The 72,089-nt window shown below is 36.8% G+C and overlaps 1 protein-coding gene, 1 non-coding gene and 1 pseudogene across 6 annotated transcripts; 1 reads left to right on the top strand and 2 right to left on the bottom strand.

Moving 5' to 3' along the window:
• The first annotated feature begins 37,495 nt into the window (after positions 1 to 37,495).
• RAP1B (RAP1B, member of RAS oncogene family) lies at positions 37,496 to 71,701 on the top strand. Of its 5 annotated transcripts, XM_037514026.2 has the most exons (10): positions 37,537 to 37,639; positions 53,900 to 53,961; positions 60,033 to 60,212; positions 61,889 to 61,971; positions 62,895 to 62,963; positions 64,056 to 64,112; positions 64,994 to 65,134; positions 67,390 to 67,533; positions 68,150 to 68,266; positions 70,461 to 71,701. In XM_037514026.2, exons 4-9 carry the CDS (start codon positions 61,915 to 61,917, stop codon positions 68,234 to 68,236), a joined length of 555 nt encoding a protein of 184 aa, XP_037369923.1. In that variant the 5' UTR covers positions 37,537 to 37,639; positions 53,900 to 53,961; positions 60,033 to 60,212; positions 61,889 to 61,914; the 3' UTR covers positions 68,237 to 68,266; positions 70,461 to 71,701. The 5 variants fall into 5 exon arrangements, with proteins under 5 accessions (XP_037369922.1, XP_037369924.1, XP_037369923.1 ...); XM_054696239.1 differs by lacking the exon at positions 53,900 to 53,961; XM_037514028.2 differs by lacking the exon at positions 60,033 to 60,212.
• Positions 43,597 to 44,173, bottom strand: LOC119246939 (ferritin heavy chain-like; annotated as a pseudogene).
• LOC119248549 (U6 spliceosomal RNA) lies at positions 48,887 to 48,993 on the bottom strand. Its single transcript, XR_005125972.1, has one exon. It is a non-coding gene; the product is annotated as a U6 spliceosomal RNA (small nuclear RNA).
• Positions 71,702 to 72,089: the final 388 nt, after the last annotated feature.

The following is a 72,089-nucleotide window of genomic DNA, read 5'->3' as shown; positions in this document are numbered from 1 at the left end:
AAAAGCATGCCTCTATAAAAAAAAAAAAAAAAAAAAAGAAAGTGGTTGGATCAAAGCTGCGTGTGAGATATTAAAGGCCATCACAGAGGCATCATCAGTGTCTTGCCAGTTCCTGGGAAACTTGGTGTTCTTCTCATTCTTCCATACTCCTTGAATCTGAAGTCCCTTTCAAAGCAGGTGAAAATGTAATTCAGTAACTATGAAGTTGGACTTTGCAGAGTCTATCTGAAAACCACATGGAGCTTCACATACCCACTCACTGAAATGATCACTTTTTTCTGCTCCCTCCAACACATAGTCCCAGAGTTAAATGTCATTCACATGCCTAACTAAAGAAAAATTCAATCTTTTCTGTTCGATTAGCTTTTATTTTAATAACACATTCAATTCATAAGGCTCCTACTGTGTGCCAAGCATGTGTTACCACGCAAAAAAAAAAAAAAAAGGCAGAGAGATGGTTTCCTACAAAGCAATCAGTCATTGGTGCTGTTTATGCATTTTGTTCTTATTGACAAGATTATGAATTTATACGGTTTATCTACATATCATTGCAATACACAGCCAGGGCTGAAAATACTACCTAAAGGAAACCACAGTGATATCTTGACTAGTATACCCTTAAGGTTGCCTCGAAAATCTAGCTTCAGTTAATAAGAAGTATGTGTGTAAACAGAATAAAGGGAAAACATGCTTCAGTTATGTCAGTATAATGTGCACACTAATATTCTGATCATAATTTAAAAAGAGTAAAAGTACTTTAAAAACATTTCTAATAGCTTCTGTTAATGATCTCCATTCCTATACTCTACCCTAGATTGAAAAGATCTGCAGTTGAAAGAGAAATTGAGCGGCAAAATTAATTCAGTTACAGAAAGTCATCAAGAAAGTTCTTAAGAGGGGCCTCCCTAGTGACGCAAGGGGTTAACATGCAGCAATAAGAAGCTATCCGCAGCCATTGCAGGCTAGTTGGATTCCAGGCCAGGGAGGTGACCCACATGGCGCAGCAGACCTCTCCTGCCTGGCCAGCTGCTCCTCTCAGCAGTGTATTTCAGTACATCTGCCTGTTCTGCTCCCCACTCTGACTCTGGTGAAACCTCTCACCCACTGTATCTCTTATCTGTACCCCAGCTCTTGTATGCATAAATAAATAAATCTTAAAAGAAAAAGAAAAAAGAAAGTTCATAACAGGATGCAGTCTGAAATTTAGTTCAAGTTCAGCATTAAAGATAATGCATAACAATTCCTTTGTAGTACAATGATCTTTAATTTTTAGAGGCTTTGTAGCATTCTTGTAATCATTCAAGGTCAAATGCAAAAGGAACAAACTTGGTTATATTTGTAAAATAGTGGCAAATTTCCTTTCAATTTTCCCTATCTCAAAAAATGGAAGCCAAGCCTTTTCTAACTTAGTTCTGTGCAACTATATCCACTGTTATTTGATTTGTTGCAGCTTTAAATTATTCACAACTTGTCTTGAAATCATGCTGGTAAATGATTATATTTTGATATCCTTAGTATTTTTCGTATTTTATATATTTATAATTTTTTTTTACTTCAATTAGCTCCTACTAATTGCTGTGTAAGACGCTGTCCTCAAACCTTTCTTAAGTGTTCTTAAAAGCATACAATTATTTCTAGGGAAAAATCATTTAGGTCCTCAGTCTTTTCTTACTATTTATTCTCAAAGTCTCTCAAAGTCCAGAGTCACTTTTCTTCCTTTTTCTTTTCTTTTTTTCCTCCTGAGTCTCTTATCTTATTAAAAAGGGAAAAAAACACTTGAATGGCATTTCAAAAATTACATAAATGTTAATACTTAGCAAAGTAATGATTTTAATATTCTTCCCACCCCACCCGCTACAAAACAATGTAATATTCATAAAATAATTGCAGGACTCATTTTAAAACATTAATTCATGACAATGCAATTCTATAATGAGATGCACATTTAATACTGTAAAGTGCATCCTGTCACTGAGAATGTACACATGACCACATTTGGAGATGACACATCAAAAATCCAATCCATTTTGTATCATTTTTGAATATGAATACGCCACAAGAAGACTATATTCCCTAGGGGGGAAATGTTTGACAATATACTTTCTTCTAAAATAATGAAGAAAAGGGGGATTGCATTTTTGGTTTTCTTCTTTGATGATTTAAATATCAGAAAAAGGGAGTTTGAGTCAGAGTTCCTTTGAAAGCACCATCCGATCAGAAAGAATTTATTAATATGCAGTTATTTCTCTCATGCTTTCCAACCAACAATTTAAGCAAACCCTGGAAACAAAAGAGGGAGACCAGGGCCTCGGTGGCACAGGTGTTAAAGACACAGTGCTATCAAGCTATGGGCAGCCACTGTAACATGAGTTCAGTCCCTCCCCAGTGAGCTAACCCACATGGCACAGCCCACTGTGGGCTCCTGTCTCACCCATTGCTCTCCTGTCTCACCCATTGCTCCCCTCAGCAATGTATTTCAGTAGATCCACCTGTTCTGCTCCCCACTTTGTCTCTGGTGAATCCTCTCATACCCCACACCTCTAGCCTACACCCCAGTTCTTGTATAAATAATCTTTAAAAAAAAAAAAAAAAAAAAACACAGGCCTCCCTGGTGGCACAGGCCGTTGAGGCTGCACTGTGAAGCTGTCCGCAGCCTCTCCAGCGCTGGTTGGATCCCAACTGGCAGGGAAGAATCCCACATGGCGAAGCAGACCTCTCCTGTCTCGCCCGCTGCTCCCCTCAGCAGTGCATTTCGTCAGTCAGTCTGTCCTGTTCCTACTCTGTCTCTGGTGAATCCTCTCACCTTCCCATGCATCTAGCCTGTACCCTGGTTCTTGTATAAATAAATCTTAAAAAAAAAAAAAAAAAAAAAAAACCAGCAACAACAACAAAAGGGGAAGACCTTACCATGCCAGTCATCTCAGTGGCAAAGCACAGAATTCATTCTTCAAGTGTTATAATAATGCAATACAGGTCTTTCCTGGTGGAAAGGGCTAAGCACAGCAAAGGGTTAGGCACAGTACAGCACTATGAAACAATCCGTAGCCTCTGCGGCGCGAGTGCGAACACTGGCCAGCCAGGGAGCTACCCACATGGCATAGCAGACCTCTCCTGTCTAGCCTATTGCTCCCCTCAGCAGCGTATTTCAGTCAATCTGCCTGTTCTGTTTCCCACTCTGTCTCTGGTGAATCTTCTCACCCCTCTTCCCCGTCCCTGTTCCCCGCCCCTCCACACCCCCCCCACCCACCTCCTGTACCTCTGGCCTATACCTCAGTTCTTGTATGCATAAATAAATAAATCTTCAAAAAAATGCAATATATAGACAAAATTAACCTAATAAACTAACTTATTTTTCTTAATTTTAAAACACTATGCAAGAATAGCTTGAGCTGATTATGAGACTATCTTCTAAAGAAAAAAATGTGCATATTTTATGGCTCCAGGTGATTTTCAGTATGTTTTCTAGATGGTGCTTATCATGATTCTACCTAATTACAGACATCCGAGCCTCAATATTAAACAGTGTGTTCCTTAACTTTGAAATATGGTGAACAATGATTTCTCGTCCTAGCTTTAAAATTCTGTGAATTAACCTATCACCATGTCTCTTTATCTGTTTATAAAATGCGTGGTTTATTTTTCTTCAACCTTTCAGCTTTGCTGGGCAACAGGAAAGAATGAACTCATGACTCACCAGCTTATTAAGTACCTTTCACAGTGACTATAAATGCTGCCATCAGTCTCATTTTTATGGCTTTGATAAAGGAAGGTAACCTGTGCAAAGGAGTTAGTTAAATGATCCAAAATGTCATTGCTTAGCACTGGAGATGTACTAATTTGTAGTCCTATAATTGGAAAACAGGATATGAAATCTTCAGGGGCTGGCTGGCCAGCTGGTCAACCAAATAGTACACTTTATAGCAGAAAAAGGAAATGTCATACAGCAATTCCTTAAGTGTATCAGAGGTTTTATTTTGCAAATGCTTTTCTTTTTCTTTTTTATCAGTTTATTTGCAGCTTTTATTTGCTTTAGCTTCTAGTGATAACATATTTTGCAATGACTGTCCTCTCTGAAAAGTATCTGTACTCGTTTCCAAAGGACAGTATCTTTGCTTAACAGTAGGAAGTATTATTTGTGATTGCTTTGGAAAGAAGCACAGTCAATGAGATTACTGTTATATCAATAGCACAATTAAATTCAGGGAGACTCTGGTTCTGTGCATTCCCTGTAGTACATTGTTTGACATTCTATGATTATATTGTTTCATGTAGTTACACAAAACACACAATATACAGAAACTATGCAAATTGAGATACATAAGCATAAGGTAAAAAATTGGTAAAATTAGCAAAAAAGGATGTTGAAACATGATTTCACAATGTTATTAGAACAGGCACTGGGGAATTATTCTTCATCTAGTGATCATATTAGCCACAAAACAAAAAACACGGGGCAAATACATTGATAAGATCAAATGTCACTAGAGAATCTCTAAAAGAGAGGAGTAAAAATATTTACATATAATCATACCCAGTCCTAAACATAAGATTAACATGTGTTATTGCATAGAAAACCATAAGGTTAAAGAATAATTTTGAGCATCCTTGAAAATGAGAGAAACTTTATTTTCAAAAATCATAGAAAGGAATAAGTATTTACTATGAAAAATAACTAGCTTTGAATAAGACAATCTATTCAACTAAATAGAGATGTCAGGGAACATACATAGGTTATCTTGTGACCATAACTGTAAAGAAAGGAAGGACAAATATAAGCAAGTTGGTTTTTTTTTTAAGTGAGAAGAGAGAAGCAAACTAGGCCAAAGAAGAGTTTGTGATAAGAAGGCTACCAAAATATCAAAAGATCTCAATAGTCAACATAACTCGGTTCCTCCCAGTGATAACTCAGGAACATTGTTGAAACCAAATTTTTCTCTGCTTAACTTTAGAGGCTTAATTTTGAGGAGGAGCCTATAATGAATAAATTTAACTGGTTAAAGTAAATTATAACCACTGAGCTGTGAAATGCTGAAGACTCTTCACATCCAAGAAATAACTAATGTGTGTTTCTAAGAACTCACGGGAGAAGACATAGTTTAAGAGAGGTACTCTTTCAGGATATACACCCACTTTATTTCATGAATCCCCAAGAAACTTTCTCAAATATGGCTCCCATATATCGATCAATCCCTGGAGGAAATCCTAATTCTGCTTCTTGACAACAACAGGTCAGCCACAATTGAGAAAATCTAGAATGAAAATTAAGCTACAGACTTATTCCTGGTAATCACAAGTGCCAATCTCTCCAAGAGAGTGCTCTAAGAGGACTTCCCAGATAAATGAGGAAAAGACCTCTTTGCCTTCTAGATCCACCTTTCTATCTAGGACTTAGCTTAGTGGCAACATTTGCCAGACTCAAACACTGCTCTTCCTCAAGCCACTTCCAGCAGTTGGAAATGAGAGCACAGGAATGCTTTCACCCACCCCCATAAAATGGGTGACAAGTGATTTTCTTGCTGACCCCATCGCTACTTAAGGGATGCTTCATTATCCATTACATGATGCTGATTCCACAAAGAAGTTAGGTAGTTGAAATTCATCAAAACCAGAAAAGAGCTGTGAAATTATGTTGTATAAAAAAGTAATATTGGGCCTCCCTGGTGGCACAGGCGGTTGAGGCCGCACTGTGAAGGTGTCCGCAGCCTCTGCAGAGCCAGTTCAATCCCAGCCAGCCAGCGAGGGTCCCACATGCTGCAGCAGACCTCTCCTGTCTCGCCTGCTACTCCCCTCAGCAGTGTATTTCATCAGTCTGTCTGTTCTGTTCCCCGCTCTTTCTCTGGTGAGTCCTCTCACCCTCCGGCATATCTGGCCTGTACCCTGGTTCTTGTATAAACTAAGTAAATCTTAAAAAAAAAAAAATAGTAATATTATTCCACCATAATGCTTTAACTATGCTTATGTAGAATCAAATAGAAACCTCCCCTCTTCAAACATGAAAATGACAAAAAGTTTTAATTATTTTACCCAATTTAATTCATTCTTTTTTTTTTAATGTCTCTGTGTGCCCCACACACTATGACAGGCAATGGGAAAAGAGAAAAACATTACATGACAAACTCTGTACTAAAATATTATGTCTGTGGGTTTGATGGGAAGCAAGAAAATCAATGATGACTATACAAGTAACAAACTCGACACTAGAGATAAATGCAAGGTGTTGGGGGAATATACTGGAGGGTATAGCTTGATAGGCCAGTATGTGTCCCCTTAAGTACTTAAGCTGAATACTGAAGAATAAGTGTGATGCATCTAGGCAAATGAAAGAGAAAGGACTTTTATTCACAGGGAAATACATAAGCAAAATCACCAAGGCAGGAAAGAATGGGCTCCATTTAAGGAACTGTAAGCAGTACGCTGTGGCTGAAAAAACAAAGGGCATAGTGGAAATAAGGCTAGAAAAAGCTTAAAGTAGATACTAAAGGATGCTGTGTGTCATAACAAGCATCTTTCCTTTGGTCCTGAAGGTGCCAAAGAAGGATTTTCAGCAGAAGAGTTACACAGTCATTTCTGGCCTTATGAAAAAGAAATACTAGTATCTGTAAGAAAAGCTGGATTGTAATAGGCAAAGCAGAGAGGTCAGTTAGGACACTAGAGTTTTACCCAGGGACACACAATGGACCTTGAGGACAGCAGAATGGTTCAAACGATAGAAAATAGTGTCTGTTAGTTCTGGAGTTGGGGGGAAAGAGAGTCTAGGATTTGCCTCCAAGTTTCTGGTGGGGCACCTAAGAGAGGAAATAGAGAAAGGGACAGCTTTGATATGAACTATATTCACTGCAGGACATATTGGATTAAGGTACCTAAAGATACCCAAGGGAAGGTGCCGGGGCAGTGGTTAGAAATGCCAGCTCAGGGCTCAAAGGAGTGGCCTGGTGGGAGGTAGAGGGTGAGGTTTCTACTGTATACAAAATGAAAGCCAGGAATGTGAGTGAGATGGCTCAGAGAGGGTGTATTGGGAAAGAGTGTAGGCAAAAACCTCAGAAACCCTGTCAGTATTTGCCATAGTAATGGACAAGTCTGCTGGAACCTTAGTACAAATTGTAATGACCAAAACTACTGGTAGTTATGTTATTCTTCAAGCGCTTTTTTTTTCCTTTTCAAGCTAAGGAGCTTTGTTTGGAGCAGCTTTCCACAGGTAGCAATTCATGATTAATGTCAACGATAAACAAATAATGATCTAAAAGTGTTTACTATTTGATGCATTTGGAGTTAGCACAGCCTGCTTCAGTACAAGCCCAAATGCTCTGGCCAATGACACCACACAGCCCAATAGTGGGCCTGCCTAGGAATCACCAATTAAATACCACAGCAGGGGGTGCACTATGGTAACAACAGCTGAAGAGGGGGAGTTCAGTACTTCCCAAATATAAACAATGATGTAAACCAACATTACCTTTATAAAAAGTCTATTTTTTAAAATATTACCACAGGGTCTCCCTGGTGGCACAAGGAGTTAAGTCTTAGCACTATGAAGCTATCAGCCGCCACTGCAGCATGAGTTCGATCCCCAGCCAGGGAGCTACCCACATGGCACAGCAGACCTCTCCTGTCTTGCCCGCTGCTCCCCTCAGCAGTGTATTTCAGTACACTGATCTGCCTGTTCTGCTCCCCACTCTGTCCCTGGTGCATCCTCTTATCCTCCGCACCTTTGCCCTACACCCCACCTCTTCTATGCATAAATAAGTAAAATAAAATCTTTTTTAAAAATCACCACAAAAATATTTCAAAGGAAAAAAGTATTTCAGGAAAACCAAGAGATGAAATTTATTTTCACAACAAAACAAAAGCATTTTTTTCATTCATTCTGTTAATATTTACCATGGTAATGGACAAGACTGCTGGATTCTTAGCATGAATTGGAATGGCCCAAACTGCACTAGTGATTATGGTTTGGTATTCTTCATCACCATGTATTCACAGCAAAAAATAATGCTGCTTTCATTTAAGAAGGTCCTCAATGAAGCAGTAAAAAGTACCAGTTTCTTACATCTTGACCTCTGGATACATTTTGTGTGATGAAATGGTAAGTACATATAGTGCTTTTTGTATCCCATACTACAATAGGTGTCTCTAGAAAAAGCACATTGCACAATTGTTTGAGTTGTAAGCTGACCTCATCACTCTTTTACATGAATCACCATTTTTATTTAAAAGAATAACTAACACAAAAACTGTAATGATTTAGAACTTACACATTTGACAGATATTTTCTCAAAAAATGAACAAAGCAAGCATGTCAATTCCAGGCAAGCAATTAACAGTATTTGTTGCCAATGAGAGATTTCAAGGTTCAAATGAAAATGAGGAATTATGGAAAATTTATCTCTACCACATTAAGCTTGACACAGTACCAATCCTTAAAGTCTTTTCTGATGATATCAATGTTGACATTAATGAATAGGATTTTTTTTATATTATATAATTTATTGTGTCAGCCTTGGGATATTTGCATAATTTGGTGAACAAATATTTTCCAAATGACCAATGGATGATATTACAAAATCAAAACTTATAAAAACATCTATTCAAAGTTTAAAGTAGACCAATGGATTTTAATGTAAGAGTGTACAGAAAGTTTATTAATATGGGTTCAGATTACAACTAATCTTTACTTTCATGTGTAATCATTTTATTGTTATTTTAAATAGTTCAAATTTTAATTATGCATATGGTAAGTAGTGACAGATATAACCTCTATAAACAAAAGCTCCTTGGAGGACACAGTAATTTTTAAGAATTTGAAAGGTCCCTGAGAAGTGCCTAAGCAGTTTTTAGAGGTGTCCATCTAATTCTTCCATCTACTGAATGTCTTTGCCCACTTTTTCTATTTTTCCAATGCACCATTCAGTGGCAGGTCATAGTTCTATTTCAGGGAACTGCTGCATTATCAAATTGAGAGCTCATCTTCCTGGTCTTACCTGCAGAAACAAAACTGTCTTCTTGTTCTCAATATATTTTTCCCACAATATTTTTAGAGTCATTAAAAACTATTAAGGGCCTCCCCTGGTGGTGCAGGCGATTGAGCGCAGCACTGTGAAACTGTCCGCAGCCTCTGCAGCACCGGTTTGATCCCGGCCGGCTGGCGAGGTTTACACATGGCGCTGCAGACCTCTCCTGTCTTGCCTGCTGCTCCCCTCAACAGTGTATTTCAGTCAGTCTGCCTGTTCTGCTCCCCGCTCTGTCCCTTGTGAATCCTCTCACCCTCCTGCGCATCTGACCTGTATCCTGGTTCTTGTGTAAATGAATGAATAAATCTTTTATAAAAAAAAAAAAACTATTAAGAACTGTGGTCATTTTTCTATGACTACAGCCCATTCTTATTTTTGAATGCCTTATGTTTTATTAGCTAAACTGTTCAAGCAGAAAAATAATTATTTGGAACTCTCCCAGTCAATAAAATCTCATTAGATCATCTCTATGCACATGTTGAGCTTTAATTATTGATTTTTCATGATGTGTAAATACACTAAAATGAGTAAGTTATTCTGATTCTGATTCTTAATCAATGGAAGTAAACAGAAATTTATATTTATGAGCAAATAGTATTAGTAATGAAACATCCACATGCCTACCTTGGGTGTAATGCTAGTGCACATGTTTTAGCCTCCATGGTGGCACAAGTTGTTAAGACGCAGCCTATGAAGCTGTCCGCAACCTCTGCAGCTCGAGTTCGATCTCCTGGCCTGCCAGAGAGCAACCCACATGGCGCAGCAGACCTCTCCTGCCTCGCCCGCTGCTCCTCAGCAGTGTATTTCAGTCAGTCTGCCTGTTCTGTTCCCCACTCTGTCTCTGGTGAACCCTCTCATACCCCACACCTCTGGCCTGTACCCCAGCTCTTGTATGCATAAATAAATAAATCTTTAAAAAAAAAAGGACTAACATACCAGAGATATATGAATATGTCTTGTTTTCTATTTCTTCATTTAATCCATATTAGAGTTAAATGAATTTCCTCTACCCTGATCATATTATATTGCATTGAAAACATTTCATTTTGAAAACATGTAGCAAGTGGTTTTGGACCTCAAATAGCAATTTCTATTTCATAAACACACATAAAACTCATTCTGATAATCAGTGTAGCTTGACAATTGATACAAATAACATTTATCCCAATTCTTCTAGCAGAGTTTATAAAGGCAAAAGCCCTATTTCTGAGACTGCCTTGAAGCTAAGGTTCTGGGTTTATTGGTGGAAATCAATCAGATGCAATCAAGTAGGAACTGGTTTTGGGATGAGATTAACTGGAGCAAGAAAGAGCATAAGGCAACCATTTTGGTGTCAATCAGGCTGGATCTGATTGAAGCTGCAGCAGTGTGATGTCAAGAAAGATTCTTGATTTAACAGATAGGCTTCTTGATCATGGAGGAGCCACAGTATAACAGCCTGGAGGCTATTTCTTAAGTTCTCTGTCCCCAGTGATTCTGTAAGCCACTTTAAATCCTGTAATACATTCCATCCTGCTTCTAGAGTTGATTTTGTTTTCTCAACAGAGACCAAGACTTCCATTTAAGACATTGTTATCACACTTGATACTGTCATTAAAAATATCTTTCTTTACCCATATTTTAATTACAATATGTACAGCTGGCATCATTTAATGGTCTGATAATACCATAGTATAATTATCATCTAAACTTCTACATGCATAACCACAGGTTAATAAGTCAATATAGAGATGGGAATTGTTTCTTGACTCAGGGTTTTAGGTGTTTTAGGTGGGAAGTCTGGTGAACTGACCCCTCTCTTATTACAGCCTGGGGCAGCTTGAAAACACAACATACCTTGCATTTATGCAATACTTTCATAATTTTGAAAGTACTTTCACATACATTGTCTCAGTTAAGGTTCACAACAATTGGAAAACAGAAAGGAAAGCTGTGATCACATTCACATTAAAAATGAAACATCTAGACCTCAAGGAAGCTAAGTAATTTGCTTATAGTGTTGTAGATAAAATGTAGAGGCAGAACTAGGACCTAGCACATCTGTCTGCTAGTCTAACACACTTAAGTACTTCTCTGAAGTACTATATATATAATATATTATATATAATATATAATATTATGCACTTAAGTCCCCATTATATACTGTCACAGAAGCCACAGTGGATAGCTAATATCTACTCTCTTTTCTTTTTTAGAAATAAAACCCTAGTTTATTTGAGACAACAATACACCTAATTGTGAGGTTACATTTCCCATTCTCCTTTAAACCTAGGTGGGGTCATGTGACTAAGTTCTGGTCAATGAATTAGAAGTGTTGAATGGCTGACTTACTGAGATGACTTCTAAAAAGAAACTAACTCCAGTAGGAAAAAAACTCTTTTATCCTTTTCTGCTTGGGGAAAAAAAATAATTGACTCTATTAATATTTTCAAGGTTATCTCCTTGACCCTCTTCTATCTGGGCCATTTCATGCATATCCCTGAATTTAATGCCCATCACTTTGTAAATAGCCAACTCCTGAAACTAAATGCCCACCTCCAAACAGGCACTTCCTCTGATATCTGAGCCAGCACTTCCAGCCAATTCTCTGACTCTTCCCCTTGAATGTCTCAGGCACCTCAAATCCAAGATGTCCCAAATTTAATATCTTCCTTCTCAAAACTTTCTTGCTACTTCAGTGCAGATGTGATGGCAAGATTCAAATCAGTCCAGTGAATCACAAAACTAAATGTCACTTGCTAAGGATAGGATAGTAAAAAGACAGAGGGAAACTAAGTCAGTAATTTTACAGAGATGTTGTGCTACTCCTAGGCTTCTTACCTCTGGGGTTTTTTCCTACATGAGAGAAATTAAATATCTGTCTTGTTTAAGCTACTGTGATTTAGGGTTCCCAATTATATGCAGCAGATCTTAATCTTAACTGACACACATAATTTTCCCAATTATTTCTATTTTAAGGTTGTGTTCTTTTAAACAAATGCTTTCACCAATGAGTAATTAGAGAATGGAGTGATTATCTCAAGATAATAGCTATTCTAAGTACAGAGTCAATCTCTGCATATAATGTTAGATTCATATTAATTGCAAAGAATGAAAGCTTGATTCTGCTGTACAAATCTTCAAGAATAAGAACTTGAATTTTTACATTTTCACAAACGTGTTTTACATTTTATATCAGTCTCCCTCAAACTGGGTACAAGAATACTTAGCCAATGGGCCTCCCCGGTGGCGCAGCGGTTGAGCGCTGGGTTGCGAAGCTGCCCGCGGCCTCTGTGGCGCCAGTTCGATCCCCGGCTGCTCCCCGGCCACCGGAGGAGGGTCCCACATGGCGCGCAGACCTCTCCTGCCGCCCGCTGCTCCCCTCAGCAGTGTACTTCGGTCCTTCTGCCTGCTCTGCTCCCCGCTCTGGCTCTGGTGAATTCTCTCACCCTCCCGCGCTTCTGACTGTACCCAGTGCATGTATAAACAAACAAACAAACAAACCAGCAAATAAATAAATAAAGCATGCCTCTATTAAAAAAAAAAAAAAAAAAAAAAAAAAAGAATACTTAGCCAATACTTACACAGATTAGTTAGTGCAAAAAAAGTACGGTGAGTTATTTGTACAGTCCATAGAAACACTACAGTCCACGTGGCTTCCTGTCTTATATACTGTGGATAGAAGCACTTTTGACCCCTGGGACCTGATCACATCCTGTGCTATTGAGTGGCTGTTCTTTATATTCAAGATTTCTGACTCAGGGCTGTTAGAGTGAGCACCAGTCAACCTTGCTGGAAGCTAGAAGGACAAACGAGATTTTTTCCTTTTTCATAAGATTCTCTGGCTACTACAGAGAGTTTGGCTTACAGGAAACATTTGACCAGAATGTCCTCGACCAGGGATCTTTAACCTCCTCTGTGTCTTGTACTCCTTTGCCAGTCTGGTAGGGCCCTTTCCAAAATATAATTTTTAATTTATAAAATTAATGGAATTGCAAGTCAATTATACTGAAATACAATTATCAAATATTTTAATTTGATGTTGAAATATATGTGTTCCTTTATTAAAACACTAAGTGTTAAGAATCACAGTATGTCAAATAGATATCATGACTTTAAAGTAGAAAGGAGGATAAAACATATTTTGTGATACTGGTAACAGCCATAATATGAAAAGAAAAATATCTGTGATTTCTGTTAGAGACAGAATCTCAGGTAAAAACATACTGTTGTGGTTTGTGGCTTATATTCATAAGTGAAGGAAATATTAAACTTCTGCTAGATTACTGAAAATAAATCGGTGGCTTTTTCCCCCATTGAGTTCATAGACCCCTCAGTTCTAAACACAGATGATTTGGAAGTATATGAATCTCAGCTTAAGAACCCAGCTTTAAATCATGAAAGAATTCTTGTCACTTCTGAATTCCATCAGAGACCACATAATAGTGCTGGTCTGTGTTATGATTAGATGCCTGACAGGATCAGTCCTCGATTTTAGCACCTTTCACAGTTGAAGAACCTTGTGAAAGCTGTAATGTATGGATGTGTGACTCCAGTCACTGTCATCCAGAAGGCCTATGTTGTAAAATGTTAATTCCACTGCCAATGACAAATGACATCGGATTGCAGTTATAGGCCACTGCATGGATTAAAGGAAAAATGAACTACCAGTTAGTCCCTTGAGGGTCTCTTTAGTGGAGAACTGAGACCCAGGAAAATAGCTATGCATTTACTCTGTACAGATTATGTTTGGGCTGATCTGTCGATTAAAAAAAAAAAAAAAACAGCCTCAACAGCCTTATTTGGAAAATCCTTTTGAACACTAAAATCAAATATGAGACTAAAAAAATAATAAAAATCAAATTCCTTTGAAAATTCCCCATAAACATTAAGCTATAAGCTCTCCCCCAAATCCAATTTAGTGAAAGAAATTTCTACAATAAAATGGTGCATGACAAGAACAATTTAAAGAAATAGTTCTGGTGTCTTTGTCTACTATTAAAGAGACATACACAAATAAAATATCATGAAGAGCTTATCACAAAGAATACATTGTAAAATTTTCGAAAACCATAGAAGATTTTAAAAGACAGTCTCAGTGTTATTCATAAAATGGATGATATCTCAGCCTTGGAGTCATTTTTGAAGCCTATATCCAAATCAGTTTGGTGACATTAAGAAAAATAAAGGGAATATAATTCTGATTTAAAAGATACTCAAGTGGAGTATCATGGCAATCCTGGACACACAAATGCACCATACTATACCACATTTAGAGCCAGAACTCTATTTTATTTTTTTCCATACTTTATTAAGGTAATATTGGGGTACCCACTTCAGGAACTACCACTGTAGTCCACCCACCACCAACTCAGCCATATTCCACCATTACAGACAATTGTGCTTCCTTCCCTCTTTGTCTTTACCCTTCCCCCATCCCTTCCCCCCACCTTGGTGCTTCAGTTCGGAAGTCAGCTATCAAGGGTTAGCTTTTAAACTTGTCCTTTATCTGTTAGCTTGCTTACTTTATATTTCATGTATTAGTGACACTATATGGTATTTATCTTTCTTCTTCTGACTTATTTCACTTAGCATTAGCATTATCCCTTCCAGCTCCATCTGTGTTGTGGCAAAAAGCATTGGTTTATCTTTTTTGATTGCTGAGTACTATTCCATTATATAAATATACTATATCTCCCTCATCCACTCATCTGTTCTAGGATTGTCTCCATAATTTAACTATAGTAAATAGTGCTGTAATAAACATGGAAATACAAGTTTCCTTTCAAATTAGTGTTTTTGAGTTTTGGGGGTAGATGTCTATGTGTGGAATTACTGAATCAGACCTATGTTTTCAATCTTTGATCTGCCACATATTTAACTGTGTAAACTTGGACAAGTGCTCAGCCTCCCTGACCCTCAATTTTCTCATCATTTGAAAAATCACTATACCTGTCTCTTATGATTATAGTGAAAATTAAATAAGTATACAACAATAAAATACCTAAAGTAGGGTCTGGTATGTACTAAGCACTGTTATAATTATTTTGAGGATTAAATGTGAATATTATGTACAAAGTTCTTGGCAGATTATCTGACATATGTGTAATGCTCAATAAATAATATTTGATATCAGAGATAGAAGTACTGCAATAGTAATATTATTATTTGTTAATATTGGAATTAGTGCTAGCATTAACATTAATATAGCATAGCTATTAGTATGGGCATTGGTATTGGTTTGTATATTAGTATTGGTATTCTGGTATGTTATCCTGGAATGCATGCCAGAATGAGGAGGCCCTCTTCAATATGCTGTTGTTCTGAGAAACTCCTGTCTTCCATGTCTCAGAAAAGATACAATCTTTCCTTTCACAATCTTTCCTTTTGCACATCTTAGAAATGGATCCATCACTATGTATGGCCATGGCCACAGCTTAATACCACTATCTTGGGTTCATGTAATACAGGTCTCTTCCTGATAACACCTTACTATAAAGAATTAAATATAATCAAGACAGTCACACTGCCTTTGGTCCCTACAACCACCAAATCAACTCGGAAAAGGTCAGCTATTTCTATGCTCAATCTGGGTTCATTAAGAAAAGATTAAATGATATATTCATTTGTTAGCCATTTAAATTTTTTCCATAAAATTCCATTATCCAGAATACATGGAAATGAGATCTTGAACTTAGTCACATTCCCTGGAAACAGAGGTTACCTTTGAAACCATCCACAAAAAAAACAACCAACTAAACAAGGTCCTAGTTTCCACATCCATCTGAGGAACACTATCGTCTCCTATTGGTCAAAAGGACAGTGCCCATTTAAATAATGACCTCAACACCATTAACTAAATGTCTGCTACAGGCAGATATCTTTCATAAAATACCCTATTTCTCATAACACTCCTGTGAAGAAGGCATCACTCTCTCCAACTGATGAGTAAAAAAACGAAGTCCCAAATTTTAAATAATTTGCCCAAGGTCACAGGATAATAGAGAGCTAGATTCAAACCAAGGTCTTCCCAGCTCTGAACCTACTCCATCCTCCACTTAATAGTTAAGACTAGTCAAAATTGAGAGACATCATCACCATCCAGGGGAAAATATCTCTTCTAACTCCAGGGTCAGCAGAGCAAGCAGCAATGCTAAGCTAGCATGTTAGAGCCACAGTATTGCTGGTGGTGGCAGGAAAAGGGGAGTCAAGTAAGAGTAATAAAAGTGGCAGCCTGAGTGACAAGAGCAGCAAGGTAGCCAGATCAATCACAGTAGCTATGGGAAAGCTATCCTTGTCACCAAACCCAAGTAATGCAGTTCAGGGGAGGTCCAGAGTACAGAGCTATAGTGAATACCAACCTCCACCCTCTCCCCACACACACTGCCTGGGTGACCTGAATAAAGCAGACAGACCTATCAATAGAAAAGTGCCAATTAGACCCAAGAGGCAAGGTGCAGGAGAAATGTCACTAGATAACAGAGTTCCAACTACACTGTACCCAGACACAGGCAAAAAATATTCTTATACACACACACACAAATGTGTGTATTTAGGGTTTGTTTGGGTTTGTTTTTTGGTTTTGTGTTTTTTGGTTTTTGTTTTTTTTTTTGTTTGTTTGTTTTTTTGGTGGTGGTGGTTTGTTTGTTTTTGAGACATGCACTCACAACTGCTCTAAGATAGACCTGGGTTTTTTTCTGCAAAGGACAAAGGTTTTCATACAAATTATCCTTGAGCTAGCAATTTGTACAGTCTCACCCCTCTAGGATGGAGGTGCACCATGGACTTGATCGCATTTAAATATCAGACTTTCAGAAGCAGAGTAGAGAGAAGTGAGGAAGAGGAAGTGTTCTAGAGATTCTGTGGTGTACCTGAGGTCTGTCTTTAAAGCCCTGCTCCTCCTGTGCATTTGTACCTCCCCTGTTGTTTGGTACATTTTCGCTTTCATGCCTAACCAAAGCTCCCCAACCAAGGTAGCTCCTCCCCTAAAAGTCCCACTTCCCACAATGCACCTCCTCATACTTCTCCCTCACTTCCATACCCTCATCAGAAGCCCTTCTCCCTCCATTTATGTATTAGGAAAGCAATTTAAGTAAACCTACATATTCAAGTGTAAATGAAAGTGATCCCTCCCCAGAGAGCCTTCCAGAGATGAACCATGTGAGCACCATAGAGAAAATATGTTTGTACTGAGAGCCTTTCCCTCAATCACATCCTGGAGCAAATCCTGATAGAGCATGGGGGAAGGGAGGTCTCACCTAGTGGAGGAAGAGAAGAAGTTGCAACACCTAGGTTATTTGGAGCAAGCTCCTATGCAAATGTCTTCAAGACCTCCAGTGTCTCATCTGTCCAACAACTATAATTTATTGGGAATCAGAACACAGGGATAATGGAAAACAAGTAATAGTTTCGCTAAATGTAACGTTGTCCTATGACCCTGCTTTGAATGTTGACTTGAACTACTAAGGATTGGATTTTGGTAGCTGAAACTTACAGATCCCAGCAAGAAGCTAATAGAAAAGATAATATTGGCTGATTCCTCCATTAGCACTGGAGGAGGTGAGCACTTATACTTCCTCTCAAAAGAAGAGGAGTTTGAAGCACTTTCTTGCCCTTCCTCCTTCTAACACCAATTCTCAGTCTCCTGTCTTTTACCGGAAAAATATAATTTACCTAGGGCCCCCAGATTATTAGATTCAAGAAGTTTCACAGAGGCTCTCAGCACAGTTTCCTGCTTTTCCACAATTTATTGTTGACTTTCTAGGCTTAGTTATACAAAATAATTACAATGGTAATTATTATTATGTACTATTTATCATCTATGCTTATTATCATGCAACACAATAATAATTTTGGCTGTCACTAAATATACATCTAACTGTAGTATAAGTATTATTTGATTGCAACTCTAAACTATTCACATTTATATTTCATAATTTATTGCTCAAGTGATATAATCATTCATTCACAACTTTAAAATTATTAGGGAAACCATTAATTAAGAGGCTGGTTCTAATCCCAACTTTGATTTTAATTAGCTGTGTGGTTTTGATCAATTCCCTTAGCCTTGTTGAGTCTCAATGTTCTCAAACATAAAATGAAGTAATTGAACTAGAAAGCTCTCTTATTCACCATCCATCTCTAAAATTCTACAACTTCAGAAAATTATTTTAAGACTATCTACCATTTATGGGCATCACCTAGGACAGATAAATCCTAAGAACTATCCCAGGAATTTCACAAACATGGTCTCACTTCCTAAGGAACTTATGAAGTACATGCTAGTGTCCTGATTTTAAAGATAAGAACTGAGGCTCAGGGCCCCAAAACTGAGCAGAGTTGAAACTCAAAAAACTGGCCTGTGTTCTTCAAACCACATCATGATGACTTCAAAACAATTTTGAGTCAGATAAGTGGGATAAGAAATTGGTTTAAATCCATCCCAAATTTAAAATACATCTTGGAATTTGTGTGTGCATTATTTCTCTTCCTCCATCTTCTCCTTGTTCTTCAGTTAAACTTCCCTATCAATTAGTTTTTCATCATCGGTTTCTTTTTCATAAAATAAAAATTTAGAATAGCCAAAAATATTCCTGTTACTTGAATTAATGGGTTGTTGAAATACCTGATAAATTCAAATTTACTGATTTAAAGTCAAAAATCATATCAAAAATACATCCTATAATGATTTATATACCTGTATGCAGGAGAGAATACATTGCAGTGAGGTGTATAGACTCTTGAACTAGATAGAGTTCAAATATCAGCTCTGCTGGTGAAAAGTTTTGTGCCTTGGATTCAGTTATAAACTTCACTTCATCTTTTAAATAGATTGAGTAATGCTGCCTCACTGAGTAATAATAAGGACTGAAGGTGCTACAATACTGACTAACTGCTGATTAGGTACTAGACACTGTGCTAAATGTTTTATCATATTATCTAATCTTCACAACTACATATGAACTGAATCCTGTCATTATGCCCATTTTAAAGATGACAAAATGAAGATACAGCAAGATTAAGTAATTTACCCATGTCATGCAGGTGGAGAATGGTAGGGTGCAGATTTCAACCTAGGAAATCTATCTTCCGGGTAAAGACTCAAAGTAAGGCATCTAAAACAGAAGAGTAGCTCAATAAAGATATATTTCTTTAAGAAACTGGTCAAAAAATTATTTGAAATGAATTAAGTTTCTAGCCTTAAAAGTACTTGATTTTGTAGAGACTATTGTATCTGAATGTTGGAAAGTATAGAATGACCCACTTCAAGCAAAGAAGCTTTAAATAAGGTCTGTTTAAAATAGCACACTGTAAAATATTCACCACAAAAATTGGCAAGCATTTATCAAGTGTGTGTGTGTGTGTGTGTGTGTGTGTGTGTGTAAGAGAGAGAGAGAGAGAGAGAGAGAGACAGAGAGAGACAGAGAGAGAGAGACAGAGAGAGATTTGACCCAAGCTTGAAATTCAATATGAATCAAGATTAATCACATCCTAGAAGAAAATATTTAAGTATTTGAAATGGTAATTAAATTTGTAATTTTTTTACGTGATTATTTTTCAAATGATATAAATTGCAGAGAGAGAGAGAGAGGATGAAAAGAGAAGGGAGAGGGAGGGAAATGGCTTCAAGCCGCAAGAGAATAGAGCCATAAACTTCAAGTCACTAGAATATTTCAGAGATAAATAAAAAGATAAGGAAACAAAGAAAAACAAAGATACTCCAAAGATAAAAATACATGAAACATTTTACTAAAGCAAGAAACACTGTTCAGGGCCTCCCTGGTGGCGCAGCGGTTGAGCGTTGGGTTGCGAAGTTGCCCACGGCCTCTGCGGTGCCGGTTCGATCCCCGGCTGCTCCCCGGCCACCGGAGGAGGGTCCCACATGGCGCGCGCAGACCTCTCCTGCCGCCCGCTGCTCCCCTCAGCAGTGTACTTCGGTCCTTCTGCCTGCTCTGCTCCCCGCTCTGGCTCTGGTGGATTCTTTCACCCTCCCGCGCTTCTGACTGTACCTAGTGCTCGTATAAATAAATAAGTAAAAATCTTTACAAAAAAAAATCTTCTGTAGTTAAAAAAAAAAACACTGTTCATATATTCATCATATTTATTAAAATTCAGATATATATTCTGTAGCCCTGATGATGATAGAACCAACCTAATCCTGAAAAAAAAAAAAAAAAAGAGGTTTCATTGGAAGTAAAATGCGTGACTTAGTAGGAATCCAGAAGGATTCTACAGACTTGGCATAGGGACAAACACTGTGACAAGACATCATGCATAGTAGGAAGAGTTGCCCCTTTTAGTTAGAAATCACTTGTCTGCTCTTTAAGTTAGGTGGTTTACAGTAATTTATTTATGTTTTTTAACACATTAGAAATAATGGTGCAGGGGGCCTCCCTGGTGGCGCAGTGGTGAAAATCTCAGTGCTATCAAGCTATCTGTCAGCATGATTGAACTGTGGCCTGAGTTCCATCCCTGGCCAGGGAGCTGACCCACATGGTGTAGCAGACCTCTCCTGTCTCGTCTGCTGCTCCCCTCAGCAGTGTATTTCAGTCAATCCTCTGTTCTGCTCCCCACTCTATCTCAGGAAATCCTTTCACACATACCTCTCCACCCCCAGCACCTCTGGCCTACACTCCAGTTCTTGTATGCATAAGTAAATAAAAATTAATCTTTTTTAACGATTTATTTATTTATTTATTTATACAAGCACTGGGTACAGTCAGAGGCTCGGGAGGGTGAGAGAATTCACCAGAGCCAGAGCAGAGAGTAGAACAGGCAGAGTGACGAAGTACACTGCTGAGGGGAGCAGCGGGCGGCAGGAGAGGTCTGCGCGCCATGTGGGACCCTCCTCTGGTGGCCGGGGAGCAGCCGGGGATCGAACCGGCGCTGCAGAGGCTGCGGGCAGCTTCGCAACCCAGCATTCAACCGCTGCGCCACCAGGGAGGCCCAAAAATTAATCTATTTTTAAAAACAAAAAAGAAAGCAAGAATGGTGCAACCACAATTAGACTATCTAGTATGCTTAATTTAGAAAAAGAGCTGACTGAAATATCAGTGACATTTCTATTTGACTTGATTTGTTTTCAGTGTATTTAAAGTGACTTGAAGCTGAACTGGGTTATTTCAAATATCGTAATTTGCACACTGAGAAAAAAAGAAATCACAAAGGTAGAGAATTCTTGTTAATAGATTTCTTCTCTTGAGGTTATACTTCATGTTCTAGAAAAAAGTGTAAAATTGTGGAACTATGAAGTCCATTGGATTGGGGACTGTTAATAAAGAACAAAATTAAAGTTCTAGCAAATTACCCAGCCTCGATTTGCTTATCTTGACTAAAGTTAGATATTTTAAAAAATTAAAATGTTAATTACAGTAGGATTAGACAGCAGGAAAAAGACAGCAACTAAACTGATCACAACTTTATTTTCATTTCAATCAGTTTGCTAATTGGGTTGAAATCCTACTTCTGAAAGGAGAACTTCAGAAGATTCATTTATTTATAGCTTGTTGCTATAAAATTCACCAGTGCTTCTTTCAGTTTGGAGTCAAAAGAAGAGTAATGTTTTTAAATAACAAAAGCTTAAAGTTTCTTTCACATTGGCAGCTTCATTCTAATGAAGAGTTTGATTTGAAGACACAGACCTGGGTTTTTGTTCCTTGTTCTACACCATAACTTACTCCCCAGCATCTGGTTTACATGGGAGGAAGTTATGCCTTTCCCAGTGTTAATGTATTGTGGCTGAGCTCTTCATTATCTTAAAATGTACACCACTCCCTCATATATATTAATTCCAAACTATTTACCAGCTCCCTGCTTTTTTATCCATGAATAATGCATAAGAGAATAAAATAAATGGAATCAACCTTTTATTTTTCACCAGCAAAACAAAAAAATGAACAAAAATGAAATAATCTTTGCTGAGCATCTTTCTAAACAGAGTAAGTCAGATGACTAGGAAATGGCCAGTGATCCATCTTCCAAAACTTCAATTCTTGCATTTCTCCTAAGACCCATCTCCCTGTTTGCCTTGTGGAGTTATTGTTCGACTTGTCTTTACTCTCCTTTAAGATCTGAATCCCTTGAAAACACTGTCTATGCTTCTTTCATCTTTGATTACTCTCCAGGATCAACCTCAGTGTCCTGCAGACAGTATTCTTTCAATATGTTGCTATCATTTTTCTTTATCCAAAAGGAATTATACTACTGGCTAGATAAGAAAATAGAGAAATAACCTGCGGGGGCAGAAAATAGAGAAATAATCTGGTCGGGGGAGGGGAGGAATAGAGAAATAACAAGTTGAGCTTGAGGCCACAGTTAGAATAGGACAAAGTGGCAATTTGCAAAGTTGCTTCATGGTCTTTATCGTTCTATTAAAGTCCAATAAAATTATCCCATGGTTTAAGTTTCTTTATCAGAGAACTTTAAGGGGAAGTTCTCAGGTTTGGCTGGCTATGCTCATGACGTCAGGCCATTCATTGCAAAGCCAAATCTTATAGCCTCTGATGTCACTAAAAGTTTTATTTCCGCTTTTACTGGAATGGCTGGCACTGGGCGATTGGACACCGTTTAATCAGATTTGCCTAAGAGCACTTTGTTGTCAGTTGCCACGTGGCGGATAGGATGAGGATGCCCATGCAGGATTTGGTTGAAGACGTCCAACAAAATCCAGGTGATGCAGGCTACTGCAGGTGACTCACTGAAGTGCTCATTCTGAGTCATTCTCTGCCAAACTCCTCAGGAGAGTGAAAGAGAGCTGGAGCATGTGACTCCAGGGGATTGAGAAGTAAGCCTTGAGGGCTTTGCTTTCATCTCCCAATCTTGTCTGTGCTGTCTCCCTGGCCCAGCCAGACCCTCAGGCTGTCACACCTGGTCACCACCAATCTTGTCAAAAGCTCTTTCCTGATTCTTCAGGATCAAGTATTAATCTAATAGAAAAAGAATTAATTCTATTAATCCAATAGAAAAAGAATTCTTACTCTTGGTCAAAGCAAACTTTTCTTTGTCAAGACAATTGTATTTGACAAAACAAAAACAAACAGACAACTATCAACCAGAGACATTCTACAGGGCAGGAGGCAGGAGAGGGATGAGAGGGAGGGAGGGAGGAGCACAGAAGACTGAGGGGATGGTGCACGGGTGCATTGGTGAAGGAAACTCTATGGGGACTACACCTGAGGGGGAGGGGGGGAAGCAAACATTGTTTAAAAATGAACAATGATGTAAAAAAATATATAAATAACAAGAAATTTTTAAAAAATTAAGATAAAATTTAATTATGAAGATTTTAAAAAAAAAAGTTTTTGTCTCACTGTAACCTTTTAGTTAATGCCCTGTTTTGTTCCTTAATCCAATGATGGCAAATAAATTTCAACTCGTGCATTAATTTCAACTTATTTGGTAATGGGTTCTGGGATGCTGGGCTTATAGAAATTCGGACATCAGTGGAAAAGAGGATCCAGTGGAAGAGGGCTATATGAAATAGAGGAGGTACTCTGGGATGGGGCGCTTACCTCATGGGACGTCCTTTCAATGTTACAGTCTCCAGAGAGGCAGGAGGAAAGGACCGCCGTAGCAGGCCTGTGTGACTGATAATACAAATAGATCAAACTATATGGCATTCTGCAAAGTATTTAATTCAAGAAGCTTTGATTCCACCAAATGCCTCATCAGTTTAGGCCAGAAATGCTATCTAGCAAGTATAACATGAGTTTTTATCTAACTTACATTACCTAAGTACTATTCCATTTTTATATTTTTCTTTATTGCCTGGAACTCTACTCTGGGTCCTGGTTATAAAATCACTAATTGCTTGTCTTTCTTTTTTCTCTGTAGAGTCCCAACTGGACACATTATTTTTAATTTCCCATTCTAAAAACAATGTTATCAAATGTCATTGCCTAGCTACCACATACCACTGAGCTGAAAATATTGCAAGAGTTGAAAAGCAAACTTTGATTTACTGTGTATTCACAGAAATATGAAACTATTTGAGAAACAAATGTGTTGCCATTTCTACCTTTCAGATTTGATGTGCTTCCAAGCACGTACAGGAGGGCACATTTCATAATTTGCATTTGACTTCTGTTTAATTTACTGAAGTGCTGGTGTCACTCCTGTCATAGCACAGTCATAGCTACCACAGCCAAAGCTGTGTCCACCCCTAAGACTTGTACTAGCACAAGAGAGGAGGTTGCTTCAAAGCTGTCCCTCTATGGCTTACCAAAGTGACCACTGAGTGCATCAAAACATTACCAACAGCCAGGAGCTCCATGTTTCCATTGTCAGAGCTAACACACTGTCCCCCAGGTGACCTGAGATGCCAGCTGTGCAGCCACTAGAGAAGGCAAGGTCAGCCCAACAAAACCTGGAAAGTGTAAAATTATTTCTTCTCACTGATTTTCATCATCCAAAAAAGCTTTAATCTCTGTGAGGCTTGAGACCAAGTATTTCATACACAATTTTGCATTCCTTATATATAGAACAGTATATGTACATAGCAGGGGCTCAAGAAATCATTGTTGAATATGATGGATGAATGGATGGATGGATGGATGGATGGATGGATGGATGGATGGATGGATGGATGGATGTTATTCCCTCCAGATGCCTTTATGTGAAACAAACAACAAATCCCCAGATGACTACACTCAGGGGAAACATTTGATAGTTTGACACAGGAAATAACTATCAAACAAATGATTTTTTTTTTTTTTTTGGTAACTGAAGTCTTTTTTGATGTAACACTCATCCTGAAAGTTGTTTTCTTCCTGTCAAGGTGGCGATGTTAGGGCAGTATGACACATTGAAGAGACAGAAAAAAATTCCTAGGTATTAGCAGGCAGCTGTAGAAATAAGTAATAAAGAATTTTCCTTGGAAAATACTTTCTTACTACAATAATGCTTGAATCTATATAATTATAAATAGGAATGGAAATACTTGGAGCTATAAAAAGAGTTCATAATCACTTCCTACTTAAAGTCTCAATGCAGAGCACTTAGACTCCATGATCTATACATGATGGCTTGACCTTGATAATAGAAAGTCATTGATTTAGAGTGGGTCAGTGAAGGAGATGGGGTGGAACTGGGTGCAAAACATAATGACACCAAAAAGAAATTCAGCAGTTTTGGCTAAGAGATTTCTTCTTTCTTACTTATTTTTAGCTGAACTTTTACTAGTACCTCTGTCAAAATAACTGAATATAAGACAGAAGCAGTTTTATTGATGTATAATTTACATACCATAAAATTTACCTGTTAGCAAATATACATCCCAGTGATTTGAGTAAATTCATGTTGTTGTACAATCAACACTATAATCTAGTTTTTTGGTTTTTTTAATATTTATTTATTTATGCATACAAGAACTGAGGTACAGGCCAGAGGTGTGGGGGATGAGAGGATTCACCAGAGACAGAGTGGGGAAGTAGAACAGACAGATCTACTGAAATACACTGCTGAGGGGAGCAGCAGGCAAGACAGGAGAGGTCTGCTGCGCCATGTGGGCAGCTCCCTGGCCGGGAATTGAACTCATGCTGCAGAGGCTGCAGACAGCTTCATAGGCTGAATCTTAACCCCCTGCGCCACGAGGGAGGCCCCACTATAATCTAGTTTTAGGACATTTCTATCACCCTCAAACTTGCTATCATTCCCCTTTTCAGTCACTGGCACTCCTATACCTAGGCCAGATAATTACACTTCTACCTTCATCTCTGTAGAGTCGTCATTTACAGAAATTGTGTGTGTGTGTGTGTGTGTGTGTGTGAGATCATGTAGGAGATAATCTTTTGCATCTATCTTTCCTCCCTTTGTATAATGTTCTTCAGGTTCATCTATGTTATGCACATATCAATAATTTGTTTCTTTTCATTGTTGAATAGTATTCCACTGAATAGTTTCACATTTTATTTAAGCAGCAATGGGCTTTTGGATAGAGTTCATTCTTTAGGTATTATGAATAACGATCCTATGAACATTTTAATACAAGTCTTTGTGTGAACTTATGTTACTTATTTCTCTTAATTATATACCCAGGGATAGAATTGCTAGGTCATATATTAAATTTGTGTTTTACTTTATAAGACATTGCCAAACTACTTGTCAAAATGAACATGCTGTTTTACAATCTTGCCAGTAATGTGTGCACAATCCATTTCCCCAAAATCTTCTCTGTTTGATAAAATCAGTCTTTTGGATCACAGTCATTCTAGCAGGTTTAAACGCTAGTGAATTTATGATGGTATCAATGTGAGTTTTAATTTGCACTTACCAACCAAGGGTCTTAAACATCTTTTCATGTGTTTATTAACCATTCAGTTAGCTTTTAGGTGAAATGTCTTTCAAACCTTTTCTCCCATTTTGAAATTAGGTAGTTTTTCTTAAATTATTAGTGCTCCTTTTTTTCTACACACAAGTTGTTCTTCAGGTATGATTTACAAATACTTTCTCTTAGGATTCTTTTAAGGGTAACTTTTGAGGAGCAAATATTTTTAATTTTGATGAAGCCTGATTTATCAAATTTTTTTATAGACTGTACTTTCGGCGTTGCATCCACATTTTATTCCTTGCTGTTTTTCTTTTCTTTTTTCTTTACTTCTTTTCTTAATATTTTATGCCCCTTTTAAAAAAGTTTTTGCATCTGTATTTATGCCTAAGTTAGAATAAATAAGCGTCTCATAACAACGTGTTTGATTGCACTTCACTTTCATAAAATTACATGTTGAAAGAGCCCCACTGGGTATTTTATAAGTGATGTGAATCCATTTGACAATTTCAATAAATATTATGATGCCTCAAATGTTAGATAATAGTAGCAACTTATCAAGGACTTATTGTGTGCCAGACATTGTTTTAAGCTCCTTATTGGTATTAACCCATTTAAAATCAATGCTTTCATGAAGTAAGTACTATTATTATTTGCTCTGGAGGTGAGCAAACAGAAACACAGAATATTTTAGTATATAGTTACCCAAGAAGTGGCAGAACTGGAATTTAAGCCCAGGAAATCTAGTTTCAAAGCCTGCACATTTAACCACTATGCTATACTCCCTCTAAGCAATTTCCTCTCCAGAATGACTCTCCAAATAGAGTGTGTTTCTGTGGAGATATGTGATAGAGGGGAAATACAGTGTCACCCCAGGCCCTCTTTTCTGAAACTGCCTGATCTGCCCACAGGGATGTTCCTGTTTTTATTATGTGAACTTCCCACTGTTCCAATCGGTCCCCTCCTTACACGCGACCTTTGCTGATTAAGACAATTGTAAACCACAACATAAGCCAAGCATATGGTATTCTCACTCTTACTTGAGGCCTAATAAATACTGAAACTGGGAGACAAGTCAAGTCACTGGTTACTGTAAGATGGTACTCTACCAACTGCCTATGCAGTCCCAGGACTAACCCAGGCCCCTCCTTTCTTGAGGTCCGGCTGTTCCCTAATTCCCCTGTTCCCTGAGATACCTCTGCTTTCTTCCAATACATTCCCTTTCTGTTTAAGGCAACTCAGGTCAGTGCACTTGCACCCAACAAACCATCACTACTACAGGCAGCCATTACTGAGATTCAGTGTCTGTCTGGGATCTACAGATTACCCCTTCACTGCCTAGGTTTCAGGACCCCTACCCAGAAATGCTGACCTCAGTGAGCACTAGTAATACTTGCTTGTCTAGTGTGTCTTTAAACAATCTTTCTAGATTTTCCAGAAGATAATAGCTTATCTGATAAACTAAACTCTGTTAGTGTGTGTGTGTGTGTGTGTGTGTGTGTGTGAGAGAGAGAGAGAGAGAGAGAGAGAGAGAGAGAGAGAGAGATGCCAGTCCCACCTTACTGACAGGTAGCATGAGTATACTGTAACAGGGGATTTTTTTTTCACACAATGACACTTTTGTTTTCCAAACCAAGAGTGATTTTAATGGTGGCCATTTGGATCAGATAAGAGAGGAAAAGGAATATTTCTGGGCAATAGGAGCCTTATTGTGTCCCCTCTGATTCTTTCCTCTGAGCAGAAGCTGCTTTCCTCTTCCAAGAGGGCAGCCTGTTAAGCAAAGAGACACCATTAAATTCCACCTGTGACCTCAGTACCCACAGAGAGTGACTTCAGAACCTGCAGCAGCTCCAAAAGTGAACCAAGCTCTGGTGACAGTAACTAGTGGCAAGAAGCTCTGGTTTCAAAGAAAGAGCAGAGGCTTTGGAGCCAAATCAACCTATATTCATATCCCAGCTCACTGCACACACACACGGGCGAGTTCTGTGCCTGTTTCCTCATCTTTAAAATATAATTGACGATACTGGCAACACTAAAGGGTTGAGGATTTGCTTATAAAAAGCCTGGCATACTGTCTCCCCTGTATCATTCAGATTTACCCTTTTCCAAAAAAGCAGCAATTCCACACTTCTTTCTATCTTTTGTTTCTGACACACACATACAATATGATTCACAAAAGGCTCATAATGCTGAGTAAAGTTGAGACATTCACAATTATGGTTCTATAATTATTCAAGTCAGCAGATACCGACTCAATGCCAGGTTTCCAGAAAGCCATCATCTAGACTAGAGGAAATTTTCCTGTAGTTGCAACTTGGGGAATATCTCTTAGAGTACGCAGCAATTATTACCAAACAATTGAAAAACTATCTAAGATTTCAGAATATTCAAAAATCGATATGATTTTCCTTACTACTTATTTTTGAACAGTTGAGAGAAAATGAGTGGAAATTCCCTTTCCCAAATATATAGGGGTACTTTTATAATTACTCCAATACTTTTGCTTTTTCCACCAAATTTTGCAAACTCACTAGAACACTATGCCTTTCATCATTATCTCTGAATAAGCTAACTTTCTAGATGATGTAAACACTGAAATTACAGCCCCACCCAACCATGTAATTAAGCGATAGATCTAAGTGAGGAGTGAACCGCTAAAAATCCATAAGAAAATCTAATATAGAGATTACATTTACAAAATCAACAGACAACCATAGACCAGAGACATTCCGTAGGGGAGGAGGAGGGAAAAGGATCAGGACAGGGGAGGGAAGAGCACAAGGGACTATGGTGATGGTGCACAGGTGAACTGGTGCTGGGAATTTCACAGGGAAATCATACATTGCATAAAAATGAAGGATGATGTAATAAATATATATTTTTAAAAAAGATTAGGTTTAATCTAACCTTTAAAAGTTGATCAAAAAAATAAAAATAAAAGTGAATCTAGATGTAGGTGAACATACTATAATAAGAATGGCTAACATTTATGGAATGCTGACTATGTTTAAGCAATGTGCAAAGGATTTTAAAGGTATTTATCTATTTAATCCGAACAAATCTTTAATGCATATACTAGTCTTTTGTCTGTTTTTGTATTGAGGAAGGAGGTTTGATTAAAAATAGTTGTTCTCCTGGTTATTATTTAGATACTTATTATTCTTATTCCAACTTTTTAGATGAAGAAACTCAAACAGGGCCTCCCCTGGTGGCGCAGGCGGTTGAGCACAGCGCTATGAAGCTGTCCACAGCCTGTGCAGTGCTGGTTCCATCCCAGCCGGCCGGTAAGGGTCCCACATGGTGAAGCAGACCTCTCCTGTCTCGCCCACTGCTCCCCTTAGCAGTGTGTTTCGTCAGTCTGCCTGTTCTGTCCCCTGCTCTGTCTCTGGAGAATCCTCTCACCCTCCCGCACATCTGGCCTGTACCCTGGTTCTTGTATAAATAAATAAATAAAAATCTTAAAAAAAAAAAAAAAGAAACTCAAACACAGGAAATAAAAATAAAATACGTTCTCATAGTTAATAAGCTATAGAGTCAGAATATGAATCCAAGATTTCTCATTTAGAGCCCAAGTTCTTAAGCAAGACAATATTTTTTAAATGTGATAATATATACATAATCTAAAGTGTGTGAATTTAACTTCCTTTAAGTGTGTCACATTACAGCATTGAGCACATTTTCACTGTTCTGCAGCCATGACCATCCATCTCAAGAACGTTTTCATCTTCCCAAACTCAAACCCTGCACCCATTCAACATTAACTCCCCACACCCTCCAGCCCCTGGCAACCACCATTCTACTTTCTATCTCTGTGAATCTGACTACACTGGATACCTCATATAAGTGGTCTCACAATATTTCTCTTTTTGTGACTGGTTTATTTCACTTAGCATAATGTCTTCAAGATCCATCTATGTGGTAACATGTGTCAGAATGTGTTTCCTTTTAAGACTGAATGATAGCTCTATCTGTGCATAAACTGCAAGTTTTTACCCTTTTACCCATTGATGGGCACTTGGGTGGTTTCTACCCTTTGGCTATTGTGAATGTTTTTATGAACACGGATGTAGCAAATATCTGTTCTGGTTCCTTTCAATTTGGGAAGAAATATACCCTTAACCAAGGCATTTTAAATATCTTTTTTTGTTATTGGCCATTTTGCCTTTTGTCTTTTGTGTGTGTGTGAATATCTCCATTTATGAAGCGATTAGAAACACGTCATCTTAAACTGGTAGATTATTGTGTCATGGAGGACAGCTTGAGTAGGTGTAGGTACATGAAGAGAGTCTAGCAAAACAGACCAGATTTTTCAGGCCAAATATATTTTAAACATAATTTCTCTCCCTTGGCTAACATGACCTTTGACATGCTTTTTTTAAGTATCAAGGACATGACAAAGCACTAAAGAAATTAGATAGAGGTAGTCAAAAGGGAAAAGGGATTCTAGTGAAAAAAGTTGTGGTTCTGAGGTCTACTGAGAAGCAGAAAGGAAATGTATAAGCACATTAATGATGTTAAGGTTCATTTTTAAAAAGGCGAAAGGACGTAATTTTAAAGAAAAAGAAATGGACAGGATCAGCTAGAGCAAGGTGTTGAGAGGTGAATGCTCTTAGAAGGGTGCTTCTGCCACTGTTAAAATTTTATCAAACTTTGCCAATTTTCATCAGAATCCAGAGAAAAATTATCTTCTTAAATAGATTTACCATAAGCCAAAACCATTTACTCCCCTGACTTACACCCAAGTAAGAACTTCCCTCAGCCTGTTTCCTAATCTGAAAACAGGGATAAAAATAATTACCCAACTCAAATCCTTTAAAGGATTAAATGAGATCATTTCAGCATATGCAGTATATGCTTAACTGCATTTCTTTTTGGAATGTGTGTCAAGTGAAGAGTTTTAATCGATCTTCCTTATTTTTTTCACATAATGTAAAATATGTGATGGCGAGGGTCCTTACTTTTTCAGTCTTGTATTTTTGGCAAAAACGTGTAATGTAAAAACTATAGGATTTTTGCCATAGAATGCTAAAAAAGGTTTTGACCAAAAGCTGAGGAAAGGCACATGAACCCCCTCCCACCAAATGACCATTCATTCAACAAAAAGAGGAAGGACTATAAGAGATTAAAAGAGAAATAATAGGCATAACAAGTAAATATAATGTTTAGTTTTGCTTGGATGATAGATTGAACAAAGCAACACACACACACACACACAAAAAAAAACAGGTTTGCTACAACCAGGAAATTTTAAATATGTAGTTGGTATTATATATTATGAGGGAATCTTTTAAAATTGTGCTAGATGTAATAATGGCATCAAGGTTGTTGGGTTTTTTTTTTTTTTAACGTTCTTATCTGTGAGAGATGCATACTGAACTATTTATAATATTTTAGATTTTCTTTAGACTGTTCTAATCAGGCAACAAAAGGAGGGGACAGACGAAACAAGATTAGCAAAATGAGGATAAATGTTGGAACTGAGTGATAAGTACATGGGTCTCATTCAGTTCCTTTATTTCTGTATCTTGAAAGAAGAAATTAAGACTGTCCCCCGCCCCCACCTGCATCTACAGGTGTATATTTTCTCCTTTGTTTTTTCCCTAATAAACATGTCCTGTAAAAAAGAAAGAAAGAGATAAAGAGAGAGAGAAAGAGAAAGAGAGAGAAAGAGAGAGAAAGAGAGAAAGAGAGAAAGAGAGAAAGAGAGAGAGAAAGAGAGAAAGAGAGAAAGAGAGAAAGAGAGAAAGAGAGAAAGAGAGAAAGAGAGAAAGAGAGAAAGAAAGAAAGAAAGAAAGAAAGAAAGAAAGAAAGAAAGAAAGAAAGAAAGAAAGAAAGAAAGAAAGAGAGAAAGAAAGAAAGAAAGAAAGAAAGAAAGAAAGAAAGAAAGAAAGAAAGAAAGAAAGAAAGAAAGAAAGAAAGAAAGAAAGAAAGAAAGAAAAATTTATTTAGAGAAAGGATGGGAGGAGAAATAAAAGTGAAAGTACATAAGCCAACCAGACAATGGAAATGGAGAAGGTGGTTCTATTTCAATGATTTTGAAAGTAGAATCAACAAGACTTGGTGAAGAATTTGTATGTGAGGTGTAGCAGAGAGAGATGCCAGATATCAGTTCTGGGGAGTTTGCGCGATTTTTGTTAAGAGGATTCCTCGAAGAAGAGCACGTCTGGGGGAGGTCAACAAGGAATGCTCCCCAGAAGGAAACTGGCTCTATGCATCTGGGGATTGGCAGAGAAGTTTAAACCTCAGATATAGATCTATGAGTCATTGGCATTTAGATATTCTGTAAAGCCATGAGAATAACTAAAGTTATCCAGAAGAAAAAGTATGTAAGAGAAGGACTCAGGATCAAGCTCCAAAGAGTTGCAAACTTCAGAGGTCAGAAAAAGGAAGGGGTAGTCCAAAAAAGAGATTTAGAAGAAGCAGTCAAAGAGAAAATAAAACCATGAAAATAAAGTACCGTGAAAACTAAGGGAATAGGCTATAAATGCCAATTAGGAATAATTGAAATTATGGAAACCTACCTCTTGGAATTTGGTAATTATTTGATAATTATTAAAATACATGATTCAGGGCCTCCCCTGGTGGCACAGCGGTTGAGCACTGGGTTGCGAAGCTGCCCGCAGCCTCTGCAGCGCCGGTTCGATCCCCGGCCACCAGAGAGGGTCCCACATGGTGCGCAGACCTCTCCTGCCGCCCGCTGCTCCCCTCAGCAGTGTACTTCGGTCCTTCTGCCTGCTCTGCTCCCCGCTCTGGCTCTGGTGAATTCTCTCACCCTCCCGCACTTCTCACTGTACCCGTGCGTGTATAAATAAATGAATAAATCTTAAAAAAAAAAAAAATACATGATTCATACACAGGACTTGGCGACACCTGAGATTAGCTAAACACTGTCATAATGGTAAGTCTGAGAGGATGCCTAACTTTTGAGCATCTTTGCCATGATTATATTAGCTGTTTGATATGGAGCCTGACAAATTCTGGAAGTATTTATATGGGGATTTTGAAGATTTTCTTATCGTGTGTTTCTTTTGAAAATTTCATGGCAGAAGGCATTTCATGGCATTGGTTCTTCCAGTGGTTTTCTAATTTTATAATCATTTTCATGATGACTCTGGAATATAGTTTTCATCTGTATGGTTTTGCTCTACTAGGGCTTAAGGAAGGGGGGGAATTTTAAATATAGTCAGTCATAGACATTAGCAATGACAAAGTTATAGAAATGTTAGATTTATGTAATGTAATGTAAGCAGGTTTGGTGGTCAAGCCGACAAATGCTAAAATAGAGTGCAGACAGATTTGAAATATATCTTGAGACAAATAAGCATTTATTACAGTTATTACACCAAGTCAAAACATACCAAGTTGCCTCATTTTTCTTATATAGAAGTATATGATTTCCCCAAAGCAGAAATCTTAGAACACAAACTACCTTAAAAGAGTGTGAGCTCTGAGTTGCTTTCCTATATTAGCAATATGCATTTATGCTCTTACCTGGTCTTCTGTATGATTAAGTGCTAGAATTTATAAAACAACTGCAGAGAGTTTGAAATAGTCTTAGACCAAGAAAACAGATTGAAACTAACTGGGAATTTAATCCATGCTTTTTCCGGATTTTTTTGCATCCTACAAGCAGCCTTCTTATCTTTCTCAAACTCCACCCTTAGCCATTCAAGATGATGTAAAAGTACAGAACTATAATTATATATCATATAATATATACATATAAGTGCTTATATATACATGTTTATACACATATGCATGTACACACACAGCAAAGGGAAAAACTAATAAAATATCTTGAAATGATCAAATTTCAATATTGTTCATTTACAAATAAAATAATATAATAATATTTAAGGCTAAAGGCTATCAAGGCTAATGACAACAAAGCTGAATGAGAAGTTTAACAGCATGATTGTTATTGCTAATAATCGCTCATTGTTAATTTAAAAATTATAAATGTAGTGTTTTTAAAATTTAATTTTTGATTTTCAGTAAGACTTTTTACTCATATGGTCTTTTGAAATGAAACAAATTATATATAGATGGAGTTTGAAGAAAAACTTTGAAGGAAGTAAATAACATGAAAAAATCAGAAATAGCATACCAGGTTTAACAAAGAATTGTTAAGAGCAAGCACACCATTCTCTTCCCCCATAAGAGGAAATCTAATTTTGAGTTTCTTTTAGTACAGGGGCTTAGACATGATTATTTTCTATACATTATCTTACAAGAGTTCTTTAAGGCAAAGGCTATTCCCCCATGTTACAAGTGAGAAAACAGGCTCCACATGGTTAAAGATTTTGTCCTAAATTGCATAACTAATAAAAGGTGGAGCTGAACTCTGATTCTCATGCTCTCCTCTATTGCACAGTACCTTAGGAATGGAAAATGCAACAAATAATCTTGAGTGACTATTAGGTGAAAAGCACTATCCAAAGCTGAGAAATATACATCTGATCTTACGCGTTTTGTCTTCCAATAGAAACAGGTCAAGGTACATAATTTGTGGCACTCAGCACAAGATGAAAATGCAGGCCTCTTGTTTAAAATGCTAAGAAATTTCAAGATGGTGACATCAGAACACTACCTATCACGGGCCTTTCTCAGCACAGGGCCCTGTGCAAGTACACTACTTCATGGCGTGAAGCTCTCCCTAAGCACAGCAAGGCAAACAATGGCCTGCGGGTCAAAGCCAGCCCACTGCTTGTTATATAGTCATGAGCTGAGAATGGTTTTCACATTTTTTAATGTTTTAAAAAAAATAGATTACATGGAATTCAAATTTTAGTGTCTATAAATAAAGTTTTGTTAAAATACAGCATGCTTATTATTTAGATATTCTATGGCTGCTTTTGCAGTACAAAGGTAGAGTTGAGTCAAAGAAGTGGGCTGGCTTTGACCTGCAACAAAGACCATCTGTCCCACAAACTCTTAAAAATTTATTATAGGACTCTTTACAGCAAAGTTTGCAAACCTCTATTCTAATGGGAAGGTAGAAAACAAAAGACAAGAGCAAGAAGCAATAAAATGTTAGGGGGATTCAAAGGGAAGAGACCACATTAGGTTGAACATATGAAAAAAGACATTGTTTCTTGGAGAAAGTAGATGGGCCTTGAATAATGCGCAAGGGTAGGAAGGGATGTTCCAGGCAGAGAAAATAACTTGTGTACTATAGAGAAGTGGGAAAACATTACATTTGGACAAGATCAAAGTCCACTCTGGTTGTGAGGCAGTTTTAGGTGAAGACATAAAGACTTTCACTTTAGTATAGTAGGCAGGGGAGTAACCGAAGACTGAGGAAGAGGGTGGCTTTCTCAGCATGCTTTAAAATAATTCATCTGACAGAAATGTGGAGAATGGATCTCTGCAAGAGCAGGTCAGTGGTCATCTGCATGATAGGAAGATCACTGAAGTCCAGGAGTGTAGAAGTAGTGCCAACCTAAACAAGTTCGATCCTAGAAGAAACAAATTACTGTATATACCAGATGTGCCAATTGACAGATCGAAAAAGGCATGTCAGGTTGAAGACTGGGTAATTTAAAAGATGGTGATACAATGTACAAAGAACAAAGAAAAAGGAGAAGAGGCTGGTTTGATGACAAAGATGATGAGTTCAGTTTGCACACATGACCAGGTCAAGTTGCCAGTGGGATATCCTAGTGGAGATCTGAGGAGATAGGAATAAGAGTCTCAAATTCAAAAGTGAGTTCAGTGCTAAGAGATGCAGATACAGGCATTCTTTGTATAATGACAACAGCTTAATAAAGTGCAGTAATTTCCAGCCTACCAGAAGAAAACATGTATTTTTTTAAGAGCAAACTACTTTACACACTCTCTCAAAGACTCAATATGTCTAACTCTAATCTTCTAAAATTGACTCTGTAAATGGAAAAAAAAAAAAGTGACTGACGAAGTCTGAGAAAGTTTTTTAAAAAGGAGAAAAAAAGTAGTCTACTCAGGTGTCATCTGTTTCCATGATCTGAGTTTCAGGCTTGCAGATTTTTCTAAGTTTCATGCAGTAACTGAAAAGTCAGTAAATTTATTTGCAACTCATTCATTCAGAATTTATAATTTCAACAGACCGCTTTGAAATTTGCCTTTGAAGCTTCCTTTAAAAAAGGGTTTTCTAAGGAAACAGTAATTTCTGAAATATGTAACATTCAATTCACTTAAAACGTGAAACACCTAGAAAGTACTTACATACAGAGAACTTAGGATAATTATAATTCATGCTTATCTTTTCCTTTTAGATTAGCTGTCAACTACTAGTATCCAGTGAGTGAAACTAATCAGACTTTTCATCTTCCAAATTTATCAAAGTTTATTTCAGGAATAATTTATACAGGACCCATCCAACGATGCATTAAGCAAAGTCTATTCAATGATCCCACAACTCCCGGCACTTTGCTCTTTGTGAATTTCTTTGACCATTTAAAACCTTCTATTATTAAAAAAAAAACTCATGAGAACGTCTTGTCCTACAAGTCTTTGCTCTAATACAGTCCCTTCTTAAATTCCCACATTTCTGGAACATAACATGCTTTCTGATGCCCAGAAGTCATACCATAAAACCTACTAAGGAGAACCCTTAAAAATGCCCGGTCATACACTTCAACAAGCAATTTATTTTATTCATATAAATAGCTGATTTAGATATATTTATTTGGGATCATCCATTTGTTGTTTGGCAGAATAATCTGGAAAGCGTCCACCAGGGCGAAGAGACCCGCAGATGGCAAGTCAAGAGAAAAATCCATTTCAGGAATGACAAGAGCGTGTCCTGGCCCTGGCTCCTTCGCCAGAGCTCTAGGTGTGGAAACTGCGCGCTCTCAGTTACTTCTGCAGCCACTTTCGCCAGCACAAAGGAAAACGCGAACATCAACTCTGTGGTGGCGCCGGTGACTGAACTACAGTTCGCACTGACAGCACCTCTGGCGCTTCGGGGGGTTCCTAAGCCCTTCGCACCACTATAACCCGCTTGGGTCCAGAAAGCCGACACCCCAGCCCTGCCGAGCCGGTCACCCAAGAGGAGAACAGAAAGGGCGGTGGAGGCGGAAGAGAAGCGTCAGGAAGAGGGGCGCGCCTACCGGCTTGCGCCGCGGCGGCTCGGTGGCCCCGCCCCGCCGCTCCTTGGCCCCGCCCCGGCCCCGCCCCTTCCCGGGCCGCGCACCCGCACGCCCCGCCCGCGGACGGAAGCGAGAGCGAGGCTGAACGCCTGACGTCAAGGCGACACCGCCAAACCTCGCCCAGAGCCAGGCGTGTAAACCAGCCGGAGCGGCGGCGGCGGCGGAGCGGCAGGACCGCCGTGGCGCCGGGAGCAGTGACTCGGAGGGAGCGCGACGCGCGGGGCGACGCTGGCTGCGGCGACCCGTTGACAGCGTGAGAGGTTCGCAGAGTATGTGCGCGGCCGCCGGAGGGAGCGGCGGCGGCCGGGGCCGCGCGGGGCGGGGGCCGGGCGCCGGCTGAGGGGAGCTGGGAGGGTGCGGCGCGGGCCGGGCGGGGCGCGCGCGGGCGTCCGGGGCCCCGGCGGCGGCGGCTCTCCGCGCGCGGCAGGTGGCGCGAGGGCCCGACGCCGGGCCGGCGAGCGCTCTGCCTCCCGGGCGGGCCGGCGGGCGGGGACGAGCCGCCGCCGCCGCGGGGGAACAGCGCGCTTTGCGGAAGGGGTCAAATGTCTGAAATATGGCGGAGGAAGTGAGAGCCCAAGGACCCCCCCACACACCCGCCCGCGGTCGTCGCAGCTTTTCCCGCTGCCTCGGCCCCCGCCCGGGAGCCTCCTCGCTGCCGCCTCGGCTCCCGCCCGGGTGTGGGTGGAAGTTCGAGCAGAAACCAGAAAGTTGGCCGTTGCGAAGCGGACCCTGTCCCCCCAGCCCTGAGCCGCGGCGAGGAGCGCGGGGCGGGGGGCCACTCCCCGGCGCCCTCCGGGCTGGAGCCTGACAGGGAAAAAGTTTGCCTGCGAGGGGGCTAGTTTGCTCCGTTTGTTGCGGGAAGTGGCAGGAGGAAGGCAGCGGAGGGAGCCCCACCTAGTCTGGCAGCTCCTACCACGTAGGGAGAAACTGTTAAAGGGGCCTTTCCCTCCGTCAGCAGGAGGAAATCGCTGTCGCTCACGCAGGGAGAGGAAATCCAGGAAGTTTGTCCTCTTCTCTTTTTCGCCCTCTCGCTGTCTTCATCCTAAGGCTGTCAGCGCCATGGATTTTATTCAGAACTGCCCTCCGTGAACCGGGCCAGCCGGATTTTGGCGAGTTGAAGCAGATGATTTGCTTACTCTGCCCCGCCCCCCCCCATCATCACACCCTCTTCATTAGTTTAGAAAACATTTTTGCCTTTGCAACTCCTGCTTGGTATGAACATAAGCAATTCGGTGTTGTAGTAACGGGAAGTGACCTTTTTAACGGAGTAGAAAGTTGGCAGTAAACGAAGATATTTTAAAATGAATTCCGTCAAATTGGGTTTTTGTTTTTCCGGCAGCGTGTAGTATATGTATCAGGTGCTTAAAATTGAAAGCTTTCAACTCGTGAGTTCATTTAACCCACTGTTTTTTTCAGTAATTAGAACGCCTCCTGGGCTCGCTCTACAAAACCTTATCTTAGCAAGAATAACTTTTAGAAGGCAGACTTTTCATTTAACTTAAAGCTCGTATCACTTCTAAAAGCTGACTCTTGAATAGTATTTGAGTCATAATGGAGTCATGGGACTTTTTTAAGGACCGGAAAGGACTATTTAGATCATCCAGTCCCACCCTCTTATTTTATAGAGGAGAAATTTAGGCCTGGAAAAGGTAACTAGTTAGTGGCTGCTGACTTTTAGGACAGTGGTCTTCATAGTAGAGAACCTGGAAGACGAAGAACTACTACATTTTTGTAGTTAATTACGTTTTACAGATGATAGTAATTTCCATCATATCCAAAAAAGGTGAATAACTTAGTCAAATAATGTGGAAGAACCTCATGAAGTTTCATTCCCAGATTTCAGAGAAGGAAACCTACTCAGGACGTTAAATTAAGACCTTAGGGACACAGCCCTAAGTTATAGTCTTAATACCGGCCACACTTTTAATCTCTGCACTACATAAAAGAGTTCCCCTTGCATTTTCTCGTGTATCTTATACACAGTAAATTATGGTAATACCTTATCAGAGGAAGCCACCAAAGTAAATCTTTTATGTACATGTAGCCACTTTGGTTTTATCCTGCCTGGTAAACTGAAGAAGCTAATACAAACTGGCTTAGTTTTAAAATGTTATTTGTATGGGGCGTGAAAATAATTGATCTTTTGTCTTTTCCTGTACCCCACCCCATGAAAGTCATCTCTTTGCCTTTCTGTGACATGTTGACTCCTACCTGCTGTTGTCATGTGTTTCGGTTATCTGTTCCACTGTATTGTACACTCCAGTGACAGGATGTGTTCTTTGTATGCCCCAAAGCTCTGGCATATGGTAACATCTGTAACAATTCGTTACACATCTATAACAATACATTAAGTGCAAGCACCATGAGGGTAGGAATGTGATCCTTTTAGTCTTCACTGTACTCTTTCCTAAAACCTTTTCTGGGTATAGTATGTGTTCAGCATTTAGATTCAGGAATTAACTGTAATGAACATTCAAAAAGAGGATTTTTGAACAGTTTTGTATTTCTTCAAAAAAAAAAGACATTCCACTCAACTTAGGAATGACTTTACATAATGATTTTTATTTTATCCTCAAAGTCACTCTTTATTATAGAAAATCCAACATTTTTCTTAGCCATATAAAAAGAAAGTGAACCCACATGGTAAGGAAGCATCATGTGAGAAAGAATCTCGTAAGGTACAGTAATTTATCATAAAAAATCTTGATTCCTGTACACAAGTATCTTATCCAGTATATCTTTAAAGGTAATCCAAGATTGGTAGAAGACCTAAATGTGAAGTTGAGATTTGAGTGAGAATCTCATGTTCTGTATTCTTTGACTTTTGTTGTAAGTACTTGAGTATTTTCAAGGTAGTAAAACTAGTGGAATGATCTGATATGACAAAGTGTTCAGCTATTTCATAAATATTCCATTTCTTTGCCCCAAAAGTTTTTTATTGACTGTCATTATCCTACTGATACACCATTGTCATTCTCTTAGATTTAAAATACTGTATTCTTGTGTATGTGTTGATAAAAGAGGATGGGTATTGATCTGTAGTATCTGGATTTGACTGGTACCAAGAATAATTTCTTATTTATGAACTAAATATTCAAAAGCCATTTTTTTCTTTTATGGCAGGGATGTCACATGTTCACTCTATAGAAAAACTTGATAAAGACTGATCTTAAATTTTGTAAGACCATTTAAAAATGTTTTTGACTAAGTACATGCCTTGGTATTTTTCCTGCTGCTATCATTTTTGAGGATTCCATGGTGTTAGATTAGGCTGAAGCTTTTAATATTAGCCTTTAAAAGTTTGAATTTAGGACAGGTTAAGAAATTGACATTTTAGTTGATGCGTGATTCATGGGAACATTGGACAAATTTTTTGGTAAACTGAAATATTGTATCATGGTTTATGTACAAAAAAAACTGAGCATTTTCAGTGTTCTTAAATATTTTGCTATAGCATTTGAAAGGTACCAATTACCATTTGAGAACTTAAATCTTATAATTTATTAGTTCTTCGGAAATCTCGGAAAGAATGGAAGCAGTAGCTACAAAGAATAGAATGAATTTATCCATTTGCAGTAAAGATTAGCTTGCTATATAATCTGTTGTACTTTGTATCTAGTTGAGCACTGGGTTCTTAAACCAGTAACTTGAGTCATAGAATTTCTGTTCTAAAGAAGGCTATAAGAAACTTTTGTGCTGCCTTCTAAAAAATTAAAAACCACTTTATTTAAATACACTACTACAAAATGAAATACTATGTCTCTCTGTACTCCCCAGTCCTGGTGTGTGTTTAATGTTGGCCAAATTAAGGGTATACAGCAACCGATGATTGTTTCAGTAGTGAATGCAGAAAGAATTTTTAACTCTTGTTTCCATAGAGTCCTAAAGCTTATGAAAGAAAGAAATGAAAACTTAGGGGAAATGTACCAGATTTTAAAATAATAATTAAGTTACTTATCAAAAGAAAAATACTTGCAGCATGAATTGCAGCATGTCCGTTTGGTTTTATACAGAATAATATTTTGGAGTGTCTCTGTACTTAAAATTGATGGTATATGAATGAAGTGCCCAAGTACTAGAAATATGTTTGCTATGGAATTAAATCTGACTCTTTTTAACTATAGAGAATAATTGCCTAATGTTTCCATTTTGAATTTTACATTGAACTGGTTCCTAAAGCTGTAACAAACTCTTGACGATAAGCCATTTTATACATTTATACAACTTAAATTCATATCAGTGAGACCTTTTAAATTTAAACTGGATTCTGATCTCATGAGATAATTTGCTTAGTAATCTTTTCCAGTGGTGGAGGATTGAATGTTTTCAACTATTGTACAAGTTCACTGAATAAAAAATATTATAGAAAGAGACATCTATTAAAAGCAATTATAAAAATTTTTGATCATTTTAAATTATTGGCTTCTTAGAATCATCACTTTTACTACATCACAGAGCTGCTTGGTGGTTCATTGATTTGAAAGTTTGTTGCAGTAAAATATAGCCTTTTATTTTTTTCTTCTTGTATTTAAAACTTAATTCGTTAAGTAACTGTGTCTTGAAAACAGTGAACTGATGACTCCACTGATGTATTATCTCTACCCATGGATTATCTCTACCTGCCCCCTCTTCACCTTATGGGGAGGGGAAAAAGATGAAAGAAAATGTTTCATCTATTTAATAGCAGTTTTTGGCAAAATCTTCTGGAGAGGAAATGGAAAATGTTATGTAAAATTCTAAGTGTGTTTTTTAAAATGTATCCTCACAGAAGAGTGTATTTTCAAGTTGCTTTATAATAAAAAATTGGGAGGGCTGTCTAAGAGTTCTCAATTAATGGAACTAAGGGTATCAATAAATTACCATGTTTCAAGGTTGCAGTGAGAATATTACTACATTTGTTAACATAGTTACAGCTATTATTTTTAAGATTTCTAAGTTATTAACTTCCTCAATAACAGTAGCAAAACTGAAATCTTGAATTCTGAGATATACAGATAATAAAGGGGTAGGGATGAGGTGTATAAACATATTGCATCTGTTATTTTCTCCTGCTCTTGAAATTGTTGGACTTGAGTTGTTGGGCTAAATTTGCAATGGTAAGATTGGCCAAGTTTTAACTTTCCTTTTAAAGTGTTTAGAATACAGAAAAATACAGACAAGAAAGTTAGTTTCATTTGTAATACCACCATTAGAGTGAATTTTAGGCAAAATTTATACTTTTCTGAAGATTTCCTATCTTGCTCTCTCAGTGGGAAATATGACAAACTACTTTCTTAAGGGTTGAATGGATTTTATAAACCTTTATAAGAGAATATACTAATGTAGTATTACTCCTTGTTCAATAAAACTTTTATTCTCTGATAACATTGCTTCTCCCGATTGAAATTGGTTTGGTTTTTAAGGCTCCTGTTGAAGGTATGAATGAGGATTAAGAAAGAATAACTGTGAATATCTTCAGAATGACTTGTGTGGCTCATTCATTTTAAAATTATGGTTCATGGAATCTGGGGATTGCCTGGATGTTTTCAGGAGGTCTGCAAGTACAAAATTTATTTTTACAATAATACTGAGATGTTGTTTATCTTTTACATGATGTTTGTAGCAGTGGTACAAAAGCAGTGTGGGTAGAGCTCCTGGTACCTAAGAGAATAAATAAAGTCAGAGTACTCCACTATACACATTGTGTTCTTTACTGCCCTGTACTCTCAATTAAAAACACACCAATAAAGGCTTTCATCTTAGTGTATTTGATGAAGTAAACTCGATTTCTTTTCTTTTTTTAATCAAATCTTGACTCTAACATCTCTCAAATACACTGTGACAAAATGGGAAGTACTATGCATTTAAAATATTTTTTGGTTAACATACTGAAGTATAATGGTTTTCTTTAGGAAAAGCATTTTGTGATTATTTGAATTGCAAGCTGAACCAGCCACTTTTTCATGAAACATCATATTTACTTGAAAGAGTGCCTGACAGATTATTCAAACTTGACTATTAGACCAAAAGCAAAGTGAGACTGTTTCTTTAAGGGAAAAGAGTAACAGCAGTTTTCATAAATGGTCAATAATAAAGCTCTGTTTTTCTTTTATTTCAAGGGTACCAAATATATTTGAAGGAATGGTGCATATGAAAGATTTGAAGTAGAGGGTTTGGTACAATTTATAGAAAAGGTGAAAGGTAACCCCAACGTGCATGCACTGCCTTAGCAAGGAAGTCACCTCCTGGCCATTGGAAGCCACCCTAAGGCTTTGCTCTCCTCATTTTTTCCCAGGGTATGCTTGCCAAAGAGATACTCCGCCATGCCAGATTCAGGGTGTGGGGTGTCCATCTTACCCAAGTTGGTTACATGATCACCCAATACTTTAATGGATTTCACCTGCTTATTCAGTAATGGGTCTCCAGGAAATCACACAAATGGGGATCATTTTTGTCAGTGACCAATTTGTGCAATTCCAGTAGTGACTAAGTCACGCTTTTTTCTAAGTGTAATGCTCACTGCATTGCATCCTGCCCATTCTCCCAGTCATCAAGGTCTGGTTTCTTGATATCCTGAAGACTATCTGCCCACCTTGTTGATTCTATGCTTCATCAGTTTCTCAGTATATTCCCTTTCTGATGACATTGGTGAATAGTGGCAAAGTCCTTCAAAGCCACATACCACATTTGATCATTTAGTAAGACATGGACAAGTGGTCATAGGAAGCATAGAGCTCCAGATTGATCTGGTAGTTGATAGCACTCCAGGTCCTGGTGGTAGTTCTGGGCCTCACCTGGGAGGGGGCCACAGTCATCACAATAGTGGTTAAGGAGAGGCGGTGAGAAGGGCTTTCAGGTGATCAAGGACCCTCTGAGCAAGTGACAGTGGGCTGACTCTGAGTAGCTGACTCTGGTGACATGAGTGCCAGGTTTCAACCAAGTACCATTGAAGCTGGAAATTGTGGAGATTCCTGTGAAGACTGTCAGGTTCTTTTTTGATTGAAATTAGAACTTTGGAAAACTTGCATTGCCCACTATGTTCTTGACTGCTCCCTAGTATTTAAAAGATATTTTTGATATTGGCAATATTGATGAGCTTGGCTTTTCAAGTAATACATAATGAAATATGTCAGTATTTGAAGCTCCATATAACTCTGTGAGCCACTATTTTCCAGATGACCAATGCATGATTACAGAATCCTGCATGGATAAAAAACTAAAGTTCTAGGGAGAACAATTGATTTAAATATTATAAAGAACATAAAGTTTATTGATAAGGTTTTACACTCCCATATATTACAACCAATTGGCAGGTTTTAGTATCAAAGGAAAATAGACACATTTATCTGAAAAAGATACAGTATTCCCAACTGTCTGGTTTTACTCACTTTTACCCTTTTTTTAATTTTTCCCTGTTTTGCTCCTGGTGTTTAACATCTTTGATTTGTTTTTTCTATGTTTTTGTTGGAGGAGGAGAGAATAGGAACTATAGGTAATATGAGGTAATATTTTCATGTGCCTTATCTTGAACTCTCTTCTATATAATGATTTTAGGTTTAATTTCTTTGCAGTCTTTTCCTTTGAGCAATGCCTTCAACTTTTGATCACTGTAATAGATTAGTGATTGTTATTTTTAAACCTGTTTTTGGTTTTGGTATTTTGTACACTGATTATTCCTCTATAGGTTGTGTATGTGACCAAGTTTTGGCATAACCTTATTGGTAGACTTTTTTTTTTTTTTTTTGGTAGACTTTTAATAGTCAACTTCCACAATTTCAGGATATTTAGTAGCATCTAAAAGAAAGCTGGTTCTTTTTCGTGTTTATTTAAGAGCAATTTTAATATTTAAGAACACTTTTGTTAAAAATTTCAAAATTGTTGGGCCTCCCCTGGTGGCGCAGCGGTTGAGCGCTGGGCTGAGAGGCTGCCTGCAGCCTCTGCAGCACCGGTTCGTTCACCGGGCACTGGCAAGGGTCCCACCAAAAAAAAATTAAAAATTGTTTAAGAACTATTTTATGTTTTAATAATGCTTGTTAAAAACTTCTTATAAATCTCACATCATAGGCCAGTTACAGATTTTAAGGGATTTTAGGATGATCTGCATTCAGTACTAGTAATAAGTTTCAGAATAATACAGAAGAAATGTAAGTAAACTAATTTATCGAAGTCAGTTTCTTGGAAATTTAGTGGCAGTTACTTATCCCCATGGAAATAGTAAAATGGTGCGTTCTGTGAAGAAAGTGCTGAATCTGGACACTGCCACTATGTCAAAGAATAGGGTTGAGATCAGAGAAAGAAACGGAGTATGGAATGGCTTGGGGTAACTTCAGACATTAAGATTTATAGAACTCCTGCCTACTTGAGTTATTCCTACGGTGAGGGAGGGAATTCAGTAGGAAGCTGTAGTTCTCCCAATATTAAATAATTGGTGAACTGTTCTAGGGATAACTCTAAATTAGGGATATACTGAGATCATGCTTTATGTCTAGGACAGCCAAATTAGTCACTACGTTGCCACTGGCTATTGCTTATGTTTGAGTTGCTGGAAAGTAATTGTATGATATTTCCTGTTGTAGGTTTTTTTATACTTCAACTTTTTTTTCCTTCCAAAGAGCCCTGTCACCTTACTTTTGTCCTTCAACAAAGCGAAGACAGGCTTTACAGCTTTTAAAACTAGAAGAACTTTCATAACATTTTTCTCTTATTTACATGAAAATGAAGATGTTGATACTAGACAATGAAGACGAGGAAGGGCAAAAAGTAGAGACAAAAAGAATGCAGATTGTGATTGAGACTTTGCAAAGAGCCTGGGTTACTGCTATCTCTATTCACTTTTGAGTTCTTGTTGAACAGAAGTAATAAACTCCACTTTGAAAAGCACTTGTGATGCTTCAGTGAGTGACACGTACATCTTATGTACTAGAGAGTACTATGTAGAGGATAAATTGGTAAAATCTGCCAGAGATTACCATGTTAAAGCAAGTTTCGCCACTAAGCAGTGTGAGTTAAGAGTACTTTTGATGTTTTTACTCCAACACACTAAAGCTGATGCTCAGTTAGGCATTTGATTTCATTTACCTCCTAAGTTTTAGCTGATTCCTTTCAGCATGAGAGGTAAATCTAGGAAATGATGTGCTAGTTCTAAGTAGTTCTAGACCTTTGATTCCACCCTACTGTCTTAGGTAAAGTGGTTTAGTGATGATAACTTTGACCTTGGTGAGAAGGGCTTCAGATCTCTCTAGCACTGGCCATGAAACCTCTCTTAGGTTTGAACAAATTAACTCCTCACTCAGGATTTATCTTTACGTTAACATGTAAATCCCCATTAGGATTTATCTTTATGTAGAGAAAGTTTGACTAAATGTCTGTTAATCTTTTTGAGCTCCAAAAGCCGGTGTTTGTGTGCTATTCCTTGTTTCAGCCATGCTCTTTCTTACCTGAATTCCTACAGGAGCTTTCTAAATTGTTTCCTTCCATTCTTGCACTTCCATGTCAGTCTCCTTGCAGAAGACAAAGTCATCATTTAAAAATGTAAATCAGATGCTGTATAACCCTCCAGTACCAATTCCCTCCCCCACCTCATAGCTTAAAATAAAAACCAGTTCCTTACCAATTTTTGCTTACTTAACAACTTTATCATTTGTCTGCTGTTCACTAAGCTCTAACCACACTGAACTTCTTTACCTAACAGTCCTTTATCACCTTTCATTTTAACTACTGCTTTCTGTCTGTCATGAACTTTTCCCCACCTGTCTGCAGTTCTACCTCAATTTCAACATTAAATCATCACAGGCTACTATTTTTTAAAGTGTTACTTTTTAAAATGTTGTCTTTTTTTACAACTGTAATTCCTCGTTATTTAGGGCATCTGTCTCTTGAGGACTCACTTATCTGAATTGAGAGCTAATGGTTCTCTGTTACTTTATGTTAGGATAAAATTGAGTAATTATGCACAAAAGGTTCTTGCAAAGATGTGAAGAGTTAATAGTAAAAGTAGTTCAAAATAATAATACCCAAGTGAATGATATAGATTAGTATTTATGAAGTCAGAGGAAGAAGTGAAAAAAGAAATGAGGCAAGGGCTGTACATCTTATTGAAGGGTTATGTAACTTTTAGACTAGTAATGAATCAGTAGGCAATACAGAAATTGGAAGGTGGCAAAGTATGTTCAAGGGAGTGTTTCTGATATGGGGGTTTGCAATATAGACTATAGTACATCCATAATCTCTTACCTATAACTCTTGGTACAAGATATTTTGTTATTCAAAACTTTGGGAAAAAGATGTTTTGAATTTTAAGTTTGAAGTATCCTAACATTTAATATTTCTAAAGTGAAGCATGAATAGTCACACTAAGTGGAATAAATGAGTAGCCTATATCTTAGTACTTGGGTGACATTTTGATACGTAAGAAATTTATATCAGTTCATGGTTTGTCACTAAGTTAGTTGAGAAACTTTGAGGTTTCAGAGATATTTGAATTTCAGAATTTCTCTGAGAAAAAAGTCTGAAGTTAGGCTTTACTCTTTACTGCTTTGTGTCCTTGGAGAAGACATCAGGGTCTGAAAATGTTACTTAGAAACAATTAGTTTAGTCAAAGAATTCTTTTTGACACTGACTGGGAATGGAATGTACTTCAGAGGGTGATGAGTCTGGTAGAATCACCTAATTTTTTATAGTCCAGTTAAATGTGTGGAAATAATGAAATACATCACTGTTGGTGCTTGGAAAAATTAGTATTCATACATTTTTAATGGTTGAGAACTCATATTTTAGCCACAGTTTCCCCTCCTCCCCCAGTGCTGTGAATATTTATTTTTATTTTATATTTTTTTTTACATTTTTCATTTTTGCATAATGCATGCATTTTCATCTTGGTTATATTCCCCATACAATTCCCACTCCCCATATTCCCTCCCCCCCCCCCATAGTGTGTCTCCGGTTTATAGTTGCTTGTTGATTTTGGTTTTTACTTTATTATAATTAGTCTTTTCTGGTCTCTTATTTAGGTTTTCTAAATTCCTGCTATGAGTGAGACCATCCGATATTTTTCTTTTTCTTTCTGGCTTATTTCACTAAGCATGATCCCTTCCAGCGCCATCCATGTTGCTGCAAATTGCATGAGTTTATCTTTTTTGAATGCTGAGTAATATTCCATGGTATATATGGACCACATCTTCTTGATCCAGTCATCTATTTTTGGGCATTTGGGTTGTTTCCATAGCTTAGCTATTGTAAATAGTGCTGCTATAAACATAGGGATGCAGGTAACCCTTTTGAATTAATGATTCTGTGTCCTCTGGGTAAATACCTAGGAGTGCAATTGCTGGATCATATAGAAGCGCCATCTTTAGCAGGTTGAGGAATCTCCACACAGCTTTCCATAGGTTTGCACTCCTACCAGCAGTGCAGGAGAGTTCCTTTTTTCTCCATATCCTCGTCAACATTTGTTGTAGCTAGTTTTTTTAATATGTGCCATTAAAAATATAGAACATTTGTTGTAGCTAGTTTTTTTAATATGTGCCATTAAAAATATGGAATGCTTCACAAATTTGCATATCATTCTTGCGCAGGGGCCATGCTAGTCTTCTCTGTATCATTCCAATTTTAGTATATGTGCTGCCAAAGCAAACACTAGCCAGAGTTTCTTGATAGGCTTTCAGTAAGATACCATGCTGTTTGTCTTACTGATATGGTTTCTATGAATCATTCTATTTATAAATATGTATATTATAGCTATAATATGGTACATATAATATGCTATGGGTAATATGTGTAAATATACTATGTATAAGTGATATATATATGTATACATATACCATTGACGTTTGAACAATATGGGTTTGAGCTGTATGGGTCCACTTATAAAACATTTATTTGTAGGGGCCTCCCCGGTGGCGCAGCGGTTGAGCGCTGGATTGCAAAGATGGCCACGGCCTCTGCGGCGCCGGTTCGATTCCAGGCTGCTCTTGGCCACTGGAGGAGGGTCCCACATGGCGCGCAGACCTCACCTGCCGCCCGCTGCTCCCCTCAGCAGTGTACTTCGGTCCTTCTGTCTGTTCTGCTCCCCGCTCTGGCTCTGGTGAATTCTTTCACCCTCCCGCGCTTCCAACTGTACCCAGTGCATGTATAAACAAAAACAAACAAACAAAACAAATAAATAAAACATGCCTCTATTAAAAAAAAAAAAAAAAAACATTTATTTGTAAACCGTGGCCTAAATTTGTGGTATTGATAAACCCATAATAGTACTGTAAATGTAAATGTATTTCCTTGTGATTTTTTTTAAACATTTTCTTTTTGTTAACTTACTTTATTGGACTTTGTTAGCAGTAAGACCTCCCCTTAACAAAGACCATTAGTAGTTAGGTTTTGGTTATATGAGAACTTTCATTTTGCAGGGATGGGTGCCCCTGACCACCCTCACACAAACACACACACAGTTCAAGGATCAGTTGTAATTGTGAAGAACACAGGAGATTAAAATAGGAATATTAACAGGACTAAAATAATCTCCATTTTAAAATACTTGATATTGACTAGTTTGGAGGTTAAGCAGTAATATGAAATGAAATATTTTTTGTAATCATTTATTCCTTCTCTAAGTGGAAGATTCTATAATTTTAATTCTGAATTTAGCCTTATGTTAAAAATGAACCGTAAAATTGTTTTAAAATGTTCCTTCTTCCTTATGGAAGGCAATATATTGTAAAATCTTAAGTCTGGTTTTTTTTAAATGTTTGCGACATTCTTGCATTCGTGAAAGCAGGTGTACTTTCTTCTGGAATCATTTCCCTTAATTTGAATTCTAATTTATCTGCTACAGACTAAAGTGCCACACATCTATACCTTTGTCCCAGCAGCTCACAGACTAAGAATATTTGCTTGAAATACATTGAAGCAGATATTTTCCCTAACTAGTGAGAATATCTCTTGGTTAATATAGTTATCTCATTCTGCAACCTGTTCAGCAAACATTAGAGTGCCTTTGTGTTGTTTTTTGTTTTTTTTAAAGATTTATATACTTATACAAGAACCCGGGTACAGGCCAGATGTGCGGGTGGGTGAGAGGATTCACCAGAGACAGAGCGGGAAGCAGAGCAGGCAGACTGACGAAATACACTGCTGAGGGGAACAGATCTGTGGCACCATGTGGGACCCTCGCCTGCCGGCCAGTATCAAACCAACACCACAGAGGCTGTGGACAGCTTCACAGCGCTGCACTCAACCACCTGCACCACCAGGGGAGGCCCTAAAGTACCTTTGATTTTAGTGTTAAATTCTAGAATGTCCAATTCAGACTTGGAGAAGATGTGATTTCAGCTGGGAACATAGAAAAACATCTGGTTAGCCTTCTTACTCTTCATGTTGGTTATCCCTTAAAGTTGTGGTGTTTCTTTTCTGTGTCTTGGGGAAACTAAGGCATTAAGTATGAGTTATTACTAAAGAGTCTGATTTCTGGAGACCTGAGGAACAACAGAGACCTCCTTTTCTGTACTAAATTTGGGGTACCCTTATTTAGGAGCAAAAAGACGAATAAGGTGGTCTCTGGTGGACTGTGACCTTTCTTTGCTAGGAATCTAGGGCTTAGGACCTTAAGAAGGAAAAGAGATATTATCAGTCTTTCAGGAACAATTTTAAAAACTTACTCCCACTATGATGAGAGATGTCACTGCTGACCACTGGTCCAGTATCACTTAACTTTCCTAGGCTTCTGGGTCTTCAGATTCAAATTTGATCTGACCTTGAGACTTTCCATCCCACTATTCCCAGCAGTATCCCACCCCATACCCAGTTACATCCTGTCATGTCAGGGTATGCACCATATGATCCAGACATCTAACAGAAACATGGTATTTGACTAAAAATACCTTATTATCTGGATGTGTGTGTTCACATTACTTTTAGAGAAACTCGCTGCTGTACTGAAAAGACAAAGACCTAAATACATCTTGCTTTAAACAGAAAATGAAAATGCCAGGTACTGGCTCGAAGCTCTGGCACAAGTACTTGATGTAGGTAGATCCAGCCAGCAAAGTCTTTTTCTAAAATAATCTGAAGGAAAACTTTGCAGAGGCCTGGTGGCATGAATGCTTTAATGTTAAACTGTTTATTAATTAATCATTTTCAGAATCAGAGTAAGATTTAAGAGATCAGATTTAGCTTCAGAGATAAAAATGGAAAAAAAAATGTGCTTAACCAGGATGCCCTTCTTTTCATTTTTTATCTGCAAAGAGCTTGATGGAGTTCTTGGATATGTAGGGGACTTACCTTCTTGCCCTAGGTTACCCTGTTAACACTTCATCCTCACAAATGATTTTAAACAATTGAATCTGTTGACTTAAGTGAATAAGGTGCCTGTTGAATAAATGTTCTAAAAATGAGGGACATTAGTTATGCCAGAACCAAAATTATTGGCCTATTCTCAGTGGTTCAGGTTTTGTGTGAATGTTATTTGCATATTGTTTTGCTGCTAATTCACTTTGTAAAGCTATCAGACAACGTTTTTGTTTAGAACAGTATTCTATAGCAGATTTCAGACATTTTCAGAGTTTTTAATCCTGTTTCTTCTCCCAAACCAAAGTACACCTTGATGATTCAGAACTGTACTCTTTCTCTTGGAGTCCCATGTTGAGTTAATATTTGTGCAAAAACCATGATTGCCATCGCTGAATTAGTAAGGAAAAATGTATCCTTATCTCTACTGTCTTTATGGTAGGTATCAGCAAATTTTTTCTGTAGTGGGCCAGATGATAAACATTTTAGACAAAATGGTATCTGTCACAGCCACTGAAATCTGCCATTGTAGTATTGGTTGTAGTATAAGGTTGTCACAGACTAAGAATAATAATGCTTGAAATACATTAAAGCAGATGTTTTCCCTAACTAATGAGAATATCTCATTAGTAACTATAAGCTTCAGTTGCATAGCTGTAGTCCTACAAAACTTTATTAATTAAAAAAAAAAAAAAAGCACACACAGCAAGTGGGATTTGACCTGAGGGTTATAATTTGCCAACCCCAGCTTGAGGGCAAGAAAGTGAATGGCTTTGACTCACTCAACAAATAATTATGTACAGTGTGTATTCTAGGCTTTGTATTAATGTTGGTTGTGCAGCAATTAACAATACACAGGTCCCTTGAATGTAAGATATTTAAACCTTAATTGATTATTTTGGTGCATATGGGCAAATCCAAAGCTGCTTTTTTGAAGAAAAATATGGCTTGCCTCAGTACATCTGCCTCAAGTGAGATCATGTAAATACCTTAAATGCCATGTTCTGTGGTTAGTAGTATTTACTAAAAGTAATCTCAATATGCTTTAGATATCAAAATTAACGTCCTGTTACAAAAAATAGGGAACAGGCCTCTCCTGTGGCGCAGCAGGTTGAGTGCCACGCTGTGAAGCTGTCCGCAGCCTCTGCAGCACGGGTTCAATTCCCCACCTGTCAGGGAGAAACCCACATGGTGCTGCAAACCTTTCCTGTCTTGCCTGCTACTGCTCCCCTCAGCATTGTCTTCAGTCCATCTGCCTGTTCTGCTTCCCGCTCTCTCTGGTGAATTCTTTCACCCTCCCATGCCTCTGACCTGTTCCCCAATTCTTGTATAAGTAAATAAAATCTTTAAAAGAAAAAAAAGGGGGGGGAACCTAAGATGTGTGCCTGCACATAGTAGGCTCTGAGTATTCATACAGTGTTGTAGAATAAAACTGAAAATTTTCAGTTTTGGTAACTATTTTTTTGTCATTCTCTTGCAGTTTCTTTCCCCTGTGAGTAAATTTTGTCTGATCTCTTATTTTTGGTTTTCATCATTTCATTATGAGTTTTTGTTGTAAACGTACTCAGGCATTTTAAAAGTAGACCATATATTCATTTAAAAAGTACCTTAAGTTTTTCAGTATGAGTATGTTTTACTTTAAATTGTCCAGTATTGTTGCTTTCAAAATGAGTCAGGACTCTTGACCAATACACAGAGTTCTTGCTGTTTTAATTTTCTTAATGCTTTGTATTCTGAGATCCAGACAGGGCTTTCTTCTGTAGTCTAATCATATTCTTCCATTTTGCTGCCTTTGTTAACATTTCTCTTTTCCCTAGTTTATTCATGCCTATTGAAATACTGTAACTTTTATTCATTTGCCACCTTCTGTATAAGTCTGTTTCTGATCTGTCTTCTGGGTTTTTATAGTATTTTTGTTTCTCATGATATTTTTCCATATTTTTATGTCTCATATTTTCTACAAAACTGTAAGCTTCTTGAGAGCAAGTATGCTTTGTTTATCTTTACAACCTCCGCAGTGACTGCATTAATGCATATTCAATTACTAATTAAAGGTGCATTTTTTTCCTAATTAAGCAAGGGACAGTGTTCCTACATGAGAAATGTCCTTGGACTTTCATACAAATGAGAAAACTCTTGTGAAAAAACAGTGACACTAATAAAAGCTATATAGATACTGTATGTTACCATAAATGCCCACACTTGGCTCTTGTGCTAAGTGCTACACATAGTTTTGTTTTTAACTTCCATATGTTTTATTTCAGAGAAGAGTTTGATACAGTTGTGAAAAAAGATGAGCTGTGTAGTACACCAAAATATTTGCAAGGTATTTTCTAAACCTTCATAGTTTAGAAAGTTTTCTAAGCTTTCATAGACATCTTTAAAATAATGAGACATGAAAGGAAGCAAATTCCTGGCAAATAGATTCTACCTGAGAAGATGTATGTGTGTCATGTCATATAAATCAGAGCACATAATTGCTGAGGATTCTCTAATTCTAAGTATGTAATTTAAAATAAATGACTTCTAAAAAGTCTTACAAATTTCGTCATTAGTATATCCATACTAGGATATAAACTATTCTTGGGACATGCACTGTGTCTTTTGGTATTATTGGAAAAAAGCCATTAAAAACATTGGTACATTATATCAAAAAGGGTATTAAAGCCATGTTCTCTCCCCCCCCCCACATACCCCTTTTTGCTTCCTTCCATTTTGTAGTAATTAAAATTTAACAAACCGCATGGGACTGTGTGAAATAATAATGGTGTCCCTAATTTGATTATTGGCTAAAATAGACTCCTCTGGGGTGTTTTGCCTGGTTATACTCTCATTATTTTCCTTATTTTAAGAATGTGAATAGAGTTCTTTTGATGTTATTTTAGCTTTTTATGGTTTCTTTTGACCAGCTTATGCAATGTGCACTGATACTTCAATGAAATCCTAGACCACATTATTTAGAAAAATTACTGACTTTGAAGTGAGTATATTCAACATATATAGTCCTATATAGAAATAGAAATATTGGGATGAGGGAAAGATAAAAAAATGAAACTTTTATATTAAAGTTGAGTAAGAATGGTGTCCTTATCACAGAAGTAGAGAATCCACACTTTGCTTATAGTTTTGGTTGGTTGGTGGTAGATATTTTTTTTTTTTTCCCAAGTAGATCTTATAAGAATGTGAGGAAAACACTGGTACTATTGTCAACATACCATCTATTCTTAAGAGTCAAGCAAATCTAAAATTTTTACTGCTCTGTTTACTAAAAGCTTCAGGTATAGGGAGAAAGGAGCAAGTCCAAAGTCACAAGTGTAGGGTAAACGATTTTTATGTTACTGGTTTATGTTTATATTTCTGTTCGTTAAAGCTGGCAAAAGACACCATCAGAGTTCTTTTCATTAAGCTTTACAACTAAAACTTTAAAACAAAGATGAGATTTGTAATCATCGAAATAAATTACATATTTTAGGTTAGTAAGCCCAAAATACTGATTCAAACAAATTGCACATTGTGCATTTAAAATCTTGCTGAACAGATCATTTTCATTCTATGTCTGGAATGTTTTGAACCAGTCAATGAGCATTTCTTTCTATACTTTAAGAATTAAGGATGCTATTACTATGTCCATACCAGTCTGTTTTTTATTCCATTATCTCATTGTCTTTAAGGCCTGTTCCAAAAGATTAGATATCTACTAAACCAGATCTGTTATTCTTAGGCTCCCCCATCTGATTTAATCACTTCACTAATCATCTGTTTGATCATGCTGCATTTTATTTTTCATTCCTTACCCATTTAGTCACTGCGTTCTCTTGATTCTGACGTAAATTTCTCAAATATACCTCCTCTATGTTCCTAAAGTTCTAAATTAACAAAGCAAACTCTGGTATAAAATACTCATATTTGGATTTTGTTGTTTTTTACTTTTCTGGGATGCCCTACCTCTTTTCCTTCACAATTAAGACTATAAAATTGTTAATCTGGTCATTGAAATTTAAGTGTAATAATAAATTGTTTCCCTTTATATTTGCCTCTGGTATTCCCTTTTTTCTATGTGAGCTATGGTGAGGGTCCTTATAAGGTAATGGAGTGGAGATAATGAAATTAATTCTAGAGATGGTCAAGGTAGAATGATTCAGACTTGGAAATGAAATGAAGAGAGAAGCAGCAGTGACAACTCCCACACTGGTATACAGTTTTGTGCAGCATAGTAAAGTACAGAAGAGTATAGTATGCTTTAGGTAAATAGCTAGATGGGATTGGAAAAATAGCAAACGTTTACATTTTGCTACTACTCATTGTGCTAAACATGTTGAATAAGATGTTATTTCATTTGAACCTTAAGAACAATTAGATACTGTTAGTTCCATTTTCAGATGAGAAAATGAAGCACAGGTTAAATAACAATGCCCCAGATCACTTAGCTAATATGTATTAAAACTGGGTTCCTGATCCAGGAAAGTATATCTAAAGCCTGTGCTCTTAACTGTTATATTTTCCTCTTTTTTTTTTTTTTTTTATCATTTTCTGAACTTAAAATTTAGTTAACAAAGAGGGATGTGTGTGTGTGTGTCTGATTGTGATATAGCAGATAATAAAGGTAATGTCCATATTTGGACCTAAATTATGTTTGGAGGACAGAAGATCTTTGTATGCCTATACAATTTACAAGCTAGAGCTGAAAAGATTAAAAAATAAAAGCAAGTTAATTTTTAGGTCAAGTCAGAAGAACTCTTGGGAGCAGGGAAGAGTTTTATACACATCAGTGTTTTGGAGACTTCTGATAGAAACTAGTAAACCCACATTGTTTCTTCTTGCCTGCTTTTGAAACACTGGAATCTTTTTGCAGTTGTTTACTTAACTACCTTGCTCATCTGTTGACATGATTGGAAATTATTAAGACACTGGTTCTGCCTTTGTTAGATTTCTGACAAATTGTTATACTCTGGTTATTGTATGATACCAGAGATGTGATCAAGTACTAAATGGAAAGGTACATACATGGTCAGAATGAAGCAAATGCTGTAATTTGATAGTTTGTGAATCTGTGCTTAACTAGATTTAGAAATCTAGTTCACAGAGAAGACCTTGGCAGAAAAGGAGTTTTAACAGCTTTCTGTTTTGTAGTTTCCTGTTAGAAGTTCTATTTTTATAAGAGAGCATGAGAGTTTGGATCTCTTGTTTATTCTTTCAGTGATGATTTTTAAGTCTGCTCTGAAATTTTTATTTTATCATGTGTCCAACAAATTAGTACCAGGTTCTGACATTTGAATTAGTTAATTTTATTTGCAAGTGAGACGAGAACACAGTAGTCCTCTTTAGCTGTTAAAATACTACTTAGGGAGTTGGAGGCGGAAAGGAGAAATCAAGTTATCTTCTTTTCCAGAAAGTGTTCAGTGGGAGAAGTGATGTCATTTGACTTCAGGAACCAGTAGTTAAGTGTTTTTACTTAGCCCTTTATTTATAATTTAAGATCACAGAATTTCAAACTGGCAAAAGAGATGGGGGGGAGGGTTAAACTAAACAACTTGAAGAGAGGAAAATTGCTTGAGTAACTAATGTTTTGGAAAATTTTAATATGACTATAGCTATTTGGAGACCTTTAACATAATATTTTAATGGAAAGGACTTTTATTTTTTAAATTTTGAGTATCACTTTTGAAGAGTTTGAGTCTTAACATAATCTGCTTTTCATATTGAGGATGATTTGAAGAATAAATTATATAAGGTGAGAGCATTTGTCTTTAATACTAAAAGTTGCTTTTAATACTATTCCTGCTCCAGAGCATTTTATTTTCTATTGTAATTACAATTTCTATGGGGCAAGTAATTTTATGTCAATAATTGATGTGAATTTAAATGGCAATTTACCTATAAAAGGTGACTTCTAGTGATGTTTAAAAAAATCCAAATAGTTCTTTCCTTTGCAAGAAATGAACTATCAGTATTTAACTAGTTATCTTTTATTCAACAGATATTTCTAGACTAAATAGTGGACAAAGTTTTGTTCTTAAATTTAGCCAGATAACTTCGTAATTTACTGATAATGAGCTGGTCACATTTGATTAAGGAAAGTCTCTAAAATTAATGTCAGTTGGTTACTGATTTCATCTTCTTAAGATAGGCTAGCTCAGGATAGCTCTGTGTCATTTGAATATGTCTAGCATTTCAAAATGATGCGTGAATCAATTTATTTTCAAGATAATCATGATGCAGACTTTTTCAAGATATCCTTAAAACAAATTTTGTTACTGGATTAATATGAACTTAATTCCATTGCTCTGTTGATGTGTTGTTTTGCCTGAATAAAATTAAATCAGTCTTTTTAAATAGTTATACACTTTAATGTTTTATTGGTCAACCTGGTGATACTTGGTTACCTGGTTCACATTTTTTGCATATTTAGTATATAGACTTTTTCCTTGCAGCCATTTATTTTATATTGTATTTGTTAATGTTCATAATCAAAGTATATAATCCCCTGTTCAGTTAGTCTCTTCATTTGTAGTGATAGTTGACAAGAAATAGATCTCATGCTCATGCCCTTAACCTAAAATTAGTTCCTAAAAAGACTGTACAAAGTATCTTGGGCTAGCTTGCCAGAAGGAAAGGCAAAATGAGGAATCCCTTTGCATCTTTCTTGGGTTGAATGCTTAATAGTGTTATTAAATTTTCCCAATTTTGAGCAGCCTATCAAATGAGGAGATTGTCCTTTTAAAGTTCTTTCCATATATAATTCTTTAAAACTTGGTATATATAATAAAACCATAATAATACATTTTACAATTGAAAGGGACCTTAGAGATCATCTAGTCTACAAGTTAAAACTGTGGCCCAGAGTCCAAATCTCCATGTCTAAAATAGATTTTTTTGCACTATATTTACAATTTTAAGAATTTAAATGACTTTATCTGTATAAGCATTCACTCTACTTGGCCACCATCCACACCATTCCCTACTACTAACGTCTTGCTGTTTTTACCTGGTTGATATATGGTCTCAGTGTTCACTACTTATTCTCCCTTCCTCCTTCATTTTGCAGACAAAGACCCTAGAAGTCGAGAAAGTGATTTATCTCAAATTATATAACTAAAAAAATAAGAACCAAGCCTCTTATATCTCAAGATAATGTTCCTTTTTATAGCCATTGCCTTCTCTTAGAAAACAAGATAGTATATAATCAAGTCCTAAAATGTTTGGTGTAGGCCTGTCAGAAAAGGCAGCAATCACGGTAGGCTGAGGTAGGTAGTGAAGAATACTGCAGACATGTTTCTTTGACACTGCCCTCGTAAGGACTGTTTGCTAGTCAGGAACATTCTATCTTGATCTATATGTTATTCTTGCTAAATACTGGGGAGGAAATTAAGGATATCCTTTTGTATAGAACTGGCAAAGGAAGTCACTGAGTGACTTATATTGAATAACAGTATAGGGCTAATAACAGGTTCCTCCAGAAATTTCATTTATGCCGCTGTTACAGGGGAAGAAGGGAGATTGAAGCCATGAACTCCCAGAAGATCCTAAAAAAAACTCAGTGCCTCTCCCAGATTAAAATTTAATTTTAGCCATAAATTAATTGGCACATTTCTCCTCCATACTTGTTGAAAACAGGATTTACTATCTATCCATTGAAAGGACTTTTTGTGCACTGAACTGTATATACTGTGAGCTATGTATGCATTTACCCTAAGAGAAGTCATCCATAACCACACTGTACAATACAATTCGTCCATTACCATACTATCTCCCTTAACTTGCTTTTTTTCCCTCCATAGTGCTTATCACATGACGTAATTTATATTTTTGTCTCCTCACTCCCATTGTAAACTCTTAGAAACAGGGTCTTTTGTTTCCAACTTTATTCCTGTTGCCTAGAACAGTGCCTAGCATATCCTAGGCACTCATTATATAGTAATGTGGAATGTTGAGTGCTGTATTACAGTAAACTTGATAGAATATATCATTTATTAGATTTCCTTTGTTAATCCTCAAGTTCTACACTATTCTTTGCTAGGCTTTTTTATTTCACCAGTGATTTTTATATTATTCTTATAGCTTATAATTAGGGTTAGTAATATCTGAAGTTGTGTCTTCACTGAGTCTTAGTGAGAGATTCTATGTAATAGAGAATGGTGGATAATTGAATCAATTGTTTGCCTTTTTGATACGTACTTTTATATAATGAGTACATTTAGTCTAGAACTTTACTAAATTTTCTTTGACTTATAAGTGTTCAGAATTTTCTGTCCCGAATCATCATAGCATCTATTATTATTTTCTATCTTTGTAAAATTGCTAGTTAATAATTTCTTATTGATGAAATACTGTCTTTGATAAATTTACTTAATGTAGAATGTGATTGTGTCTGTTTCCCTCAATTTTCATTTCATACAGTTGTGATGCAGACACTGAAACCTAAATTTGGAAGGAACCCTAAGAGGTTTTAAAGTCTTTCCATGATGTCATTGCTGTGATTTTTCTTTGAGACCACAATTAAACTTCTTAAATTAATCCAAAGAACCAATGCAGGCAAAGAAGCCTAAGTCTATAAAGAAATGGAGAAAGTTGTAGAAGGTAATAAAAACAACGTTTTAAATGAGTAAACAGGGGGCCCATGTATTTTGCAGCAAATATATCAAAATATGAGAGCTATAAGTTACTTTGCTCAGAGTTTGTTGTTCTCACATATTTTAGGTGATTTATATAGTTAACTAAAAACAGGATTCTTTAAATGTAAATGTAATACCCAAAATTGCCCCCAAAATAATTCTATTCAAAATAAACAAGTATTTATGCATTTGAATAAATAATATAAAAAATTGTTTAGGCTTTTAACAGTAGTGAAATTTTCAGAGTTTTGATAGATCTTTACAAATTTAATTGGTTTTCTTTAATCTTATATTGTTGAAGCAATGTGAATCATGTTTCACATTTATAATTCTGTTAAGTGATATGTGTAGAAGTTGTACTTTCTTGCTGATGAAGTATAAGTGAGAAGCAGCACTGATGCTGACACTCCTGAATTCATTTTGTATATATGCTATGTTCTCGTGTGTTTAACTGAAAGAAAATGAGGATTTGGGAGACCCTAATTAATTAATAAGTTGGTTAGTTAATAGATTGAGGTAAATAATCCTATATTTGCAGATTAACATATAGGCATATTACTTTCATTAGCTGAATAAATGTCTTTAAACCCGTTCTGGTAATTACTTGTTACTCTGACTAAGGAACTGTCATTTTTGTTATTAAGGTTTACTTTAGTACCATGATAACTGAGCAGTTGTTTTTTCCTAGAAGAGTGGGAGCTTTCCATTCTCATGTTACCCCCAATTCTAGGAAGGATCTTCTCTATCTCTAATAAACTGAAATTGTATAATGCTAAGCCTTGGATGGATTGTTTATTTTGTTTGGATTTCCATTATTTCATCATTTTGAATACATAAGACTTTTTCAGTTCAGGCACTTATTTTCTTAAATCTTGCCTCTGATTCCTGTGTTCAGGCTTTGTACCTCTGTGTTTAACTCTGTTACCATTCATGTATCCCAGGGTGAGCTTTTTTTTTGGTGTGTGTGTGTCATATAGTAAATATTTGAGGCTTTGTGGACTAAATGACCTCTGTTATAACTACTTAATTTTGCTATTACAGCACTATAGCAATGGCAGACAGTACATAGATGAAAGGGTGTTGCTATATTTCAGTATAAAACAGGTGGTGGGCTAGATTTGTTTGCAACCCTATGGTATTCATCTTTAGTAGATTATTAGCTCAATGAAGGCAGGAATTTTTGTTTTGTTCATTGGGTGTAACCCTGTACTTAGTAAGCACTCAAGGATACAGATGATTCATGAAATGTTTGTGGTGGTTTTGTGTTACTGTTTTGGGTGGTTTCTGAGAAAAGGTGGGTAAACATGTAAGTCATTGCTGTCTTGTAACTAATAGAATACCCCTCAGTGCTGTTTTTCCAGCCTTTTTTCTCCTCATCCCTTTTTCTTAATAGATATTTTGTTCTAAGTTGAATTTAGGATTGTACTGAAAATCACATCTGTAATTCTGCAATTTACTTCTACCTCTGGTATACTATAAAGAGTCCTACCAGTAGCATCCTTTAGTAAATCAGCTTATGAGGAATGCTCTCCATATTTGTGTAGTATAGTAATCATTTCAAATAAATCAACTTGATTGAATGTCTTATTTATATAAGCACATGAATACAAAAATATTAAGAATTTCTTTTTCTTTAATAAGGTACTAGCTTTTGACAAATTTGCACCATGCGTGAGTATAAGCTGGTGGTTCTTGGCTCAGGAGGCGTTGGAAAATCTGCTCTGGTAAGTCATTGTCCCTGACTAAGCTGTACACTCCAAGATACGTTATTTTTGTTGAGTTTCAGGTTTTGATTATTTGTCTTCATTTAATTGTTAAGGTGAAATTCCATAATGATTTTAGTAGCACTATCATGTTTTTTTCCTGTAATTTTAGTCAACTTTTAGTTACATCTGGGTAGATCATATTCTCAGGAACACTGATTCCAGACTGACTGAAATATGTCGGTATACAGTTTGGAATACGCACAGAGGATGAGAGGAGGGTATTAAATGTGTGTCTGCATTTCAGAGCTAGAAGGGAATGAATTTGGGACTTTCATTGTGAGTTGACTTATACTGGTATTCTATGTTACTATCCAACAAAGCTTATTTAAAAATAAAACCTTTTTCAAATGATAGATTTGTATAGTTTTTACATTATTTTTGTGTGTTTTCTGTATCAAAGAATAGTAAGAAAGATGACGCAACTTGACGTATGGAAGGGGGGGTGAGTAGGAAGAAGTTTGGTCAGAGTTTAGCAAAGCCCCAAAGACCGTCTTATTTAGAAGTGGGCATCTAGCACAAAACATGGCATAGCTGCTTTCCCAAAATATGTCCATAGTAATGGGGAAGTGTCCTGAGTGTGCATGTTGTATGCACTCAGAAATTAAATTAATTTCAAATTTAAGCTCTTAAGACTGAATGAGATGTTTGTAACAATTTAAACATGATCCCTAAATTTAGAATGACCTAATAAGAAACCTAATTGTTACTTTAAAAAAAAAAAACTATATGGTAATTTTCTCAGCAAATACGTTCAGGTGTGATATTGGTTATGATTTTTCATCAGTGGCATAACTCCCTGTGTGAAATCAGTAGTTGAAAATGTACAGATTTGGATTTGTTCTTTTTAGAAATATAATAAATAGTATGTTGATTTTTTTCAGACTGTACAGTTTGTCCAAGGAATTTTTGTTGAAAAATATGATCCTACAATAGAAGATTCTTATAGAAAGGTATGTTACTTTAGAAAATCTTTTGCTTTTGACTTCTTATAGATACTTGCTTTTGGGTTTATCATTATTGAATGTTGTATACAGAAGTAGGATGAAAGAGCTGACTTAATTTATAAAATTGGTGGGGATAGTTTACACTTGATTATTTCTTGGTATTATGTATTTACCAGTTCATGAGAATCTTAATCACTTATATTTCCCCATCCCCATCCATCCATCCATCAGTCTATATTTATTTCTCTCATTCTCTGAGAAAATGTTAAGTTGTATCCTAACTCCGAAATTGTAATTTGACAATCAGACTTCATAATGAAGCCATCCATTTCAAACGTTAGCGTCATGTACCAGCCCCAAAAGATTGAATATTCTCAGAGTTCTTCTTTGTAACCTATAGAAGTCTCCCTAACTTTTCTACTTATACCTCCTTTAGAAAGTGCCACTGCTGATAGTGGAAATGTTTGTTTCTGTGTCTGTTAACAGAACATAGGACAGTAAAATTTAATATGCAGACATTTTTAATTTAACCCTTCATGTACCCAGCTGTGAGACAAATTACTTTCTCCTTTCCACATCTAATTATAAATAACTTTCTTTCCTAGGAAATGTTAGGTGAAAGAGGGGTACCAGGGATATATCAATATATAAAGTTTATTTGACTGCTTCCTTGCTACCACCAGTTTTGCTCTAGTATGGTGAGAGGGATTGTGGTTATCTAGAGAAATGATTGTCTGCAGTATGATGGAGTTAAGATAAAATCACTTCTGATATTATTGAAATTGTCACTAGCTTTAATTATTCTGAGGTATTTTTAAATTGTTTCCTCTCCAGAACTAAGTGCTGAATGATTTATACTGAGTTTGGATCTTACAGATATCCTTGTGTTGAATTAAAAGCACATGATTTTTGCTCCTAATACAATTTGAGGGTCTGTGAGCCTTGATTAGTTTTTCCCCACCCTGTTTTAAGGTAGTATTTCAAATTAATTGTAAAGTTGCTATAATCTGTGCTATTATTAAATATACTAGTTTTTTTTATATTAAGGTAACATTACAGACATTAAAAAATAAAATTCTGTTTTAATTTTTCCCCCAGCAAGTTGAAGTAGATGCACAACAGTGTATGCTTGAAATCTTGGATACTGCAGGAACGGTATGTAATAAGAAGTATTAGAGTGTATATACAGTTTGTACAGTACTAACCTATAAATGCTAGTACTCTAAAGACAAATAGCTTATTTAAAAGCACTGCTTGCATTGAATCTTTTACTTTCTTGAATTCTACCCTTTTTTGTGCTTTGTAGTTATAGTGGGTCAATTATTGAAAAAAGTCAAAAAGTTATTAAGTCAAAAATGTGTTTGGATAAAAATTTTCATGGTCTCACTAGTACTTTGAAAACAAGTTAAAATATATTACCATATTTGAATAACATGGAAAATATTTGGGTATACATATATTCCTCAGTAGCTGTGTGAGATTTTTGAATGTTGTCTTTCTTCCTTCCAAGTATTTATAGACCAACTAGATTTTTGGTATCTGAAGGTGAAGGAAGATTATAGTCCCTGTCTGAGGTATTCATTCAACTAATGTTTGACTACCGGTATGTGCTGTGGACTGCCTTACCCTCAGAGACACACAGTCTGTTGAAGGAATAAAAGTGGGAAAATGTCAAGATTCATAGCTAAGAATCATGCTGAACTCCATAAAACTAGAGCATTGGGCTAGTTATGAGTAACTTGGGGATTCAATTTGGGTGCTCTGCCTATTATACATTAAGAAGCTGCCTTTAAAGAACTTTTGGAGACAAGGTATTTGTCTCACTTGCATATATTTTTTGCATGTATATCTGTTTTGTATTTTTTTAGGTAAAAATCTGTATTTTGAAATTACAACTTCTCAAATAGTATCTTCCCGTGAGTTTTAGAAGTGTTACATAATACTGCTATAGTGTTTGTGGAGCTCTAATTATTAGTCTTTGAAAATTGTCAAACTATAAAAAATTGTTTTTAAATGGTCCTTTCTTTCTACTATAGGAACAATTTACAGCAATGAGGGATTTGTACATGAAAAATGGACAAGGCTTTGCTTTAGTTTATTCCATCACAGCACAGTCTACATTTAATGATTTACAAGATCTGAGAGAACAGATTCTTCGAGTTAAAGACACTGATGATGTAAGCTAACTCCCCAATAAATAACTAAATATGTTTTATTTCAACCTTTATTGTAATAATATCCAATTTAAAAGTTTTAATTTAAATCCACTATAAACTTCCATGTAGTTTTTGGAGATTTGTTTTTTGAAAGCTTTTTCCTTGAAAGGTAAAAATATGTCTTTAACACATACCTATTTTCAAATACAATGAGGAAAGTAAAAGCTGTACAAAAAATTCTATACTCTTCCTATTTTTAAAAACATGCATATGTTGTGGAGTGAAGAGAGATAATGGGAGGCAAGTGTTATAATTGATCAAATGTTCTGACCACATTTTTTTTTTTTTTTATTTTTTTAATTTTTTTTTTTTTAATAGAGGCATGTTTTATTTATTTATTTATTTATTTGTGTGTTTTGTTTATACATGCACTGGGTACAGTCAGAAGCACGGGAGGGTGAAAGGATTCACCAGAGCCGGAGTGGGGAGCAGAGCAGGCAGAAGGACCGAAGTACACTGCTGAGGGAAGCAGCGGGCGGCAGGAGAGGTCTGCGCGCCATGTGGGACCCTCCTCTGGTGGCCGGGGAGCAGCCGGGGATCGAACCGGCGCCGCAGAGGCCGCAGGCAGCTTCACAACCCAGCGCTCAACTGCTGCGCCACCGGGGAGGCCCCTGACCACATTTCTGATAGATTTAAGAGCCTTTTTAAACTCTCTAACATACATATGGAAACATCTCCAGCAACTGTGACAAAGAAAAAGCAAAAAGTATATTAGAGTCTAACATTGATTTACATATCCCTTCAAAGTCACCATTGTGGAATTTAATTCATGTAGAAACTTCAAAGGGATTACTTAACTTCTCATCACACTGTATATAGCAGTGACTGTCAAGAATCATCTTGCATCAGAATTACTGATGCAAGCTGGTTAAAACAGACTGCCAGGCAGCCCCTATCCCCAGAGTTTCTAATGTATTATTTCTGGGATATGGCTCAAGAATTTGTATTTCCAGCAAGTTTCCAGATGGTGTTGGTGCTGCTAGTTTGGGCACTACACTCAAAGAACCACTGTACTGTAGTTTAATTGTAACAAATATTATGAGAACTTAAAGGGAACCTACTGTTTTACATGATGCCATGTCCTGGTCTTAAACAGAACTTTGAAGGATCCTACATATTTATAGCAACTTCTGTGAGCATTCCTCAATTAGTAAATCTCTTTTTTCTATGTCTCTGGTAACTAGTATTCTTCTATCAGTTGCATTAGGCAAGTATTTCTTAATGTAATATTTTATCTGTTCCTAAAAAGTCAAAATTCTCGATTTCCTAGTTTGGATTTATTTCAAAAATGCTTTAGAAAACCAATCTCTAATTATTAGGAGTTCTGCAGAATACATATTTTTCTCTATTGTGTTCTTTTAAAATTACAAACAAGTAGGGACTCCCTGCTGGCACGAGGGGTTAAAATGCAACCTATGAAACTGTCCACAGCCTCTGCAGTATGAGTTCAATCCCCAGCCAGCCAGGGAGGTACCCACATGGTGCAGCAGACCTCTCCTGACTCGCCCGCTGCTCCCCTCAGCAGTGTATTTCAGTCAATCTGCCTGTTCTGTTCCCCGCTCTGTCTCTGGTGAATCCTCTCACCCCATACACCTCTGGCCCATACCCCAGTTCTTGTATGCATAAATAAATAAATCTTTAGGGGAAAAAAAATTACAAACAAGTATCCAAATGCATGATTAGTGAGTGGTCTTGATTTTCAGTTATTTAAGATGATTTAATTTTCTGGCTATATGGGAAAATGAAAATTCTACTTTAGGGACTTTCCAAATTTCTCCTTTTGTGTTATGAAATTGAGAGTGATTATTCGGTGAATGCTTGTCAGGAAACTAGAAAACGTGACACTGATTGACACTCGTGAAACATTTTAAGGTTTCGAAATACATCGCCTTTTCCTGGTAATGCTCCTTTTTCACTTCCTTGTTAAAAGGTTATAGGGTTTGCTTATTATAATTAATTTATAAGTTTATTGTGATAGAATTTTAAGGATTCTTTTTCCTCTTCTATAAGTAGATCATAGTTTGTTTTCTAAAATAATTTTTAAAAGTCTGAACATTGTTAAAACTTTTTAAACTGTTAATTTTACCGTACCTTATTAATTTAGTATTTTCCTCTGGCATAATATAAAAGGTAATCCTTAGGTTGGTTCCTAGAATTCTTTTGATTTGAATTTATACACTATTTATTTATTTTTATGCTCATAAAACTTTTTTTAGGTTCCAATGATTCTGGTTGGTAATAAGTGTGACTTGGAAGATGAAAGAGTTGTAGGAAAGGAGCAAGGTCAAAATCTAGCAAGACAATGGAACAACTGTGCGTTCTTAGAATCCTCTGCAAAGTCAAAAATAAACGTTAATGAGGTATGGTGAAATATACTTTAAGAAGTCTTCTTTTGAAATTTACCAATCAAAATTAATGGAAAATGTTTAGTAACACAAACTTAGGTTTACTCAGGGTGCTTTGTTGACCTTACATTCAATATATAATGTTAATAAGCCACAATACCACTTTAGACTATTAAAGGCACAGTGAAGTTTACTATGAAAAAAGAAGACTGGATGGAAAATGATAGAGGTGGGAAATACAAGTCAGTTTCAGGTATACAAAGGATGTTCTCTAGAAGATGGAGGTAAATTCTTTCCTTGAGGGGACTTAACAGTCATGTTTTAGGTAGAACAGAGGTACATATAAAGATTTGAAGAAGAGTAAAGGGTTGTTTTCCTTGGTAAATGAGAAATGTTCCCACTGAAATCTGACCACAACTCAGTACTTATTTTGAGAAAAATTTTAGCCCTTCCCGCAAATAAACAGAAAAGAAGTTGACAGATAAAAGAACACCTGGTTTTATGCTCATTTCTTAACAGAATATTTGCTTTCTGGGGCTCGTTTATATCCAGACAAATCAGTTCTTTCTTTTGAAGTTTTTGGTTTTTTAGGGTCTTTCTCCTGTAAATTAAAGTTTTTTAATGTTTGCAGATCTTTTATGACCTAGTGCGGCAAATTAACAGAAAAACTCCAGTGCCTGGAAAGGCCCGCAAAAAGTCATCATGTCAGCTGCTTTAATGTACTAAATGCATTGTAGCTCTGAGCCAGGTATGTTAATTTATATTTTCCTCCATTTTTTTTCTTTTCCTCTTTAATTGTTAACCTCTATTTCATTGTAACATTGATAAGAAAGCAAGTGTAAAATTTTTTGTTGTTCTAAAAAGGATATGGTTACTTCCTTTTTAAGATACCCATGACTTAGTTTGATTGGCTAGTAATTAAAATAATTATTTTCTTTACCTATCATCAGAAGTAAGATATTCCAGATAAGTGAATATTTTAGATAAATTCATCCAATATGTACTTATACCCCAGCAGGACACTGATTAGTGCTAACAATACAATGATAAACCTGACCTACCTTCTCTCTTCTCCTTAAGCTAATTAGGTGTAATGGAAGAGTTAGACAAACAGTTGCAAAATATGCGTTTTCAGAATCAATCTACCATGGTACTTAGAACCCTTGACACATTTGCCACGTCAACCACTCATAAGTATTTAAGTCTATATAGTATTTGAATTCTCACAGCAGTCCTATGAAGAAGAACTATTATTCCTATATTATAGATGAGAGAACTAAGACAATAAGATTATTACTTATTCAAGCCCTCTCACTAATAAATAGAGCCAAAATTTGAATCCAAGCAGGTGGACCCCAAGTCAATACTTAGTCTGTACTGGTTCTTTAGGAGCTTGTAACTGGACCACCAAACCTGTGCAATGTGAACTGTGGATTTAGGGAAAGTGTATCAGAGTAAGAGAACTAGGCTGAGAGTTGGAGGATAAGTAGAAGTTATGTTGAAAATGAAGAGTTAACCAGGCAGAAAAAACTACAAATGCAACCCAGAAATGAGAAAGCAAAAGAAAAATGAGCATACATTATTTTTATATACAGTTTTTGAAAACAATCCTGTTAATACTTGTAAAGCAATTAAATGATGCCTGGCACATGGCTAACTCTCAAGTCTTCGGGGCTCCATTTTGCCAATAATGGTTTCCTGCTCAGTATCTTTAGACCATTATTTTACTGTACTCTAATCCTTGTGAACTTCTGGTGTTTGTGGTTCTACTTACTCCTTTGTTAAAATGCCCTTATATGACTTTAGCACTTAGATTCTGTGTCTTTTTAGAGTTTTTATCCATACTTTCCATTTAAAGCTTTCTGTTTAGCAATATACATACTCTCCATTTAAAGCTTTCTGCTTAGCCTCTTATTTCTGATACCCTCTCATTCCTGACCGCATGCCCATTCTTAGCAACACACATGTTCCAAACAGAGCTCACACACTCCCATCTGTCCTTTCCAGTTTGCTACATTCAGTCTGCTAGGTTTTAGAAAATTTAGCTGCCTCATTCATACTCTAGAATGAGGGCTTAATGTCTAAAGCATTTGTGAAAATTTTTCCAGCAATCACATTTATATTAATATTATTTCTGGAGTTTACAACTCTTGATTCTCCAAACCCCCCCTACCAGAAAAAGAAAAAGGGAAGTGCTTTTATGGGCCCAGGCATGTGTGCAGAAAATCATCCAAAGTAACTATTTAGTAGACAGTGAGTTTTGATTTTTTTTTTAAGTTTAGTTATATGATTTTAGTATAATAAACACTTTTCTGACATCCATCTTAAAGTTGAATCTGTTTAAATATGGTATTAGAAAGTATTTACCTGTCAACTATAAAGAGCCACCATGAAATAAACTCTTCTGTCTACTTCTCAAACAACTTTTTATATACTTCTACTGGAAGAGTAAAGGAAAAGGTCTTGATTTTCTGATACTAGAAACCCTGGTTTATGTGTACATCCTATGCTTATAATGTAATTCTAGGATTGTAAACACTTTTACAGGATCACCCATTTTGTTAATATTGCTGTCTGTTTTTTAATGCCAATTCTAATAAAGTTGACTTGACCTAAAATTGTACTGTGGTTTGTTTTTTATTTATTTTTTTCCATTTTAATCTGTGGCAGGTAATACACAGATTTGGGTAATTCACCATTTGGGATCTAAGTCTTTTATTTCACTAAATTTTAACAGGGTAGCAGAATAGATGAGGTCATTACAAAAAGATGGAAATATATAATCACACTTTGCTCTCTTATAAATTGTGGTACATTGTGATTAATAACAAAGGCAACATATTCATTCCTAACATTTTGTTGCCTCCATGTGTTCCTTTGGATCTTCAGTTGCTATTTTCAACTGATGTTTTCAGTTAATTTCAATTTTTTCCTTTTCACAGGTCTGAAGAACTGTTGCCCAATTCAACAGTGCCAGCATTCCAACTTTGTTAAACCTACCAACATCTTAAATGGACTTTCCTGTGGTGGTACCCTTTAAGAAGCGGATGAAAGCTACTACATCAGTTTGCACATTCTGATCACTTTCCAGTATCACAGAGATTTTTACTTATATAATAGTCCTAGAGTATGCAGCTGGTAAAACCAGAGGCTACAATCCAGTATTACTGCTAAGAGACATTTTTCATCCACCAATGTTGTACATGTATGAAAATGGTGTACTGTATACTTTAACATGCCCCATACTTTGTATTGGAGAGTACAATAATGTAAATCCTAAAAGCACCACTATTTTAGCATAATAAAAGAAAGTCCAAAGAGCTCCTATATAGACTACTCAGATAACTTCGCTTCTTTGATACTTGTAGCTTATTGTAATTTTTTTTAAGAAATTCAAGGTCATCATGTTACTGTACAAAAAAGCGCTTTGATTAACACAGCTATATAGTTTTTTTAATTTTTAAAAAGCCTGTGGAGACAGTGATCTTGTCTTTAAAATATGATAGTCCTTTCAGTATAATGTCTTAGATTAAAAAGACGTTGCCTTTAATATCTGTTGGGAAGGAAGTGTCCAGACTTTCAAATCACTTATTGTGTATTTCCTTTTTTGTTTACATAGGGAACAATGTTTATAGTTGTGTGTACAGTGGGGGTCTACAACAAGAAGTGTATATTTTCAAACAATTTTTTAATGATTTAACAATTTTTGTAAATCATTTTCAGGCTTCTGCAGCTGTAGATTCTCACTGTGAATCCCTTGCTTGCTCATGCATAAGTGTATTTGCAATACCAAATATACAGGTTTAGTATTTTTGCCTGTTAGTGATTGTTTCACATGTGTAACGTTTTGGTTGAGATGTTAAATGGTGGAAGAGTACTGTGGATGTGAATGTGGGAAGTAATTTTAATCATGTGTAACTGGTTACAAGGCCTAAGTTACAGTAACTATTGCTGTTTTATTTAACAATGCCTTGTTGCTTTGTATGCATTAATGTTTGGGTGTAAAGATTGTGTGTCTATCCAACAGGGAGCCACAGTATTTAAATTGACCAACCTAATGTTACAACTACTTGGAGGTGGCCAAATGTAAACTAAAAGCCTTAATTAAAGTGGTGCAATTTTGTATAACTTAGCATCAGTAGTTCAATAAATTTGGATTGCCATGCAAGGGCTTGCATTATAATTACTTGCCACTTGAATGTGTTTTGTGTAATGTTTAACAGTGCTAGAAAATAAATATGGGTTTAACTTCTTTTTAAATGTAATAGGTGCATTTTACACACTGTGGTGTCACATTTTAACATTTGGGCAAGCCAGACACATTCATTAATTACAAGAATGATAAGTGAAAAATGTCACCTTTTTTTTTTTCCTGATATTTTTAAATAGCCATATTAACCGCCTTTTGGAGTTTTTCCTGGGGAAAGAATGTTGTAATTCAGGCAATATACTTCTGAACATATGCCTTCTGGGTAATGTTAAATAGGTGAAGTAGGAAAGATTGAAAATACCTTAACAGATGTTACACATGGATTTTTTTTTTAACTATAAGATGAAGTTACTTAGAATAT

This window comes from Talpa occidentalis, unplaced genomic scaffold (assembly GCF_014898055.3).
Source record: "Talpa occidentalis isolate TD23 unplaced genomic scaffold, MPIMG_talOcc4v2.1 talOcc4.16, whole genome shotgun sequence".
In the NCBI taxonomy this organism is placed as follows: domain Eukaryota; kingdom Metazoa; phylum Chordata; class Mammalia; order Eulipotyphla; family Talpidae; genus Talpa; species Talpa occidentalis.
Note: the sequence above shows the minus strand (reverse complement) of the source record. Positions and strands in the feature narration are given on the sequence as shown.

Excerpts from the sequence above, each read along its gene's own strand:
- RAP1B (XM_037514025.1), top strand. The coding sequence starts at position 61,915 with ATGCGTGAGTATAAGCTGGTGGTTCTTGGCTCAGGAGGCGTTGGAAAA. Across the intron at positions 64,113-64,993 it reads TCTTGGATACTGCAGGAACG|GAACAATTTACAGCAATGAG; the intron begins GTATGTAATAAG and ends TTTCTACTATAG. Across the intron at positions 67,534-68,149 it reads CAAAAATAAACGTTAATGAG|ATCTTTTATGACCTAGTGCG; the intron begins GTATGGTGAAAT and ends TAATGTTTGCAG.